Genomic DNA, 69,499 nt, shown 5'->3' with positions numbered 1-69,499 from the left:
CAGGCCGTTTTTGGCCAAAGAAACCTCACCTAGAACCTCTGCTCCTAATCTTTCCTTCTCCACGGACTCCCAAGTCTCTCCCTCCTGCCTAACCCCTGAGGGCACCCCTCTCTCGGGACCCCTCTCAACTCCCTCAACAAATCTCTTTTGCTGGAGTCTATTCCCTCCAGAAAGCCCATTCTCTTCACTAAATCTTATTTTCTCATTCACCAGTCTCTCTTTCTCCTCCCCTGCTGGCTGGGGGCCTCTCCCTTCTCCACTGTGTTCTTCATCCCCTCCCCCCTCCTTAGAAGCTATGGCTCTGGCTGCGGTGCCTGTCTCATCTCTGACCTCTCTTCCCTCCTTACAAACTGCAGTTCTGTCTGTCTCTTCTCCGACCCCTCCTCCTTCCTTACAAACTGTGACTGTGCCTCTTTCCTCCTCATCCCCTCTCCTCTCCTCAAAGCTCTAAATCATTTTTGACTCCTGACCATGTGGCGCCACACCAATACTTTAACTTCCTCCTCCTCCTCCTCCTCCTCCTCCTGCAGATTCTGACCCTCCTTCTTTCCATCCACCTGCTCACACTGTCCATCCGTCTGCTTTCTCTCTTCCTCCCCTCTATGCTGGCAACTCCCTGCCACCTCGAAAAACTTAGAAAGCAGAATTATATTAAGCTATGTGAGTAAGTAATCTGTCTTGTCTCTTTGTCAGAAAATATCTCTAGTATAATTTGAATTGAAACAAGTAAAGCGTGCTCATTTAAATTCCTTAATTCATAACTTTTATGTAAAGTCTTTGTTTAATGTGTAACTGTGTTTGTTTCTAAGGCCTTAAACCAATAATTACCCACCTCTTAAACCAGGTTTACTTATCCCCACAGATTCTCTCTGCAATACCCCCTTCCTTCCTGTTCGAAAACCTTCAGGAGTTTATCACCTCGTACAAGCCTTACAACTAATCAATGAGGCAGTAATTCCCCTCCATCCAGTAGTCCCTAATCTCTATAAGTTACTGTCACACATTTTCTCAAACACCACTCACTTTAGGGTCCTAGACCTCAAGAATGCCTTCTTTACCATTCCTCTACACCCTGACTCTTACTTTCTGTTTGCCTTTACCTGGACACTAATGCAGCCCAGCACTTACATGGACTGTCTTACCCCAGGGGATCAGAAACACCCCACACTTGTTTCGGCAAGCACTAGCTCAGGATTTAACAGCATGCAATCTCAAAAACTAGTTCTCTCTTACAATATGTAGATGATCTACTCCTCTGCAGCCCCTTCCTGCCTGCCTCAAGGAGACACACCTCCACCCTTCTTAACTTCCTCACTATGAAGTGATATCCTGTCTTCTCTGCTAAGGCTCAACTTCACTCTCAGTCCATAGTCTATCTAGGCATCATCTTAACACCCACCACCTGAGGTCTCACCCTAGATTGAACTCAGACCCTCTGCAGTCTCTAACCACCTACCACTACAGATTAAATCTTTTCTTTCCTTGGTCTAATAGGCTTCTTTAAACACTGAATTCCCAATTTTGCTCTTAGTCAAGCCCCTCAGTGAGATCTTCTGAGCATGGTTTTTAAGCTCTATAGTGACCAAGGAAGTAACAGAAAAGGCAAATAAGGCCCAAAAGAAGTCAGGAAATACCAGCTTTTGGCTCCCGTGCCCTAAAGGGCTTCATAGAATTCCATCAAGGCCCTACTTCAAGAGTGGAAAAAAGGTCATTGAACTGAAGCCTGCCGGGCTTCCTGGCCCCATCAAGGGACACACCTCTGCTGTGGAAAGAGGGACACGAAAAGGTAAGCTTTCCCCTTGCTCCATGGAGGGAGGATTCAGTCTCTTCTAGCCCTGCTCCAGCTACCTGTGACCTGACCTTGCCCAGCATGCTGGGAATTGCCACTGAAGGCCCAAGGACATCGTTCACGAACCTAAGGTATTTCTTCCAAGTAGCAGATAAACTGATCTCATTTCTTGTAAACACAAGGGCCATCTACTATGTCTCGCTTGAATATTTAAGTTTTATTTATCCCTCAAAGATCTCTACTGTGGGTATTGACAGTCTGAGTTTGTTACTTTATTTAATGTATAGTATCTCCTTTGTTCCTCTTATCTCAATGCCCCATGCCTATTATAGGCTGGGACCTGCTGGTAATTCCAGCTAGAAGCAGTGGTCACTAGGACTTAAATTCTAACTACAAAGTGTAGAAATGTAACCACCCTTTCCCTAAGTACTTGCAGGATTTACAGATTACTCAGCAAACTGTTCAAAGACTGTCCAAGAGGCATTTCCAGCATTACATCATCCAAGGACTAGGCATTTCCAGCATTACATCATCCAAGGACTGACTTTCACATGGACAGGTCCACACATCATGATCCTGACAACTCCCACTGCTGCTAAAGTAGAAAAACGGCATGCCTTACTCCAATCACAAACCTGAAGCTGGTTGATCTACGTATGGCATATATATGAAAAAACTAAGGACTCTCTTAGTCAGGCTTTTGGAAAAGGGAAACTAGGATAAAAAGAAAGTCAGCTTGACTGTCACTAGAGATTGAAAAATTTTAAATCAAGAGTTCTGACTAGCCTGACCTGTGGTGGCACAGTGGATCAAGCGTCGATCTGAAATGCTGAGGTTGCTGGTTCAAAACCCTGGGCTTGCCTGGTCAAGGCACATATGGGAGTTGATGCTTCCTGCTCCTCCCCCCTTCTCTCTCTCTCTCTCTCTCTCTCTATCTCTCCCCTCTAAAATGAATAAATAAAAATAAAAAATAATTTAAAAAAGTTCTGACTAGAAAGGAATTGTATGGTTTTGATAATAGAAGGTATAAGGTATGGAAATACTTTGGAAAGAAAAAGGAAAAGCAAGTTGTTATGAAGGCAAGTTGTCTCTAGATAAGTAAGTGAATGAAAGCTGAAGGTTTATGTAAGTTGTAGAAGGTTTGTGCAGGTTGCAGGAAGTTTGTACAGAGAAAAAAGAATTTGTACAGTCAGAAAACTGGTTTTCAAAGAATGTTTAATCAGTCACCCTAGCTAACAATCCTCTACTCTCCCCACTTATTGGGATGACTCTTTCCTCTACCCTGACCATCTGGAGCTCAGAAACAGAGAAACAAAACCGACCCCTTGTCCTTCTATTCTCTATTCATCTCTCAGCCTGCCTCACCCAATCAGGTGCTTTCTACTCGTGTGGGACCACGAGTATATGTATCTCCCTACTAATTGAACAGAAACCTGTACCCTAATCTATCTAACCCCAAATATCAATCTAATCATCCCACCCCATGAGCCTCTTTCAATTCCTAGTACACTACCCATCAATCTAAGAACCAAATGGCTGTACAGGTAATCCCTCTTCTTTTTTTTTTTTTTTTTCTCTCTGAAGCTGGAAATGGGGAGAGACAGTCAGACAGACTCCCGCATGCGCCCAACTGGGATCCACCCAGCACGCCCACCAGGGGGCGACGCTCTGCCCACCAGGGGGCGATGCTCTGCCCCTCCGGGGCGTCGCTCTGTCGCAACCAGAGCCACTCTAGCACCTGGGGCAGAGGCCAAGGAGCCATCCCCAGCACCCGGGCCATCTTTGCTCCAATGGAGCCTCTGCTGCGGGAGGGGAAGAGAGAGACAGAGAGGAAGGAGAGGGGGAGGGGTGGAGAAGCAGATGGGTGCTTCTCCTGTGTGCCCTGGCCAGGAATAGAACCCGGGACCCCTGCACGCCAGGCCGACGCTCTACCACTGAGCCAACCGGCCAGGGCCCCCTCTTCTTATTACTTTAAAAATCTCTACAAAAGTAGGTCTAGTGGCAGGGGGACTTGCTACTTCCCTGTCTTATTCCTATTTGCTCTCTCTCTCTCTGAAGCCCAGTGAATTCGTAAACATGGAGTCAATGGTTTTGCACAGCCTGGGTATCTTGACAATTGCCTTTCATTGGTTCACTCACTCTCCTATTTATTTTTCTAACTTTTGAACCCTGCCTCTTATGTTTGTTCACTAGTTTCTTACAGAACTGCATGCAGACCTTCGCAAATCAGAAAATTGGAAAAATCTACCGAACCCTACACACCAACCCTGAAACCTGCCCTCATGAAACAGAAAAATCTGAAACCCTATATCAGTAAATCTCCTAAATCTTATCTCTCAACCCCTACAAGTCCCCTAACCCTAAAGCTCTCCCATATTCCTGAAGAACTAGGAGAATAAATAGCATTCACCTCTTAATGCTTTTCAGTCTTTTTACCCTTCACATAGTAAGAGGACAAGATCGCTGGGTCTTCTTGGCTGAAGAGGAGCCTACAAACGAACATGAAACATTTCTTTTAGCTCAAGCTAACTGTTCTCTCCAGGGGTGCCAGGAAAAAATATCTCTAACTTTACCATGGAAGAACATTCACCCCTGCTATACAACCCTCCTTATCTCTGCATTCCTGATCTCCAAATACTTGCCCCCTTCTTTATCAAGTTCCTACAGGCCTAGATGAGAGAAATCTCCAGGATTACCTACAATCAAATGCTCTTACACTCCTATTCCCCAATACCCCAAGGAGAACTTCATGAGGGAAATATCAAATAGGTAGGGATGACAGCAGAAAGAAGTCGCCCCTCAGCCCAAGAAGTTCCCTCCTGAATGTTCTCCACACCCCCTTCCTTTTAATATTTAGTCCTTCTAAAAACTTACACCAACAGGTTCCCTGTCTCTACAAATCTCCACATGTCCTCCCATTCGAGAGGAACCAGACCAGCATGTCTCATGAGGCTCAACCAGGAGACCATGTATCACCACATTGCTCTGTCCACTTGGCACTTGCAGCAAGCAACTAACAATTATTACCTTGCAAAATTTTTTACTTCTTCACTCAGGTTTTCAGAGACATTGCCTGGTTCAGACCTTACAGCATGGAAATTGATGACCTCCTTAACTGGATGAGGGACTTGGCTTGGCAAGATTCCCTTCTTGAGTTGTCTTCAGAAGAAGCAATAATTTTCCATTTTTTTCTCCTCTTTCTCCTCATCACCCCTCACCATATATTATAAAATTAATAACTGCCTTTCTTTTATATGTAACCACAGAGTTGAGAAATTATAGATATGTAAATTCCAAACTGCCCCCTTGATGTTCCGCTTATCTGTCAGACCTCACCCTTACTGGACTATCACCCCTGAGACAAAGGAATTCCAAAAAACTGAGAAGCCGCCCCAAGGAGGGGCTCTGGACATACCAGGACTTTTTTTCTTTCTTTCTTTCTTTTTTTTTTTTTTGTATTTTTCTGAAGCTGGAAACGGGGAGAGACAGTCCAACAGACTCCCGCATGCGCCCGACCAGGATCCACCCGGCACACCCACCAGGGGGCGATGCGACACCCTGGAGGGGCGTCGCTCTGTTGCGACCAGAGCCACTCTAACGCCTGGGGCAGAGGCCAAGGAGGCATCCCCAGCGCCCGGGCCATCTTTGCTCCTGTGGAGCCTCGGCTGCGGGAGGGGAAGAGAGAGACAGAGAGGAAGGAGAGGGGGAGGGGTGGAGAAGCAAATGGGCGCTTCTCCTGTGTGCCCTGTCCGGGAATTGAACCTGGGACTTCTGCACGCCAGGCCGATGCTCTACCACTGAGCCAACCAGCCAGGGCCTACGTACCAGGACTTTTGCTTCAGTATCCCCTCAGGCTCTCCCAAACACTATATAACTTGCCCCTAGTCTGTAACCAGCGCTCTTCTCCCTGGAGAAGTGCCTAGCAGGGTTCCTTTCTTCCTTTCAATAAAGCCTGTTATTCTGGTCTTTCAGACTTCCATGGATTCCAACATTATCCACTGCACCACCACAGGTCAGGCTTCTGGTGTAATTTTAATTGGAATAGGTAAAGCACACTCATTTAAATTTCTTAATTTGTGTGACTGTATGTAAAGTCTTTGTTTAATGTCTAACTGTCTATTTTTAAGGCCCAAATTAAGTTCTTGCATACAAAAATTGGAAATTTCTGGCTTAAAACCAGAGGGCAAAAGTGAAGGGAAATTTGGGCCTGACCTGTGGTGGTGCAGTGGATAAAGCGTTGACCTGGAAATGCTGAGGTCGCCGGTTCGAAACACTGGGCTTGCCTGGTCAAGGCACATATCGGAGTTGATGCTTCCAGCTCCTCCCCCCTTCTGTCTCTCTGTCTTTCCTCTCTCTCTCTCTCTCTCTTTCTCTCTGTCTCTCCCTCTCCTCTCTAAAATGAATAAATAAATAAAAATTTTAAAAAGTGAAGGGAAATTTGTAAAATTCATATGAGCTAGCAACTGTCTGCTGGATCCTGCAAACTATAAAGTAGCAAAATTCATGGAAGTATTAAAAATTCTTAAATGGCAAATTGTCTGTACTGTAGATTCTCTCTCTCTCTTTTTTACAGAGACAGAATCAGAGAGAGGGATAGACAGGGACAGTCAGACAGAAATGGAGAGAGATGAGAAACATCAATCATCAGTTTTTCGTTGGGACACCTTAGTTGTTCATTGATTGTTTTCTCATATGTGCCTTGACCACGGGCCTTCAGCAAACCAAGTAACTTCTTGTTCAAGCCAGCAAGCTTGGGTCCAAGCTGGTGATCTTTGCTCAAACCAGATGAGCCCATGCTCAAGCTGGCAACCTCAGGGTCTCAAGCCTGGGTCCTTCTGCATCCCAGTCTGATGCTCTGTCCACTGCACCACCGCCTGGTCAGGCTGTACTGTAGATTCTCTTTGTTCATCTGAGAAATCTCTCGTGACATTTCATGGTATGAGCCTCTTTCCCTGAACCCACTAAATCTCTTTTCTTGGATCCAAGGCCTCTGGCTTCCTGGCACTCTGTCTGACTTCTCCCCTGCAGAAATTGTTCTCTTCTGTTGGTTCCTACCTCTTGTCTTGTGTGATGATTGATACCTCTATAGTCAAACAGCCCTTATTCTGGGTGCTAATTATCTGTCTTATCTTATTGGTGTTCTGATTCCTGCATTCTCCCGGACAGTTTCAATTTTGTAGATCAGTGCCCCAGATATTAAATATGGGAAGTGTTTCTGCAGCCTCTGGGGGAGAAGGCCTGTCAAGTAAGCTGTTTTGATGAGAGAAGAGTGAAAGGCAGGGCTGGGACATACTGAGTGTGGATCAGCAGGGAAGGGCGCTGGAGTAAGGTGGTAGGGACAACTAAGGACTGAAGGGAGTATAGAACAGAAACTAATTTCAGATATTTAGATATCTATCTACTGACCAAAAGCAGTTTTACCCATTTGGAAAATACAGGGTAGGAATAGTATTAAAAATTAGAACTTTGCGGCCCTGGCCGGTTGGCTCAGTGGTAGAGCATCAGCCTGGCGTGCAGAAGTCCTGGGTTTGATTCCCGGCCAGGGCACACAGGAGAAGCTCCCATCTGCTTCTCCACCCCTCCCCCTCTCCTTCCTCCCTGTCTCTCTCTTCCCCTCCCGCAGCAAGGCTCCATTGGAGCAAAGATGGCCCGGGCGCTGGGGATGGCTCCTTGGCCTCTGCCCCAGGTGCTAGAGTGGCTCTGGTCGCAACAGAGCGACGCCCCGGAGGGGCAGAGTATCGCACCCTGGTGGGCAGAGCGTCGCCCCCTGGTGGGCGTGCCGGGTGGATCCTGGTCAGACGCATGCAGGAGTCTGTCTGACTGTCTCTCCCCGTTTCCAGCTTTAGAAAAATACAAAAAAAAAAAAAATAGAACTTTGCTTTAGAAAAATCTTAGAGAAAGAAAAGGAAACAAGGCCAGGTAGAAATGTTTAGAAATTAACAAACCATGGGTGTGGACCTTGTTAATTATCAGTTTCTTGAAATGAATTGCAGCTCCAGGAAGGAAAATAGTAATGAGATCATAAGTGATAGAATTGTGGGGGATGGGATTGTCAGGGACAGGCCCTCCATCTGCCTCTCCCTTTTCCCTCCCTAGGACATGAGGGTTGTGTGGGCCCTCCATTGGTTGGGGTGGTGGCTTGTCACCCTTCACTGGTGTGTAGGAAGTTGTGAAAGGGAGAATGAGTTCAGAGTGAACGGGGCTGGCACTAGGAGAAGGACTCTGACTCTCTCCCGCAGGGCCAAGGTGGGTGTTGGGTCCCCTTCAAATTTCCCCTGCCCTTCTGTAAGGCCAGGAGCTGCCATCGTGGCCATTCACATGCAGGTTCCCATTGGATTCGGGCAGATGATAAAGAAATGGCGGAGTCAGAGGATGGGGGACCATCCTATTTATTGGTGTCTCACCAAGACAGGCAAACCACAAAAGAAAACAAGGGAAAAGCAGAAAACCAGCTCTTCCCATGAAGGGCAAGGGATCAGGGAAGCCCCTGCAATTGTGATAGCAGGAACTGTGTGTCCAAGCTCCTGGTCTGTCCCACTTTATAGTGTAGAAAACCAAAATCCCTTAATCCAATATACAAACAAGGAAGTCTCTGATACAAAGTCACTTATCCAAGGCATAATTGGATTCCTCATGAGAGTGCACCACCCAGATCATACAATCAGTCAAGGGTGTGGGGAAAAGCTTAGTCCCAAAACCAAACCTTAGGCTACAACGACCTGGCCTGCTTATAGCCTGTCCCCCACACCCAATATAAGTCACAAGCAAGCAAACATATATATCATGTTTACAAACTTATTTGACCAACACCTTCCCAATTCCTTTGTGTGGTATAATTGTTGTCTGACATGGGAGGCATGAGGTTCACAGGGGAAACTCACTGTTTTAGCCACAATGGTAAAAAAAATTGTAAGAAAGGGTTCTCAGGATTACGGGGTTATTATGTCCCCAGAGAGATTGAGGACCTCGTGTGAACTAGAATAGCCCACTGTTGGGAAAATGAGTTTGTAAAATTTGTGTTTTTTAATTTGCTTCTTTTCTTGTTAGAAATAACACTGGGCAGCTACTGAGAGCAAGGCAGTTAATTGCAAGTGGCGAATTGGACTATATTCCTGCTTGGGAGGGGCATTGTTTTGCTAATGTCTGCTGGAGAAAAGGCAGAGAAAGAAGCCATGTTTGCAAAAAAGAAAAAATCAGCAGCAGGGATAGTGCTGCCTCCATAGTGTTCAGGGCCCCTGCTGTGCTCACTTATGCTCCAAGGAGCAGTGCCACATGGCGACTTCTTGCGCAGCTCCCAGCACCTGCTCCTCCTTGGGCACCAGGAATCTCAGGCACCCCGACCCTTATATTGACTTGATGGTGTAAAGCACTGTGGGTTAAAAAGGGTTAGCATCTCCTTGCCAGCTGGATAGCTACGAAATAGTGAGTGCATTTTTACCATTTCTTATTTTTCTCAGTAAATCAATAGTTCATTGGGGGTAGTAGTTTACAATCCTCTTATTGTAAACTGTACTAAAAATTGTACTAATAATAAGGCATATAGAATTGTATAGTCTGCCAAATCCAAAGACTTCCTTTGTGTACCAAGGATCCCTTGTTGTGTAAAAAATATTTTCCACGTTAGAGATATATATCTTATTTCAAGAGCCTTTTGTTAATTCTCCTTTTTGTTTGCTATTTTATAGCCCTGTGATGTTGAAATCTTGGTTTAAATATTAGGGAATATGTAATGATTATTAATGATATCTTTTTATGTATAAATGTTTAAGTTCATTATCTTTTATTTATTTATTTATTTTTTACAGAGACAGAGAGTGAGTCAGAGAGAGGGATAGACAGGGACAGACAGACAGGAATGGAGAGAGATGAGAAGCATCAATCATTAGTTTTCCATTGCGTGTTGCAACACCTCAGTTGTTCATTGATTGCTTTCTCATACGTGCCTTGACCACGGGCCTTCAGCAGACCGAGCAACCCCTTGCTGGAGCCAGCGACCTTGGGTTCAAGCTGGTGGGCTTTTGCTCAAATCAAATGAGCCTGCGCTCAAGCTGGCAACCTTGGGGTCTCGAACCTGGGTCCTCTGCATCCCAATCTGATGCTCTATCCAATGCACCACCGCCTGGTCAGGCTAAGTTTATTATCATTTTTGAAGCAGTATTGTTCAATGTTAGGTCACCAAACCCAGAGTGACAAATATTACTATTGATTGGCTTAACAGTAGAATTCTCAACATAATAGGTGGAAAGGAGAAAATAGAAAATAGATGACTAATTGTGGTAGTAGGAAACATTTAAGTTTTGAGCCCAGATTAAAAGGGCTAAACAGAAATCTGTTTCTCTTTAGCTTTTTAGACATTATCTGTTAGGGTGTGTAAAATTACAGCACAAATAAAGTATGTTTTCTTGGAATGTAAAAGAAATTTGTGATTAAGTAGAATATAAAATTTATTCTATAAGATATTGGTCATTTCGGTTGGTGCTTTTAACTAGATCTTTAGAATTTGAGACATAGATGTAATAAGAAATAGTTTAAATTCTTTTTCCCAAGTGACCTATAGAATTAGAAAGCTTAGAATTCCCTTTATCAAGGAAGCCTCAAGCCCTAACAGGATTGTTAGAATCCTGTACTGTACATATGCTGCCCCACTTAAGATAACCAAGACCACCTCGAGAAAATGTTTCTGGTTGCCTGGCCTAAGCGGGACCCTAGCACCTAAGCAAGTGAGGAAGGTTTAGACATTTTCCACCCGTTTCTGTTAGCCAGGATCAGAGAAAATACTAAGGCACTCAACTTAGCCTTTACATAGCAATCAGCTCTAGAAATTGAAAGGAAAATGTATTATAAGTTTTTTTAAAAAAGATAGCATCATAAGATCCTAAAAATAAATAAGTAAAACTAAGCATTTTGGAAGGGACATTGCTCGTCCCTCAATCACATAACTCTGTTTGGCCCCTAAGATGGCTGGTTAGTCAAAGACGGGTAAAATTCCTGAAGGTAGGAACAACCTAAGACAGGCACAGTCGAAGCAGGGCCATCAAGAGAAGGCTTAAGAACTAACAAAGGTGAGGCACAAACACTCACCCCAACAATGCAGGAACCTGCTCCCCTGAAATAGTGGCCTCCATCCACTGTCCAGAGCACCAAAAGAGGAGGACTCCCTAGAAACTCAAGAAAAACCAAGCAGCTGGTGATACTACCAATAAGGTAGTCCTAAAACCAGTGGGGTTTTTAGGAAATTTTAGTGACTTTACTAAAACCCTTGTATTGAAGGTTTAGTCACAACCAATTAGAAAAAGATTTTGCCAACAAGAAAGGGTTAATTAAAAAGCCAGACTTAGAATCTATTGCAGAAGGCATAATGTCCAATTGTTTAGTTTGTGCCCAGAAATACTAAGCAAAGTAAAGAAATTATAAAAAGAAACAGGGAGAGAGGAAGTTTTTCCAGGTAAATATTTAGAAATAGATTTTACTAGAGTAATTGACAAGTAGGTAGAAGCTTTTCCTACTAGAAATGAGACCACAATAACAGTTGTTGAGAAATTGCTATGTGAAATTCTTTCCCGATTTAGCTTGCCCATTAGTATTGGGTCTAATGATGGGCCTGCATTTGTATCCAAGATCTCACAGCTAGTAGGAAAGGCACGCAATATCAACTGGAAATTACATTGTGCCCACTGGCCCCAAAAGTTCACGGCAGGTAGAACGCATAAATCGAATCATAAAGGAAACTCTAAATTTGTTTTTGAAACTGGAGAAAACTGGCTAACCTTACTCCCACTGGCCCTCCTCAGGGCAAGGTGTACCCCCTGTAGAGAAGGATTTACACCTTTTGAAATAATGTTTGAAAGACCCCCTCCCTTACTACCAAAACTCAGAGAAAAAAGAAAAGCTGCCTGACCAGGCGGTTGTGCAGTGGATAGAGCGTCAGACTGGGATGCGGAAGACCCAGGTTCGAGACCCCAAGGTCGCCAGCTTGAGCGTGGGCTCATCTGGTTTGAGCAAAAATTCACCAGCTTGGACCCAATGTTGCTGGCTCAAGCAAGGGGTTACTCAGTCTGCTGAAGGCCTATGGTCAACGCACATATGAGAAAGCAATCAATGAACAACTAAGGTGTCACAATGCGCAACAAAAAACTAATGATTGATGCTTCTCATCTCTCTCCATTCCTGTCTGTCTGTCCCTGTCTATCCCTCACTCTGACTCTCTGTCTCTGTGAAAAAATAAAATAAAATAAATAAAAATAATTTTTTTAAAAAAAGGAAAGAAAAGCTAAGTAACTACTCCTTCCTTAAGTACTTACAGGGTCTGCAGATTACTCAGCAGGCTGTTCAAAAGAGTATCCAAGAGGAGCTTCCAGCAATGCCAGGAGATCCGGTATATCCTTTTCAGCCTGGGGACTCAGTCTGAGTAAAGAAGTACATCACCCAAGGACTGACTCCCTCATGGACAGGTCCACACACCACGATCCTGACCACTCCCACTGCTACCAAGGTAGAAGGCATGCCCCTCTGGGTCCACCATAGCCTGTTGAAGCCTGCAGTCCCAGCAGAAACACCCTTGTGGACAGCGGAGATGGACCCCACCAACCCTTGTAAGTTAACCCTGAGAAGGACAGCATGCCCTGCTCCAATCACAAACCAGAAGCTGGTTGGTCTACATATGGCTAATGCATGGAGAAACTCACTGAGGACCTCCTTTTAATTAGACTTTGAGGAAGGAGGGAAACTGAAGTACTGAGGTAAAAAGAAAACATCAAGTATACCTGTAAATATCTGTTTCATGTTATAGGCTGATACTCCTACTCAACAGCCTCATGCACCTCATTAAAATGAGTCAAGGGCCTGACCAGGTGGTGGCGCAGTGGATGGAGCGTCGGACTGGGATGCGGAAGGACCCGGGTTCGAGACCCCGAGGTGGCCAGCTTGAGCGCGGGCTCATATGGCTTGAGCAGAGAGCTCACCAGCTTGGACCCAAGGTCGCTGGCTCCAGCGGGGGGTTGCTCGGTCTGCTGAAGGCCCGCGGTCAGGGCACATGTGAGAAAGCAATCAATGAACAACTAAGAAGTCGCAGCGCGCGGCGAGAAACTGATGATTGATGCTTCTCATCTCTCTCCGTTCCTGTCTGTCTGTCCCTGTCTATCTCTGCCTCTGTAAAAATAAATAAATAAATAAAATGAGTCAAGGGTTTGACTCAGGATATAAAACCAGTGGGGAATGTAGTAAGGTACCAAAGAATTGCAAAAAATAATATTAATATTTTAGGAGGAAAAGTCAGGCTTCTTGCCCCATCCTTTCTTTAGAGCAGGGGTCGGGAAACTTTTTGGCTGAGAGAGCCATGAACGCCACCTATTTTAAAATGTAATTTTGTGAGAGCCATACAACGACCCGTGTACATTATGCATTATCCAATAAAAATTTGGTGTTGTCCCGGAGGACAGCTGTGATTGGCTTCAGCCACCCACAACCATGAACATGAGCGGAAGGAAATGAATGGATTGTAAAACATGAGAATGTTTTATATATATATATATATATATATATCATAAAAATATATATATATTTTTTTTTTTCTGAAGCTGGAAACGGGGAGAGACAGTCAGACAGACTTCCGCATTCGCCCAACTGGGATCCACCCAGCACGCCCACCAGGGGCGACACTCTGCCCACCAGGGGGCGATGCTCTGTCCCTCCGGCGCGTTGCTCTGCCACGACCAGAGCCACTAGCACCTGGGGCAGAGGCCAAGGAGCCATCCCCAGCGCCTGGGCCATCTTTGCTCCAATGGAGCCTTGGCTGCGGGAGGGGAAGAGAGAGACAGAGAGGAAGGAGGGGGGGTGGAGAAGCAAATGGGTGCTTCTCCTATGTGCCCTGGCCGGGAATTGAACCCGGGTCCCCTGCACACCAGGCCGACGCTCTACCGCTAAGCCAACCGGCCAGGGCTGTTTTATATTTTTAACATTATTTTTTTTATTAAGGATTTGTCTGCGAGCCAGATGCAACCATCAAAAGAGCCACATCTGGCTTGCAAGCCATAGGTTTCCAACCCCTGCTTTAGAGAATGGAGGGAGAAGAATGCAGAAGCTTTCTGGCTTGCAAAAATGACTGGGTCATTTAGTTTAACTATAGTTCTCTGAAAAAGATAAAGGTTATCTGAAGAACTTCCTTTCCCTTTCAATAAGAGACAATGTTTGCATGCCCTACACTGATTTTAGCTCTTCCTCCCTGGAATCCTGAGAGTAATGTATACCTCTAGGCCAAGGGTCCCCAAACTATGGCCCACAGGCCGCATGCAGCCCCCTGAGGCCATTTATTCGGACCCCACCGCACTTCTGGAAGGGGCACCTCTTTCATTGGTGGTCAGTGAAAGGAGCATAGTAGTTCCCATTGAAATACTGGTCAGTTTGTTGATTTAAATTTACTTGTTCTTTATTTTAAATATTGTATTTGTTCCCGTTTTGTTTTTTTACTTTAAAATAAGATATGTGCAGTGTGCATAGGGATTTGTTCATAGATTTTTTTATAGTCCGGCCCTCCAATGGTCTGAGGGACAGTGAACTGGCCCCCTGTGTAAGAAGTTTGGGGACCCCTGCTCTAGGCAAAGGAGGGGAAATAGATACTATAAGATTTATGAATGTATTTGATATGTAAAATGACATCACTATTGTGTTACCTTGAAAGTTTTAATAAATCCTCTAGACAAATGTTATAAGCTTGTTAATGATTGTGTCATGCTCCCCGAACCTGTATGTGGTCAAGGGTATATAACCAGCCTCAGAGTTATATTCAGCATTGCACAATTTGGGTCAGCTATACCCCATGTTAGTCATATGCAGCTGGCTTCATCAATAAAACTCCTCAAAAATTCATTTGGGCCTGACCTGTGGTGGCGCAGTGGATAAAACATTGACCTGGAACACTGAGGTCGCCTGTTCGAAACCCTGCACTTGTCTGGTCAAGGTACATATGGAAGTTGATGCTTCCTGCTTCTCCCCCCTTCTCTCTCTCTGTCTCTCTCTCACACTCTCTCCCCTATCTAAAATGAATAAATTTAAAAAAATTCATTTGGGCTTGGTGTCTCTACGTAAATCCGCGGAAGTAAGGTACAGTACTTGACAACAAGACCTTCTAGTTTCTGGGTACCATAAATGCCATGGCAATGGAACTGGATAGGCTCAAGTTGCAATAGGAGTTAGAGGAAGAGATTTGGGGAAGACTCAGGCTGGCCTTGAGCAGGAAGCCTGGTTGACTTGGGAGCCAGCTGGCAAGAAGATGGCAGGAGTGTTTTCTAGACTATACAGGCTACCTGCAAGGAGAAAAGTCACCAAGCACCAAGAGCAAGGGGCAGGTACACTAGGGTAATCCAGGACAGTCAGAAGGAACTTCAGCCCTTCGGAGGGTGGGGTAGAGTTTCTCAGGAATCATGTGTAGTTGTGTGTGTTGGGGAGGCACTGGTCCTAGATTCAGCTTAGGGTGTTAAGGTCAAGCCTGCCCACCCGCTTGTCCAATCTGATCAGAAACCCAAGTCCATGAGTGGGACATGAGGTCATGGGGGTGGACCCTGACTCTAGCCTTTAGGAACTGGGCTCTCAGTGAAACCACTGGGAGTATGGGCGACATGTATGCATCTTCCTCTTCTTGCAGGAATCAGAGGACAAAAACGCCCAGACAACTTGATGAAGGAAGTAGGATATATTTAGCCAGTGGAGCAGAGTGATCCAAAAGAGGGAACCAAACACGTGCTCTCCAAAGTTAGATTTCTTACATCTTATATACCTTTACAGCAGTGGTCCCCAATCTTTTTTGGGCCACGAACCGTTTTAATGTCAGAAAATATTTTCACAGACCAGTCTTTAGGGTGGGACGGATAAATGCATCATGTGACTGAGACAAGCATCAAGAGTAAGTCTTAGATGAATGTAACAGAGGGAACCTGGTCTTTTTTTTTTTTAAGTGAGGAGAGAGAGAGTGAGAGAGAGCGAGAGCGAGAGCGAGAGAGAGAGAGAGAGAGAGAGAGAGAGAAGGTGGGGAGGAGCAGGAAGCATCAACTCCCATATGTGCCTTGACCAGGCAGGCCCAGGTTTTGAACCGGCGACCTCAGCATTCCAGGCCGACACTTTACCCAGTGAGCTACCACAGGTCAGGCGGAATCTGGTCATTTTTAAAAAATAAAACATCATTCAGACTTAAATATAAACAAAACGAAAATAATGTAAGTTATTTATTCTTTCTCTGCGGACTGGTACTAAATGGCCCACAGACCGGTACTGGTCCGCAGCCCAGGAGTTGGGGACCACTGCTCTACAGAATGCAGGTTTTCATGCAAGGGAATTGTGATCCCTTTGTTTAGAGTAAGGTGACCGACCAATCGTCCTCCCTTAGGGAGGACAGTCCTTCTTTTGTAAGTTCTGTCCTCCCTCGAAAAGCGTCCTCCTACATGTCCTCCTTTTTGATTTTGGAAGACTAATCTGTAAATGTCCGTATTCAATCGATGCAGAATCGATCCATTGTATGTGATGTGACGTATTTGTATCTAAATAAGTACTTTTTTCTTTTTTTTTCTTTTTTATTTTTTTTTTTAAATTTTTTACAGAGACAGAGAGAAAGAGTCAGAGAGAGGGATAGACAGGGACAGACAGACAGGAACGAAGAGATGAGAAGCATCAATCATTAGTTTTTCGTTGTGCATTGCAACACCTTAGTTGTTCATTGATTGCTTTCCCATATGTGCCCTGACCGCGGGCCTTCAGCAGACCAAGTAACTCCCTGCTGGAGCCAGCAACCTTGGGCTCAAGCTGGTGAGCTTTTTGCTCAAACCAGATGAGCCCGCGCTCAAGCTGGCGACCTCGGGGTCTCAAACTTGGGTCTTCCGCATCCCAGTCCGATGCTCTATCCACTGCGCCACCGCCTGGTCAGGCAATGAGTACTTTTTTCTTACAATTATTATTAAAGGCCTGACCAGTGGTGGCGCAGTGGATAAAGCATCGACCTGGAAATGCTGAGGTCGCCGGTTCAAAACCCTGGGCTTGCCTGGTCAAGGCACATATGGGAGTTGATGCTTCCAGCTCCTCCCCCCCTTCTCTCTCTCTGTCTCTCCTCTCTCTCTCTCTCTCTGTCTCTCCCTCTCCTCTCTAAAATGAATAAATAAAAAAATAAATATTATTATTAAAAATTATTAGGCATGTAAGCATAATTACAATATAAAATATTACAAATGTTTATTATGCATTTATCATATTATAGTGTATTATTGTTGCAATGAATAAAATGCTTCTTTTATTTACGATATTGTTTTCTTCAATTTATTTTTGTCCTCCTTTTCATTGTAAAAGAGTTGGTCACCTTAGTTTAGAGGTATATGTCACTCTCATGACTTCAGGATGGGAGGGTGAGTCAGAGGATAAGTGTTGGAATTTTTGTTGTTGTTTTGTTTTGTTTTTTTACAGAGACAGCGCAAGAGTCAGAGAGAGGGATAGGTAGGGACAGACAGACAGACAGGAACGGAGAGAGATGAGAAGCATCAATCATCAGTTTTTTGTTGCGACATCTTAGTTGTTTATTGATTGCTTTCTTATATGTGCCTTGACCGCGGGCCTTCAGCAAACTGAGTAACCCCTTGCTCAAGCCAGCAACCTTGAGTCCAAGCTGGTGAGCTTTTTTTTTTTTTTGCTCAAGCCAGATGAGCCCGCCCTCAAGCTGGCGACCTCAGAGTCTCGAACCTGGGTCTTCCGCATCCCAGTTCGACACTATCCACTGTGCCACCACCTGGTCAGGCTGGAATTTTTTAATTAAAGTATGTAAACATTGTCTCTTAAAAGCTTTTAAGAGCCTGGCCAGGTGGTGGCGCAGTGGATAGAGCATCGAACTGGGATGTGGAGGACCTGGGTTCAAGACCCCGAGGTCGCCAGCTTGAGCGTGGGCTCATCTGGTTTGAGCAAAGATCACCAGCTTGAGCCCAAAGTCACTAGCTTGAACAAGGGGTCACTCAATCTGCTGTAGCCCCCCCACAAGGCACATATGAGAAATCAATCAATGCACAACAAAAAGCTGCAATGAACAATTGATGTTTCTCATCTCTCCCCCTTCCCTATCTGTCCCTCTCTCTGACTCTCTGTCTCTGCCACACACACACACACACAAAAAAAAAAGCTTTTAAGAAAAGAAAAGGAGAAGGCATTTTCAGATAAGTTCTATCTTGTTTGCTCTGTGTGGCAAGTAGCCCTAGGCACCATTTCAGAGAACTATATGAAGTACAGTGTGTCCAAAAAGTCATGGTACACTTTTGACCGGTCACAGGAAAGCAACAAAAGATGACAGAAATGTGAAATCTGCACCAAATAAAAGGAAAACTTTCCCAGTTTCATACTATTCAGTGCAGTTCAATGTGGGCTCACGCACAGATTTTTTATGGCTCCTTAGGTAGCTATCCTGTATAGCCTCTACAGACTCGTCACTGACCGATGGCCTACCAGAATGGGGTTTCTCCACCAAACTGCCGGTTTCCTTCAACTGCTTATCTCACTGAGTAATGTTATTCCTATGTTGTGGCACTTCATTATAAACACACCAATATTCACGTTGCACTTTGGTCATGGATTCAAATTTAGCGAGCCACAGAACACACTGAAGTTTCCTCTGTACCGTCCACACCTCGACTGGCATGCCGTGGGCTGCTCCGCTGTATACACGGTGTTACCTCATCATCTGCGCGTGCGCACATGCTGCCACATCACCCTACAGAAACTGGGAGGGTTTTCCTTTTATTTGGTGCAGATTTCACATTTCTATCGTCTTTTGTTGCTTTCCTGTGACTGGTCAAATGTGCACCATGACTTAACGGACACATTGTAGTTAATCCATAACTGGTTGACTCAGCTACCCCTGCAGGCTCTCTTCCCTTGCATTTTTCTTGTTTCTTCCTCCTCAGGGAGGAGGGGTAGGGGGCCTGACTTCTCCTTCCTTACTCTCACAGATGTCCAGAAAGTCATGAACAAGAGGGATAAGCCTGGGGCGTAAGGAAGGAAGCAAGGGAACCGAGGACACGCAGGTTGTACTGGGAGACACAGAGGTGCTGCTGACTACAAAGTCCCCAGAGGTCCTCTGTTGGTCAAATAAGTTTGTAAATATGATATATAGGTTTGCTCGCTTACAGTTTGCATTGGGTGTGGGGGACAGGCTGTAAGCAGGCAGGGTTGTTATACCCTAAGGCAGGGGTCCCCAAACTACAGCCCACGGGCCACATGCAGCCCCCTGAGGCCATTTATCCGCCCCCGCCACACTTCCGGAAGGGGCACCTCTTTCATTGGTGGTTAGTGAGAGGAGCACAGGATGCATCCTGTGCTCCTGGAGTACTGTATGTGGCACCGCAAAGCGCGGCATCGCTCACTTACAGTACTACTTCCGGTGATGCAGGATGCACGCATCAAGGCTCCGGAAGCACGTCATATCACTTGTTACGGCTAGCAGTGACAAATATGGAACTGGACATTGACCATCTCATTAGCCAAAAGTAGGCCCATAGTTCCCATTGAAATACTGGTCAGTTTGTTGATTTAAATTTACTTGTTCTTTATTTTAAATACTGTATTTGTTCCCGTTTTGTTTTTTTATTTTAAAATAAGATATGTGCAGTGTGCATAGGGATTTGTTCATAGTTTTTTTTATAGTCCAGCCCTCCCAACGGTCTGAAGGACAGTGAACTGGCCCCCTGTGTAAAAAGTTTGAGGACCCCTGCCCTAAGGCTTAGTTTTAACACTAAGCCTTTTCCACCCTAAGCGACTTTGTATCAGAAACTTCCTTGTTTGTATATTAGATTAAAGGTTTTGATTTCTACACTATAAAATGGGGCAGACCAGGAGCTAGCTCTCTCTCAGTTCCTGAGACTAGCATTAGAGGGGAGAGCAGAGAAAGGCCATGTAGAGGAGAGGAGAAGCAGCCAAGATGGTGAATGCCAGTTTGTGCAGAGTTTGTGCAGAGAGAAGGACATGGGGAACAGAGGTGAATAAAGCTAGTGAGGTAGAAACCTTTGATTCTAGGGAAAACTCGGATAAATCAGCAGCTTTGGGAGCCCTGAATGGAAAGGGAAGTGTTTTCTCACTGTGTGTATTTCTTGCCCACCAGGTGCAAGCTAGGATTAAAGCTAATAGCCCACCAGTTCTTGGCTCCATTGTTTCAGTACCATCTGTCTGAATAAAATGCGAACCTGCATGGGCCAGGCAGCTGTAATGGTGGCCGTGGCTACTGGCTATACATTTGGTGTAGTCTGTGGCAGAATTTGATACAGATTGGTATGGAGCCACCACCACTTTTGAATGGTGGAGTAGAGGACTGGCTGCTCTTATGGTTCCCCATGGCTGTCCTTTTGGGGGCCATAGGCTGGCTGACTTTTACAGCCATGTGTGAGGAAACCAAGAGCTCTGTGGAAGAGGCTTCCCAGGACCTGCAAACCGAGCAGTGGAAGGAGCTGGAGCAAACGTGGGAGAAAGAGATGCCGACCCTGGAGCTGGAGCAAGCACGAGAGAAGGAGTCCAACCAGGTTTGTGAGTTTCGATTGGAAATGGAGCAGAGTTTGGAGAAGGAATCACAGGTTCGTGAATTGCAGATTGTCCTGGACGTTGTGGAGAGCCAGCTGCGGTGGGAGGCCGGAGCTGTGGCTGTAGGGCCTGCAGAGCAGAAGGTGGTGGTGGCCTGGGTCTCAAGCCCGGCAGCAGGAGCTAGTGTTTTCAGTTCCTCTTTGGAGGATGAGGAGAATCGGGCTGGAGTTGCAATCCACAGTTTCCAGAAGATGAGAGCCTTCTGGAGGTGAGGTTTGTGAGGTATAAACCTTTGATTCTAGGAAACTCAGATAAGTCAGTGGTTTTGGGAGCCCTGAATGGAAAGGGAAGTGTTTTCTCACTGCGTGTATTTCTTGCCTGCCGGGTGCAAACTAGATTAAAGGTAATGGCTCACCAGGTCTTGGCTCCGTTGTTTTATAACCGTCTGTCCAAATCAAATGCGAACCTGCATGGGCCAGGCGGCTGTGATGGTGGCTGTGGCTACTGGCTTTACATCCTCCCTTGCCCATTCCCTCCTCTGTGGTCTCATCTTCAGCAGGTAGACAGAAGAACCCCCACCCCTCATTGAAAGGAAAACTTTAATGGTCCTTGGTATGACCCTTTCCCAAGCTTCACTTTCTGACCAGCTTCACACACACCCCTCTTGAAAGAGAATGCCTTGTCCCAAACAACATGACAACACTTTGAAAATTCCAATATCTGTTTATATGGCAGCATCTGTGGGGATTCAGAGGGCAGCTGGGGATTACATAGAACACAGTGCTGCCAACTTGACCCATAGGGGCTGACGGTCCCAGGAGCCCCATCTCCACCCCACACTGAGTCTGATTGCTATAGCAAGCAAGGACCCAGCTGTAATTATAGGCTTACTTTGGCCTCCCTCATGGCAAGAAGCTCCTTCCAGAAGGTTCATTCTGGAAGAGTGGGTCAAATTAGAGGAGGGAAGAGAGGGAAGAGTCCTCAGGTGGAGGCTAGTTGGCATTGGGCTGGCCTGGAGCCCAGGTCCAGGCCCCTCTGGCCTCTAACATACTCCTGACTAGGAGGGTGGCCTCTGACGGGCCCTCCCTGACTGCCCTGGAGTCTAAAGGGCAAAGCACTGAGCTACTTCCTGCTCTAAACACCAGCCAGGGGGCCAAGCAGCAGGCCTGCAAAGCACTGAGCTACAATACTTCCTGCTCTAAACACCAGCCAGGGGGCCAAGCAGCAGGCCGGCAAAGCACTGAGCTACTTCCTGTTCTAGACACCAGCCAGGGGGCCAAGCAGCAGGCCTTTCCAGTCTAGCAATTTGTTGGGTAAACAAATGTTTTTTAAGTTTGCTTGCTTTTATTGGGGCAGTACCCTGTGAGTATAGTCTATGGAAGGCTGTGGGTGCTTGCCCTCAGGGCAGCAGATTTGAAATTGCTGATTGCCTTCCTTCTTGAGAGGGGCAACTGTTTGCTATTGTTTGCTGAAGAAGGGTTTTTTTCCTCTAGCCTGTTTGGCTGGAGAGTCCGAAGGGTGAGTCTGGAGAAGGTGTCCGGGTTGTAGAACCAGAGACTGAGTAGGGGCTTGGGAGCACTGCTGAGGCTGGTGGGAGGCCTAAGAGTCCGGGAGAGTCCAGAGAATGAGTTGGGGCTTTGGAGCCCTGAGTGAGAGGGAAGCAGTCTCCCCTGTCTGTTTGCTCGTCCACCGTTATGAGACTTTAATAACCGAACATCCCACCATTTTCTGGCTCCACAATTCCTTTACCGTCTGCACAAATCCAATGAGAACCTGTATGACAACGGCCACGGTCACTTGCCTTACAAAATTTGATTTTGCTCAGTAAATAATGATCACACACAAATACACACTCAGTCCACCTTTGTCCTTATTAAACCCCTGGGCGGAGAGGGCACAAATTGGCCCTTGGAGATGTTTTCACCTGTGAAAGGGAGAGAAAAGATAGTGAGTGGGTATGAAAAAGCTGAAGAGGGGAACCTGGTGGGCAGGTTTGGTGGATGCTCAGCCATGGACTCAAGGAGACAGAGAAAAGGCTGCCCATTGGTGACAAGGAGACCTGGGTCTTTCTCCTTATTTGTGAACAGGATATTAGTTGCTGGGTATATAGAAGCAAAGGTCCACTGATCTTGACAAGATCCCTACCCATCTCTCCTCTTGTGTCCAAATCGAGGAGGAAAAAACCAATGGACTTTGTTTTATTAGACATACATTTGCGCTGTGCCTCAATTCTTTCATCTCTACAATGGGGCTAGTGAAAGTGCCTGATTTAATTCTGACCCAGTCTTGCAGGAGAGTTAACTAAGGGATTACAAGCCACACGCAGTACCTAGCTGGCAGCCAGCATCAATACAAGTGTCTTTTTAAAACAGGGCATGTTCTGCCTGACCTGTGGTGGTGCACTGGCTAAAGCGTCGACCTGGAAATGCTGAGGTCACCGGTTCAAAACCCTGGGCTTGCCTGGTCAAGGCACATATGGGAGTTGATGCTTCCAGTTTCTCCCCCCTTTTCTCTCTCTGTCTCTCTCTCTCCTCTCTCTCCCTCTCTGTCTCTCTCTCCTCTCTAAAAATGAATTAAAAAAAAAAATTAAAACAGGGCATGTTCTGGCCTGACCTGTGGTGGCGCAGTGGATAAAGCATCGACCTGGAAATGCTGAGTTAGCTGGTTCGAAACCCTGGGCTTGCCTGGTCAAGGCACATATGGGAGTTGATGCTTCCAGCTCCTCCCCATTCTCTCTCTCTCTCTCTCTCTCTTTCTCTGTCTCTCCCTCTTCTCTCTAAAATGAATAAATAAAAAATTTTTAAAAAATAAATAAAACAGGGCATGTTCTGCCTAATCAGGCAATGGCGCAGTGGATAAAGTGTTGGACTGGGATGCAGAGGACACACATTCGAAACCCCGAGGTTGACAGCATGAGCACAGGCTCATCTGGTTTGAGCAAGGCTCACCAGCTTGAGTCCAAGGTTGCTGGATTGAGCAAGGGGTCACTCGGTCTGCTGTAGCCTCCCAGTCAAGGCACATATGAGAAAGCAATCAATTAACAACTAAGGAGCTGCAACAAAGAATTGATGCTTCTCATCTCTCTCCCTTCCTGTCTATCTGTCCCTCTCTCTGACTCTCTCTGTCTCTATCACAAAAAAATAAAATAACCTCTTTCTTTTTTTTTTTTGTATTTTTCCGAAGCTGGAAACGGGGAGTAGTCAGACAGACTCCCGCATGCGCCCGACCAGGTTCCACCCGGCATGCCCACCAGGGGGTGATGCTCTGCCCATCTTGTGGCGTTGCTCTGCCGCAATCAGAGCCATTCTAGCACCTGAGGCAGAGGTCACAGAGCCATCCTTAGCGCCCAGGAAAACTTTGCTCCAGTGGAGCCTTGGCTGCAGGAGGGGGAAGAGAGAGACAGAGAAGAAGGAGAGGGGGAGGGGTGGAGAAGCAGATGGGCGCTTCTCCTGTGTGCCCTGGCCGGGAATCAAACCTGGGACTCCTGCACACCAGGCCGACGCTCTACCACTGAGTCAACCGGCCAGGGCCTCTTTTTTTTTTTTTTTTTAAGATTTTATTTATTCATTTTTTAGAGAAGGAGGGAGAGAGAGGAGGGGGAGGAGCAGGAAGCATAAACTCCCATATGTGCCTTGACTGGGCAAGCCCAGGGTTTCGGCAACCTCAGCATTCCAGGTCGATGCTTTATCTACTGCGCCACTACAAGTCAAGCAAAAAAATAAAAATAAAATAAATGGAGAAAACAACATCTTAAAAAAAGAGAGAGGAAAATAAATAAATAAAGCAGGGCATGTTCTAATCTGGTCTGTTGCTAACTGGAAGCCCCCAGAGGCCAGATGCTGTGTCTCCAAGGGCCCCTGATGGCTCCCAGAGTCTTCTGAGGTTGCTTCTCAGGCTGGCTCTATCAACTGAAAAGGCTTTGCATGAAGCCTCAATTAATACAGCTAATTCCCCTACGTCTGCCCAGGGCTCCAAAGGGGAACAAAGCATTTCCAAGACTCCAACTTGGCTCCCTCCAGACATTTGGGACTTCCCTGTGCTCCTGTCAGGCCTCTGGGAGAACTTTCCAAACTGAGGGGAACTAAGATCCAGACCAGTGAGGGAACTCAGGGAGCATGACCCCCAGATAACTGGGCAGAGCAGCTAGAACAGTGTTAGAAAACAGGTTTGCCTTGCATTTACCTGGGACACTTGGGTTCCCCAGCCCAGCCCAAGAGACCCTGCAATTTCTCAGAGTACACTGCGGAGGATTCCTGGTGAGCCACACCAGGTCCCCTGGCTGTACAATCCTCAGCCAGAGGAGGAAAGAACCTGGCCCTGGGAGGCCAATGAGGAGGGCAAGGTCTGCATCCACCTCACCATTTCCCAATCACTTTTGTAAACAAGACTTGGGACAGAAAAGATGCTGTGTATTGGCTTGCTTTGTCGTGTGTGTGTGTGTGTGTGTGTGTGTGTGTGCGCGCGCGCGTGTGTCCCAGCCAAACAGGCCAGGCCTCGGAGGTGCTCTCCACAGCTGCCCCTCCAGGAAAGGGTTAACAGGAAGCGCCTGGTGACCTGTAGCTACAGAAGCCCATTGTTCTCCAGCAGTCCCCGCCCCCTTGTCCAGGAAGACCCTCCAAGGGAGCCCCTTCAGAAGGTCTGGGATGGTGTCTCCCGGCTGCAGGCCAGCCTTTGGGGAGGGCCAGGAGTGTGAACACAGGAAAAGGAAACTCCATGAGAGAGGGCTGAAGTACAGCTGTCACCACTGACTCTCAGGGGGTTTCTGAGGAAGGGGAATTTGAGCCCTGCCCACCCTGGAGGGGCAGCCCTCTCCCTCATTGCTCATCTGGAAGCCAGAGGGCTTTGATCTTGAGCCTTTATTTACAACTTAAGCTCTTGCCTCCCTCCACCCCGTTCCTCCCGCATCTCTAATTCAGAAAATTTCATACCCCACCCCTCCTCCATTTGATTTCAGATCTCTCCTCCACATCGTAACTCCCAGCTTCTGATTAGCAGATTCAGGTGGAAGGTGCGTGTGCTTAGTAGGGTTGGCTATATTTGGGGGACACAGGAAAAAGGAGAGCCGTTGGCAGTTCCCTGGGAGACCCTGGGGGGCAGGCAGGGTGAAGGCGAGCAGCTGGCAACCAGATGTGGTGGACAGGCTGAGAAGGAAATTAATTGGTGCCAGTAGGGTGGCAGGCAAGGAAGGCAGAGCCTAGGGGACCCAAGAGCTACCTAGGGGAGGAGTGAGGGTGAGGAGAAACAGAGAATGCTTGGATGAGTTGACAAAGGTTTAACCTGGGGGGATGGGCCTGGAGGCTGGAAGGCAGCGAGAGGGGGGCCCCTTCCAAACCCGTCAGGTCAGGCTGAACCGGCCTTGGGAGGCTTCAGTTCTGAATATGCAGGTAGGGACTTTAGCCTCTGAGCTCAGCATTTTTTAACACAATTTGGGGGAGACCTATACTCCTGTTAATACAGAGAGGGTGGGCACACTCCTCCTGAGAGCATGCCTGTGCCCTTCCCCGCCCCACTCCCCTTAGGCGGGTTTCCCTTTCTCCTAAACTCCCCTTCTTTTATCTCCCGAACTTGTTTCCTAAAGCTCATTTCTTCTCCCTCTGTGACTTTCTAAATAAACTTTCTCCTATATAAAAAGTAAAACAAAAACAGTGGGTGGAATAAGCCTCTAGGCTGAGCCTCAGGAAACACATATAAAGTGCCTTAAGAGCAACCCTGGACACAGGTGGGGGTGGTCTGGGCTTCCCCAACACAGGTGTGGGGGCTGTGGGTAACCCATGTTGAGGGGGCCTGGAGTTTTCAGTTCATTACATACTGCGTTACTGAGACAGGCCTTCTGGGGAGTAACTGATTAGACAATAGGTATGAAAACTACAAGTGTCATGTCATGTATCCTGTAATCAGCCGGTTCTCCATGGAACCAGCAGGAGGTTCCAGAAGGATGTTCATACAGTGTTGTCTGAAATTGGTACAGATATGAAACAACCTATATGCCCATCCAACTGGACTGGTCTGGTTAATGTGGTCTATCCATTCCCATACCCCCTCCCCCGCCCCCAGGTAAAAGGCCTGAACTTGACAGCTACCTGCTCAGGTAACAGAGATAACCCAGAACCAGGATGCAGGGTGATGACAGCCAGCTGCAGAAGTTGTGGGGTAAGGAGCACAGATTTCTGAGCTCAGACAGCCAGTTGTATTTGCTTCCTGTGAAACTTTGAGTAAGTTACTTCACCACTCTGGGCCTCAGTTTTTCTGGCTGTAAATTTTAGAAATAATAGTTGCTACTTCTTAGATTCATTGTGAAGATTAAGCAAGATAGCACATGTAAAGTACTTAGTAAAGTGCCTGGCACAGAGTGTTATTTTTTCATTATTGGCAGCCAGGATGACAATACTGAGGGCCATTTAAAAATGCATATAGCACTATAAATACATAGGTATGGAAAAGTGTGTGCAGATGCTGTGTTAAGCCCAGAGTTTGAAAAACAGCTTCCTCTTCTTCAGTAACTCAATGTGAACAAGGGTCTGCACCCCCTCCCAGCTTCAGAGGTCGGTCATAACCCAGTGATTTGGCAGGGGTATTATTTTTCTTCTCCAGGGCCCACACTCATAGTTTAGTTTCCTCCTACCTTACCAGTGATCCCTGCATCAGGCCCTGAACCTCTGTCTCCACTTCCCTCTCGCAGCTTCATTCAGTTTCGGGGCTCTAGATGACACCTCTATGCTGACTCCCAAATTTAGCTCTCCATCCCAGTCTCCTTGTTGGGGGTCTAAGGTGTTCTAAACAGAACAGGAGCCAAAGAGAATTCTTGTTTTCTGCCAACCTTCCAATTGAGGTATCTTCCTCTAATCACTTTTCCCCTTCTCTCACACTGCATCCAGTCACAGGGGCTGTCAACTAGATTTATTTATTTAAATATTTTATTTGCTGATTTTTAGAGAGAGGAGAGAGACACAGAGGAAGAGGGGTGGGGAGGAATAGGAAGCATCAACATAGTAGTTTAGTTGCATCCCATATGTGCCTTAACCAGGCAAGCCTAGGGTTTTGAACTGGTGATCTCATTCCAAGTCGAATTCTTTACCCACTGCACCACTACAGGTCAGACTTAGGTTTATCATCCCATTCCAAGTCTTCCCCATACTCATGGCTATATCACTTCTCACCTGGATTAGGGCAGTAGCTTCCTCCTTGCCCTTGACCCCCATAATGTATTCTACACAATGGCTGTACCAATCTTATAGACCTTATAAAACAGAAACTGGATTATCTCACTCTCCTGGCTCTCTTCTGCTTCTTCTATACTGGCCTCCTTTCCGCTTGCAGAACAGGCCAAATGTGTTCTAGCCATAGGGCCTTTGCACTTGTTCCTTCTGTCTGTAATACCTTTCTCTAAGATACCCACATGCCTGACCTGTGGTGGCGCAGTGGATAAAGTGTCAACCTGGAAACGCTGAGGTTGCTGGTTCAAAACCCTGGGCTTGCCTGGTCAAGGCACATATGGGAGGTGATGCTTCTTGTTCTTCCCCCTTCTCTCTCTCTCTCCCCTCTCTATAATGAATAAATAAAATCTTAAAAAAAAAAAAATAAGATAGCCACATGTCCATCCATCCTCACTTTCTTCAGGTTTCTGCTGAAATGTCACCTCCTTAGGAGGACTTCTCTGGCTACCTGATCTAAATAGCATACCACCTGACCTCTGGTGGTGCTGTGGATAAACTGTTGACCTGGAATGCTGAGGTCTCCAGTTTGAAACCCTACGCTTGCCTGGTCAAGGCACAAATGGGAAGCAACTACTACAAAGTTGATGCTTCCTGCTCCTCCCTCCTTTATCTCTCTCTTCTCTCTAAAATCAATAAATAAAAATGTTTAAAATAAAAGTAAAACAGCATCTGTAAGGGCAGTGGCCGCCGCCATGGCCATGCAGGTTCTTATTGAATTCAGGCAGACAGTAAAGGAACTGTGGAGCCAGAAAATGGTGGGCCATTACGTTTATTAAAATCTCGTAACGGTGGACGAGCAAACAGGCAGGGCTCCCAAGCCCCTCAGCAGTCTGGACTCACCTGGACTAACAGGCCCCCACAAGCCTCAGCATCCTAGCCAAACAGGTGAGGCCAAAATCTCAGGACTCCCCAAAGCCTTCAGCACTCCCTCTCTCTCAATTCTCTCTCTGGATTTTCTCTGCACTCCTCTGCCCAGCAAAACAATCTGAGGGAGAAAAAAAAAAAAACCTTCTCCAGCAAACAATAGCAAACAATTGTTCCTCCCAAGTAGGAAGGCAATTTGCAATCTGCCACCCTGAGGCCAAGCACCAGAGCCTTCCTTAGACTATACACACAGGGGGCGCTGCCCCAATACAAGCAAGCAAACTTAAAAAACATGTGTTTATTCAACAGCATCCCACTCTACCACTCTGCCCAGTCTTCCTAAGAACACTGTTCACCCTTTGAAAGGATATGTTTATGTTTTGTTTAGCATCTGCACCCCCATTTAAATGTCAATTTCATGAGTGAATATCCAACCCATGCCAAAATGAGTGAATGAGGTTGTCTGGGGTAAGCAGGTGCTAAGTGCTTAAGGTTTATTACCTCATTTAATTAATGGCTTTCCATAGCTCTTAGAATAGAATTTTTCAAACTTCAGAAAGTTGAGGGTCAGGATTTTTTTTTTTTTAAGTTTCTAAACCCTGCCCTGTTATGTGCAGTGGATAAAGGCTTGACCTAGAATGCTGAGGTCACAGGTTTGAAACCCTGGGCTTGCTGGTCAAGGCACATATGGGAGTTGATGCTTCCTGCCCCCGCTTAAATGAATAAAGTCTTAAAAAATAAGTTTCTTAAAAGATTTTATTTATTTTAGAGAGAGGAGAGAGAGAGAGAAAGAAAGGGAAAAAAAAGGAGGAGAGGAGCAGGAAACATCAACTCATAGTTGCTTCCTGTATGTGCTTTGACCTGGCAAACTCAGAATTTCTCAGCATTCCAGGTCGATGCTTTATCCACTGCACCACCACAGGTCAGGCAAGGGGAGGTCAAGGTTTTCATCAGATCTAACTGTACTCTTATATATCTAATTTTTAAAACTTAATGGTAAGTTAATCACCATACTTAAGATGGTAATAGTTCATAACAGCTACAATGAAATGAAACATTGTCATAAGATCCTGCTGAAACAGTAGCCAGTGTGAGGTTCCAGACAGTTTTCTTAGTTACAAAGGAAGATAAGCAAGGTTAAAAGGTGGGCTGTTGCCAAAGGAGGAAGACTAAGTCAGAGAACTAGTTGGGACGGAAAGATGAAAAAGAGGCTGAGAGATGCATTCTACGTTATTTAAAAAACACCAAATCTGCCTGACCCGTGGTGGCGCAGTGGATAAAGCGTCGACCTGGAAATGCTGAGGTCGCCGGTTCGAAACCCTGGGCTTGCCTGGTCAAGGCACATATGGGAGTTGATGCTTCCAGCTCCTCCCCCTTTCTCTCTCTCTGTCTCTCCTGTCTCTCCCTCTCCTCTCTAAAAATGAATAATAAAAAATAAAAAAATAAAAAACAAAACAAAAAAAAACACCAAATCTGGCCCTGGCCGGTTGGCTCAGTGGTAGAGCGTCAGCCTGGCGTGCAGGAGTCCCGGGTTCGATTCCCGGCCAGGGCACACAGGAGAAGTGCCCATCTGCTTCTCCACCCGTCCCCCTCTCCTTCCTCTCTGTCTCTCTCTTCCCCTCCGCAGCCAAGGCTCCATTGGAGCAAAGTTGGCCGAGGATGGCTCTGTGGCCTCTGCCTCAGGCACTAGAATGGCTTTGGTTGCAACAGAGCGATGCCCCAGATGGGCAGAGCATCACCCTCTGGTGGGTGTGCCGAGTGGATTCCGGTCGGGCGCATGCAGGAGTCTGTCTGACTGCCTCCCCGTTTCCAACTTCAGAAAAAATACAAAATCACTTTGCCCACTGCCCCAGAGTTAGGAAAATCCTGTTTCTGGAAGAGGGAGAAGAACCCTACGACTGTCCTGCTGTATCTGTCCCATCCACCTCTGGCTTAATCTTGCCTCACTCTCTAGCCATACTGACCTATTTTTTTGTTCCTCCTATTTTGTCTTCCCAGCCACAGGGCCTTTATATATGCTCTCTCCTATAGAGTCTTTTCCCTTCCATATTCACCTAGCTATATAAGTCACCCCAGCTTAAGGGCAAATCATCAGGAAAGTGTTCCTTGTCTGCCCCTCATTTTGATCCAAAATTCCTGTATTTATTGACACTCAGATCACAAACTACTTTTATTTTATTTATTTATTTTGTATTTTTCTTTTTTTTTTTTTTTTTTTTTTTTTTCCATTTTTCTGAAGCTGGAAACAGGGAGAGACAGTTAGACTCCCGCATGCGCCCGACCGGGATCCACCCGGCACGCCCACCATGGGGCGACGCTCTGCCCACAAGGGGGCGATGCTCTGCCCATCCTGGGCGTCGCCATGTTGCGACCAGAGCCACTCTAGCGCTTGAGGCAGAGGCCACAGAGCCATCCCCAGCGCCCGGGCCATCTTTGCTCCAATGGAGCCTCGGCTGCGGGAGGGTAAGAGAGAGACAGAGAGGAAAGCGCGGCGGAGGGGTGGAGAAGCAAATGGGCGCTTCTCCTGTGTGCCCTGGCCGGGAATCGAACCCGGGTCCTCCGCACGCTAGGCCGACGCTCTACCGCTGAGCCAACCGGCCAGGGCTTTATTTTGTATTTTTCTAAAGCTGGAAACGGGAGACAGTCAGACAGACTCCCAATTGCACCCAACCGGGATCCACCCGGCACACCCACCGGGGGGCGATGCTCTGCTCATCCCGGGCGTTGCTCTGTTGTGACCAGAGCCACTCTAGCGCCTGAGGCAGAGGCCATGGAGCCATCCCCAGCGCCCAGGCCATCCTTGCTCCAATGGAGCCTTGGCTGCGGAAGGGGAAGAGAGACAGAGAGGAAGGAGAGGGAGAGGGATGGAGAAGCAGATGGGCGCTTCTCCTGTGTGCCCTGGCCAGTAATCGAACCTGGGACTCCTGTACGCCAGGCCGACGCTCTACCACTTAGCCAACTGACCAGGGCCTATTTTTTAATTGATTGATTTTAGAGAGAGTGGAGAGGGAGAGAAAGAGTGAAACATCGATTTGTTGTTCCACTTTTTTATTCATTGGTTGACTCTTGTATGTGCCCTGACCCAGGTGACACTTTAACCAACTGAGCTATCTGGCCACAGCTCCCTTTTATTTTTATTTTTTGGTAGTATTTATCACAACTACAATTTTACATTTGTTTCTAGGTTTGTCTCATCTTCTAGCTTTGGTCTTCAAGAGGGCAGAGACAGCCTGACCTGTGGTGGCGCAGTGGATAAAGCGTCGACCTGGAAATGCTGAGGTCGCTGGTTCAAAACCCTGGGCTTGCCCTGTCAAGGCACATATGGGAGTTGATGCTTCCTGCTCCTCCCCCACTTCTCTCTCTCTCTCTCCCACTCCCTCTCTCTTTCCTCTAAAATGAATAAATAAATAATTAATTTAAAAAAAAGAGGGCAGAGACAAGTCTAGCAGATGATTACAACTTAGTTTTGTGAATATATGATGCCTTTGCAACTTTCCTTTGAGGTAGATCCTTCTAACGTCCATTTTTTTACAAATCTGTAAACAGGCTCAGAGACTATTGTCCTGCAGGAGAGTCAATAAGGAGACAGTTCTAGTCGTGTTCCTATCCTGAGATCCTCTCCCGCCTTTGCTGTATGCAGGGGTGGGAGGGACGGGCGTCCTGTTCTGCCTTGGTTGAACTGTGAAAGGGCCTGGCCACAGGTCGGACCACCCCAGAAACAGCATCTAAACCGGTTTGCCCGGTTCCAGGAACTTGGGCGAGGTGCCCGCCAGAGGGGGTAAGATGCCAGACTCAGCCTAGCAGCCAGCCCGGTGGGGCAGGAACTTGATCTCCGCAAGGAAATTAAAGTCTCAGGCTGAGTCACTGGCCAGGGTGGGGGTGGGGATGGGGTGTTGGCAATCTGGGTGTCCATCGCAAGTGGGCGGAGCATACAAATTAACCCGCCTCCAGTTCTTCTCCCCTTGCCGGCCCCGCCTCCCGCTCTACGCCTGGAAAAATTTGCAAAATCCCGCAGTGTAATGGGCGGCCTAGGCCACGCCCCTCGCCCCCAACCCGGTCCCTTCTGATTTTGCCTAAATCTTCAGAGCTTGGAAGCGCCCCCAACTTCACAAATGTGGGGCAGGATTTAGGAGCCACGTGGGGAGGCTGAGACCACGCTGGGGGCGTCCGGGGCTGGGGGTAGGTTGAGAATCTGGGAAAAAGTGGAAGGGAAATGGGGATTGCCGAAGTTTGACGCCCCTACCTAGCAGAGGAGGATGTTGAAGCCGCCCACGTCTCCAGGGGAAATTGTGACAAGTTTTCAATTTTGCCTATTCTGATGGGTGAAATCAGATCTCGGGGAGGAGTATATCTTAAGGGGATGTGCGTGTGTGAGGTGCTGGTCAGTCTCCCACTGCACTGTCTCCAGCCCCACTCCCCAGCACCTCTCGCCTGTGGCCAGCACCGGAAACGCCCAAGCGGCTCCGGCGGGAGTAGGCCAAGCCGCTTCCCATGGAAGGAAGGGCTGGCGGTTCCTGTGACAGGATGCACAGTGAGGCCTCCTCCCCAGAGGCCGGCGACTTCCTGGGGCTGGGCCAGGTTCTCGGGAGTTGCTTCTATGCGGACACATTGAGCTACCGTTGTGGTGTGGGGCTTCAGTCCCTCTACGTTCCACTAAGGAATTCTGGGTCAGGCCTCCGAGTAGGTGGTGCTAAATCTCCCACTTCTGGGAAGGAATCAAGAGGCCACGGAGGCTAGCTAGGCTAGATTCCCCCCGGAGTAGGGTGGAGGGTGGAAAAGGTTGGAGGCAACGTGGGGTGGGGGAACTAGGGTGAGTCTGCTCCTCCACTGCATACTCCTCCTTCCACGTCCCCGCCTCTGTGTCAGATCCCCCTGGGTCATGGGAAGTCCGCGGTGGAAATCAAGCCGTCCGGGGGTGGGGCGGGTGCTTTTCCGTGCTCCCTGCCACCCTCTCCCCATACCTGCGACTTCTTTGTTCTCCCAACAGCCCCTCTCCTGGGCCAGTACTGAGTGAATTATGAGGACTTTCTCCCCTGGGGTGGCTAACCTGGAGCTGGCATGGGGCCAAAGCAAGTAACAAGATCTCCCACTAGCATTTCTAAACTTACAACCTCGTCATGGGGAAGCTGTTTAAAGGCCGACTCCACAGATGAGGAAACGAGCTATCAGCTTACCTGTCTGAGCGGCACAATTTCACAGCTAGAGATTGGAACACCGCATAAAGAGCACTCCAAAGCTTACCTGCTCAGCTTCCTGGACCCCCCCCCCCCCCGCCAGAGCTGATTTAATTGGTCAAGTGCGGCGGGGAGGGGGGCTTCTGCCCTCGTTCAAAGTTTAGAAAGGAGGCGTGGTTCCCCAAATACGCATGGGGCACTGTCCCCAGCAGTATCCCCCTTCAAACGTCTTAACTCCGAAAGTCCCCCCCCCCCAGGCTTGTAGATTAATTTTTCAGGAACCCACACACGTCGGAGGCTTAAGGACTCCGAAAACCAAGTCACCCAGCACTGAAGAGTTCCGGTGGAGAACAGGAGGCCCAGCCCCCTTTCGCCCACGTGGAAGCAGACCAGACAGGTTTTGGCGGCCACAACAAGCTGCCTACCCCAGCAACTGACCCCTTAACCCTGGCCCTCCCTCACCTGGGAAGAAAACTAAACAGCCGACTTTTTATTCAAATAGTCTTTATTTTCGTATCTGGCGACTCTCGCAAAATGCCAGATAAGAGTTAAACAGGGCCCACCAGAGTAAATAGACCCACAGAGCGTCCTCGCTGGAATCTCCATCTCCCCAATTTGGCCCAGTCTCACCAGCAACTGGTCCCACCTCATCCTTACAGCGATCTGAACACCCCCTGTCCCCATTTTTGTGACTCAGACCAAGATCTTCTGGGTTGTTTGTGTCTGAGGGAGGGTCACGACCCCACCTTGAATACACCAAATAAGAAAAAATTTAACTTAAATTAGACCCAGCATCCCCCTCCCCGGAAGGCATAGGGGCCCAAGGGGGGAAACACACGGGGTCTAAGTGACTCAGGCAACCCTTCTCCTAGGCCCCACACCCACGCAAGGCAACAGGAAGCTCCTCACGTCTGCCCCATGACGCAACCTGACCGCTTGCATCAGTATGTCATTGGAGGATGAAGAAGAGTGCCTAGAATGCTCTGACTTGGGAACGAAAACACCAACTATAGAAAAATCTTGAAAGGACAGCACAGCCCTCAGTAAAAAAATTAAGTCCGACCCTGAGGAATTTCAGGAACCAAGCCTCCCTCTCCCAGTCTCAAAAGGAGATGGAACTGTTTTGTCCCCGTCGGTTAAGACAGCACCTGTGGGCGCGGCAGGTCTCGGAGGAAGGTGCCTGCACCCCCGCTCAGGCTTCTTGGCGCCGCCGCTGCAAACGGGTGGCGAGGACTCCCCAGGGGCATAGTCCCTCTCCAGTCCTCTCATCAGCCCGGGCCGCGGCTCCTCTCCACCGTTTCGTGGGCGATCCGCAGGGGGTGGCCTGGCCTCTTGTCTGTGCACTCGGGCCGACGGTTCGGCCCGCGTTCTTGGCTCCGGCAGCGCCGTCAGAAAGCCACCACGGCCCGCACGAGCACGTTCAGCATGCTGTCCGCTGGCCGGCAGATCGGCTTAGCCTCGCATGCCGGCGGTGGTGGCACCGTCGGGGGGGCGGCGGGGCTGCAGTTCAGGAGGCCGGTGAAGCGCCTCTGTAGGACACGCGCCAGATTGGGGAAGGCGCCCTCCGCCTGCGAGGGAGGAGGCTGTAGCCTATCGGAGGCCTCCGAAGACTCCCCTTCCCCCGCGTCCTCTTTATCTAGACGGGCTTTTTTATTCGGGACCAGTCCAGCGTCCCCGCCATCGCTCAGGCTGCTGTTCCGCCGCTTGCGGCTGACTTTGGCAGGACGCGGGACACAGCGGGCAGGGGTCTCCTCGGCTCTCGGCGCCTCCTGCGTGTCCATAGACTCCAGGCAGGGTTGTTTACCGTCGGGGGGCGCTACCTCCGCTTCCTGCGGTGGGTGCAGGCGAGGGTCAGGGGAGCGGGCGGGCGGCGAGGGCATCTCGGGCTGCTCGTGGGCTTCCACCTTGGCAGAGAGATAGAGCTCCCGGGCGCTACGCATGACCAGCGACAACTGCAGACTCCGATGCAGCCGCAGCCCTCCGCGCTGCATGCGTGAATGGTATATCTTCCACACCGACAAGGTCATGATGCGTTGCGCCTCCTTCTGCACCTCCATAGCGACTTGACGGTGGGAACTCCCCTGCTGAGCAGGTGCACTCTAAGCAACGCACTCAATCACGCTTTTCTCCGCAAAACAACTAACCCGTAATGCAACTAGAACGCTCTGCCCCAGCGCCCGCCACGGGGGCTCATTTGTACCCGGGGTAACGTCACGGAGACACCCCGCCCAATCAGAGCGCTGCATCGGGCTTTCCACCCCCGTCCCGGCCGAAGACGCCTTAAAGTGACAGGATGGAATTTACCGGACGGACAAAAGGGACACGAACCGGGACGATGAGAAGCGTTCGCCAGCCCACTATTAGTTCTTGGGGTGGTTTCCTTTCTCAGTCCTCCCTGCCACGCACCCGCCCGCCAGCCCAGGGGAGCAGGCTCAGGGGCTCAGAGCCTACCCACGTGCTCGTTTGCATGCCTCAGCAGGCGGCTAGTTTCCCTTTGCACCGGGGAATACCCGGGTTCGAGCCCGTACATCTCCCGTGGGTACAAATTCCAGGCGTCTCATTAGTGTTTTTGAACCAATAACGATGGTAAAACTTAAGTGTTTACTACGTGCCAAGAGATGTTAAAGACTATACTTTAATAAATGTCTTACTGATACCTCACCTCCACTCTGCGGAGGGTACTGTTTCTATACCTGATTTCTTCACGTGGAGAAACGCAGGCGGACTGACTAGTCTAATATTTGCTAAACGAACAAATGGGCCAACTGCACTGAAAGGAGGCCAATGGAACTTCCAGCAATACAGTATCTAGCGTAGGCCAGCCTTTCTCGCTCTCCTTGTCCGTAAGCGGTAAGGAGGAAGGCAAGCTGAGTGGTTCCAGGGCAAAGCTGCCCGCTCCACGGGCGGCGGAAGTCTGCAGACATCAGCACAGCCCGTCCTGCCATCTCAGCTCTCCTCACTGAGAATCTTCCCAGTTTCCTTACGCACAAGGGCCACGGATGGGTTTGGCGCTCTCAAGGTGGAGGATCTGGCCGTACCACACCCGGGTGAACACCGGGGTGCCGCCACTTAACGCGGCAGTGCTCCGCCTCTGCACCCCGGGAGGCGCGGTTGCGGTAAGAGCCGAAAACTGGGCAACGTAGAGAAAAAAGACATCGGCCCCGCCCTCCCTCACGCACTAGCTCTGCAAGAAAACCTATTTCTGTTCCTCAAAAAAAAAGCTGCAAAATTGTTTCAATGGCTCTACTCATTCGTGGCGCGGGCCCTTTAAGAGGAGGCTCTGCCCACCGGACGGGAGAGCACAACCTTCCCGCTTCATTTTCCCGACAACATCCTGCACTAAATTTGGAAGTAATGACGTAGGGCAGGCGCCAGAGACGCTTCCGGCTGCCCATATAAGGACAAGGGTCGGGATCTCCATACGAAGCTGTGGCTGGCCTTTTCCGGGTGGGCGGATGTAGGTGGGGCCTTGGCTTCCCTATAGGCCTCTTTCGTTTCCAACCTCTCACTGCAACTAACGCCAGTAGGAGCCCCCCGGCTTCCGGGACCAGCCGTGTACAGCAGGGCTGGCGACAGTTTCGCTTCCCGGGAGGCCAGGAAGGGGTGACGCCCCTCCGGGATGCTCTCCGTGGGCGGGTGACGTTAGGGTTCCCACTGATGTTACCTCCTAGAGACCCTACACAAAGACCTTGCCAACACTAGGGGCGACTCGTTGAGGACCCCTTCACCCGTTTCCCCAGTTACTTCTCTCAACAAGGTCTCCGCAGATATTACCGCTCCTTCCCTCAAAAATTCTCTCATGCACACTTGGAAGACGCTTAGGTCCCGCCCATAGGGATTCTTCCCTAAAATACCCTATTCAGCTGTCCCCATTCTGCAACCTTTCCTGCCACATACTGTGGTGACCGGCTGAGAATGTTCCATCGCACCCTACCCCACACCACGGACACTCCACAATATCCCAGCCCAGGTATTATCTCTCTCTCTCTTTAAATTTTTATTGATTTTTACAGAGAGGAAAGGGAGAGATAAATATCGATGTACTGTCCCACTTATTTGTGCATTCATTAGTTGATTCTTTTGTTTTTAATTGATTGATTTAAGAGAGCGAGCGGGCGAGCATTCATTTGTTGGTCCACCTAGTTGTGCGTCCATTGGTCTCTAACCGTCTGTGCCCTGGCCGGAAATCGAACCCGCAACCTTGATATATCTGGACGACGCTGTAACCAACTGAGCTACGGGGCCAGGTACTATACTAATACTCCACACAGCAACTCTTGACACACACAGGGGAGACTTCGGATGACTTTTTCAGAGATCTCGACTACCCTTCAGAGGGAGATCACGATCTCATTCAGGCTATCGTTTCCCCCGCACCGCTCAAAAAAGTGCTTTTCCGAAGATCCCGCAAAGAACCTCCCTGTGTGACAGACCCCTTTGAGCCCTCCCCAGACGAAGACCGCACACGCAGAGGACTCTTCAAGAGACAATCCTCACAGCCACCACCACACCTCCCTCCCGCGACACCCCCAGGCTTGCATCCAGTGAGATTCCATCTTCCTGGAGCATCTCCGGGGCGCCCACCAATGTCCATCCCGCACCAGAGTGACCTTGGTTTGTCCCTCCTCCACAGGAAAAAAGAGGAGGGGTGTTCAGCAGAACTACTCACAGAATGCCCGCATTTCACCCCGCCCGTCGGGAGGTGGAGACGACCACCTCTCCCCCCGAGCCTTCCCAAACCTTCCCAAACCTTCCCTTCCCGTCCCGACCCTGGGCTGGGACGATCTCCCGGGACAGGTTATAGATGCAGGCTCAGGGTGTCCGTTAAGAGAATCTATGAATCGAACGAGTCCCTCAGCCACAATCTCGTTTGCTTCCAGGGAGGCTATTATTTACATTGCGCTGAAGGGAAAACTGAGGTTGCGTTGCAAGAATTCGAGGGGCCTAGGTCTCGACCCCAGAGACTCCGAGTTCAACTCTAGTCGGGCCACATAGAACTATGGCAAGAGTTGCGGCGGCAGGATACACTGACACGAAGGGAAAGGGTATGCGCACAGAAAGCCGTCTCTGCTCACAACCAAGATGGCCGCGGAAGGGGCGGTAGTTCCGCACTTACGGCCTCCGAAGTATCTCTTTCTCTCCTGGAAGTCCCGCTCTCGATGGTGGCATGGGTCACGTGACGGGGCGGGGCTGGCGCGTTCTTCACGACTGGGAGGAAATCAGCTACCAAGGCTCAGAGAGGAGGGGACTCGCCTCCAAGAGGGGGGGTGGTGACATGTCTTTCGAAGACCCGTTTTTTGTAGTCCGAGGGTGAGTGACAATGATGGGGGAGGGCAGAAGGTGCTCGGGCCCCTGCCACCCAGTGCCCGGATGCGACCCGCAGCATGCCAGGCGGACCGAGGGTCCGCGGGTCGGGATCGCCCTGTGGCCGAGTGGGAGAGGTACGCAGGGGGATGTGGGGGTCCTTTGAACACCCCCCCCATTTGGAGACGCAGCGGCTGGCTGAAGGCCCCCCTGCCCCAAGCCGCATCCGCTGTGCCCTTGCCTGCAGTGAGGTGCAGAAGGCGGTGAACACAGCTCTTGGGCTGTACCAGCGTTGGTGCGAGCTCCTGCAGGAAGGTGCCGCGGTCGGACGCGAGGAGCTGGATTGGACAACCAATGAGCTGCGGAATGGTTTGCGCAGCATCGAGTGGGACCTCGAGGACCTGGAAGAGACCATCGATATCCTGGGGGGTTGGAGGGCGGCCTGGGAAAGCCCATTGCAGTGGCAGGGGGAGCTGGGAGGCTGGACACCAGGGAGGGGTTGAAGGCTTTGAGTCAGAGGAGGGACTTGTGTCTGGCTGTGGCCTTGACTCCTGACTTGTGGCCTACGCATAGTGGAAGCCAACCCAGGCAAGTTCAAGCTCCCAGCTGGAGACCTGCAGGAGAGGAAGGTGTTTGTGGGGCGGATGCGTGAGGCAGTCCAGGTGAGTTAAGGTTCCGATGGGATGAGGGTGGGGATGTGGGGGTGTCTTTACACTCTGATACTGTTCTCACCCCCAGGAAATGAAAGACTATATGGCCAGCCCAGCAGCTGTAGCCTTCATGGAGAGAAATAATAGAGAGGTAAGGCATCCTGACCCAACATCCTCACCTGAAAGATCATTTGGCTGACCCTCTCCTCTGGGTGTGTTCACTTGTTTCCTGGGAAAGTGTATTTATGTCTGTACCATATGTGTCAGTGCTCATCCTTTCTGTGTGCAGTTCTCTTGGCTGTCTACATGCCTGCTTTCTGTGTGTGCACACCTGAGCCCTCACTGATTGTGTACACCTTTCTGCCTTCTGGAGTTCTATACTGGTTTTCCAGGATGGGTGGGTTGGTGTCTGTAACTACCCCTTTTCTTTGTTCTCTGTGCTACTGTTTCCAGCATATATGCCTACCTTTTTTTTTTCTTCTTTGTTCACACTTGACCTATCTGAGCATGTGAACTTGGCCTCTGAGTGTATTCTGTCTGCCTTGTGCATGCACAGCCTTTCCTTCTGTGGGTGTGCTTGCTTTGTGTGTGCCTGCTCATTCCTTTTGTGTGCATGCTCCCAGCTGCCTGTCTGTACACCTTTCCCCCTCTGTATTGTATGCCCATTCTTTGCATGTTGTGAAACCACCAGCCTCGTCCTGTCCCATCATAAGTCCATATGGGGTCTAGGAGGTTGGGAGAGCTGAGGCCCACACTGGCTTGGAGTCCTGTAGCAGTGTCCATGTGCCTTTCTGGTGTGCTGCTTTGGGAATTAAAATCCAGATTCTTACATACACCTGTTTAAATGGGAATACATGTTCTTCATGGATTAATTTATTTCCTCATTCCAGTGGTTTTTCTTATTTTATAGGTGAGAAAACATGCACAGGGAGGTCAGTTGGTTTGGCCTTGGGGTCAGTCACCTTGCTAGTAAGAGGGTCTGGGAAACACAGGCCATCCCATTTCAGAGACTGCCTTACTGACTAACCACAGTCTAGATTTGCCTGTGTATGGCTGTATGGTGAGTGGGTGTCTCTCCCTGAGCCTGTGGTCTGTGCCCCCCACCCCAGATGCTGACGGGCAAGCCAGTTGTTGAGAAGTCATCTAGTGACCTGCTGGATGCCAGCATGGTCTCAGCCACCTCTCGCTACATTGAGGAGCAGCAGGTCACACAGCAGGTTTGTGTCGGTGGTCGGAGCCATGGGCTGGAAGACCCTGGGGACAGCTCAGGGCTCTCTGGTGACAGCAGTTCTCACATCTCCAACCTGCAGTTGATCATGGACCAACAGGACCAACAGCTGGAAATGGTGTCTGGGAGCATCAGGGTTCTGAAACACATGTCTGGCCGTGTTGGGGAAGAGCTGGATGAACAGGGCATGTGAGGCCAGGACCCCCAGGGTGGGCTGGGAGCCTGAGGCTGGCTGCTCAGGGGGACCCTTTGAGGGCTGACACCATCTTGGTCTTGGCAGCATGCTGGATGCCTTTGTTCATGAAATGGAGCACACCCAGTCCCGGATGGATGGGGTTCTCAGGAAGATGGCCAAAGTATCCCACATGACAAGTGGTGAGTTCCCTGGGGGAAGCAATTTGGGGGGTGGAGGACATGGGATGGTGCCACTTCCCCTATGACTTCTGATCCTCTCACCCCCAGATCGCCGACAGTGGTGTGCAATTGTGGTGCTATTGGGGGTGCTTCTTCTGGTTCTCATCCTGCTCTTCTCTCTCTGACCCTGGCCCTCCCCAGGGTGCTGATCCCTCAAACTGGGGGAGCTGGCCTGGGGAGATGGAGGTCATGCCTGGGGAGCTGTCCCAGGGCTCTCATGCAGAGCCAGTGGGACCCTCAGGGCCCTGAGTTGAAGCCCCTACTACTGGTCCTCTCTCAGTTGTGCTTAGGGAGTGGTGGAGGTAGGGGGACCTCAGACACACCCTGCCTAGTTTGTTTCCCACAGCCAATTGTTTATCCCTGTGCCTTCTACATGTGCCAACTTAGAAATAAAATTCCAGCCTTTTTTATACATATTTATATCATATGGTATGTGGACTCAAAACTTGTGGCTGCTTTCTGAGTGGGAATGCTAATTCTAAGCCCTGTTTGCATGCACTGTGGCCCAGATGTGATGTGTGTGTGCACATGTACATGTTGGAGATTTCAGTGGTCACTGTTGGATACAGAAAAAACTCTTCTGGTTTATTTCTTGTTTTTTGTGATGGATGATTTTATTATCATTGAAAATTTCAAGCCATGAACTTTTCTTGAACTTTTGAAGTTCAATCTAAACATCTTTTGCCAAGGTAGGTAAGTTCCTTAGCCATGGAGCTGAGTGATCACTTTTTTTTTTTTTTAGAAAGGAGGGTGGAGAGAGAGGGAGGAGAGAGAGAAGGGGGAGGAGGAGCAGGAAGCATCAACTCCCATATATGCCTTGACCAGGCAAGCCCAGGGTTTCGAACCGGCAACCTCAGCATTTCCAGGTCGACGCTTTATCCACTGCGCCACCACAGGTCAGGCCTGAGTGATCACTTTTGAGGGGCCACTGAGTAACGCTGGGCTCCACTGCAGACTTGGTTTCTTATTCTGTCTGTGATGCATCAGTCTAACAATGCAGCGTTTGTCAATATAAGGGCTTTGCCAGAGCCTTCCTGAATACAAAACTATTCCTGTAAACTGGATAAACTTTATTTTAAAAAAATTATTGATGTGGTACAGTGGATAGAGCATCGGACTGGGATGCGGAGGACCGAGGTTCGAGACCCCAAGGTCGCTGGCTTGAGCACGGGGTTACTCCGTCTGCTGAAGGCCCACAATCAAAGCACATATGAGAATGCAATCACTGAACAACTAAGGTGTCACAACGAAAAACTAATGATTGATGCTTCTCATCTCTCTCCGTTCCTGTCTGTTCCTATCTCTGACTCTCTCTGTAAAAAAAAAAAAAAAAAAAAAAAAAATTGATTTTAGTGAGAGAGGGAGGAAAGAGGTAAGAAACATCAATTTATAGTTGCTTCACTTTATTTATTTATTTATTTTGTATTTTTCTGAAGCTGGAAACGGGGAGGCAGTCAGACACTCCCGCATGCGCGCAACCGGGATCCACCTGGCACGCCCACCAGGGGACGATGCTCTGCCCATCCGGGGCATCGCTCTGTGCGACCAGAGCCACTCTAGCGCCTGGGGCAGAGGCTATGGAGCCATCCCCAGCGCCCAGGCCATCCTTGCTCCAGTGGAGCCTCGGCTGTGGGAGAGGAAGAGGCAGAGAGGAAGGAGAGGGGGAGGGGTGGAGCAGATGGGTGCCCTTATGTGTGCCCTGGCCGTGAATCGAACCCGGGACTTCCACACGCCAGGCCGACGCTCTACCACTGAGCCAACCGACCAGGGCTACTATAGTTGCTTCACTTTAGTTGTTTATTGCTTCTCATATGTGCCTTGATGAGGGGCGGGCTCAAGCCAAACCAATGATGCCTTGCTCAATCCAACGATGCTGGGCTCAAGCCAGCAACCTTGGGATCATGTTGATGATGCCTCCCTAAAGCTAGCAACCCTGTGCTCAAACTGATGACCTCGGGGTTTTTTTGTTTTGTTTTGTTTCGTTTTTACCTTGGGGTTTTAAACTGGGGACTTAAGTGTTCTGGGTCAATGCTCTATCCACTGCACCAGCACTGATCAGGTATGCTGGGTGAACTTTTTTAGTGCTGTAAACCTTAGGTTATCATTAGATGTTTCCATCCCCAACATTAGGTAATCAGGCATGGGAACCACACAGTTCACTCACTCATATATGTGTTATAAAGTGCTGTATGTTACAAGGATGTTATTCCATCAAGCCAATTTGTCAAAATCTTAAAAAGAACCAGATATATACAGATTCTTCTTTTATGCTATGGTTTGGGTTCTTTTGATCCAGTCTATATTTCATTCTAAATCTTTTTGGGGTTAAAATATGTGCTTCTGGCCATCAGATGGAGCAGAGTCACCTCTGGATTTTTGTTGGCAATGCTGTTGGCCCTCAAAACCCTTTCTGGCAGCTGAAGCTGGACTTCAGGACTCCAGAGGGGCTGGTCTTACTGAAACATACCCAGGTCATCCTGTGAGTTGTAGGATAGGTGACCTTTGAACAACTCAGGTTTGAACTGTGCAGGTCTATTTTTATGCAAAATTTTGGTGTGTGACAGAAAGAGACAGAGAGGGACAGATAGGGACAGACAGAAAAGAAGGGAGAGAGATGAGAAGCATTAATTCTTTGTTGTGGCATCTTAGTTCATTGATTGCTTTCTCATATGTGCCTTGACCGGGAGGCTACAGCAGACCGAATGGCCCCTTGCTCAAGCCAGTGACCTTGGGCTCAAGCTGGTAAACCCATGCTCAGGGTTTCGAACCTGGGACCTCCGTGTCCCAGTCCAATGCTCTATGCACTGTGCCACCGCCTGGTCAGGCATATGCCAATTTATTTTTATTTAATTTTCCAAGTGAGAGGAGGGGAGATAGAGACAAACTCCTGCATGCTCCAAGACTAGAATCCACCCAGCAACCCCCATCTGGGGTCATGCTTGGAACCGAGCTACTTTTAGTGCCTGAGGCGGAGGCTTCATGGAGCCATCCTTAGCACCTGGGGCCCAATGTGGTCAAACCAATTGAGCCATGGCTGTGGCGGGAGGAGAGAGAGAAGGGGAAGACGGAGGATGAAGCAGATGGTCACCTTTCCTGTGTGACCTGACTAGGAATTGAACCCAGGACATCCAGACGCTGAGCTGATGCTCTACCACTGAGCCAACTGGCTAGGGCCTTTATGCTAATTTTTAATTTTTTTTTTTAATTTTAAACAGTATATTTTATTTAACCCCGAAGTTCCCAAATACTGCCATCTCAACATGTAATCAACATAAAAATTATTATTTTTTGTATTTTTCTGAAGTTGGAAATGGTGAGGCAGTCAGACAGACTCCTGCATGCGCCCCACCGGGATCCACCCAGCATACTCACCAGGGGGCGATGCTCCGCCCATCTGGGGGCGTTGCTCTGTTGCAACCAGAGCCATTCTAGAGGCAGAGGCCACAGAGCCATCCTTAGTGCTCAGGCCAACTTTGCTCCCGCTTGACTGCGGGAGGGGAAGAGAGGGAGAGGGGTGGAGAAGCAGATGGGCGCTTCTCCTATGTGTCCTGGCTGGGAATCGAACCCAGGACTCCTGCACGCCAGGCCGACGCTCTACCACTGAGCCAACCGGCCAGGGCCATATGCCAGTTTTTTTTAGTGAGTGAGAGACAGACAGAAAGGGAGAGAGATGAGAAGCATCAACTTGTTGTGACACTTTAGTTGTTCACTGATTGCTTTCTCCTATGTACCTTGACTGGGGCTCCAGCTGAGCCAGTGACCCTTTACTGAAACCAGTGATCTTGGGCTTTAAGCCAGCAATCTTTGGGCTCAAGCCAGCGACCCCACGCTTAAGCCCAATGAGCCTGTGCTCAAGCCAGTGACCTTGGGGTTTTGAACCTGGGTCCTTAGCGTCCCAGGTGAATGCTCTATCTACCGCACCACCGCCTGGTCAGGCTATATGCTGAATTTTTTTTTTTTAAGATTTTATTCATTTTAGAGGGGGAAGAGAGAGGAAGGAGGGAGGAGCAGGAAGTATTAACTCCCATATGTGCCTTGACCAGGCAAGCCCAGGGTTTTGAACCAGCGACCTGATTTCCAGGTCGACGCTTTATCCACTGTGCCACCACAGGTCTAGCTATGATTTTCTTAATAACCTTTATAAGACTACAGTATATGATATATATACAAAATGTGTTCATTGACTGTACCAGTAAGGACATATTGTCTGGTCAACAGTCAAGTATTGGGGGAGTCAAAAAGTTTTACATGGATTTTCAACTACATGGGTAACTTGTGCTGTTCAGGGGTCAATCTCAACCTTATTACTCAGTCATCATTCACATGGACATCTGGAGATCTACTCTATCATGGGATGGAAGGACCTGGCATGGGCGGAGATGTAGCCTCCTTGTCCACCTCCCAGCAAAGATAATTTGGACTTAATGGGATTCAGGTAAATAACCTTTCCAGGCTGCTTGAAAGGGCCTCTAAAGCACTTCCATGTCTGAATCTCAGCTCCATAGAACCTTTTGTTCTTTCATGTCCTCAGGACCCTACCATTAGACTTGCAATCTCAGCTTTTGCTTGTGTTGGATCAGGATGGGGGAAGGGATGTGTTCAGGATGCGTTTCTGGGTGTCAGACCACAGGGCAGCAAGTGAGTTGGTCATGTAGCCCATTCAATGAAGCTGCTACTCTTCTAGCTTTGCAGGGGCTCCCATGGGAAGCCCCTGCAGGATTTAGGGGTCACGTGCAACAGCCTGGGAACAGTCTAAATATTGGGGTAGCCTGAAGGGTGTTATAAATGGAACCTGTTGGTAGCTTGGGTCTGTACTTCAGTGTTCTTATCTGAAAAGAACACCCTGCCCCTTTCCTAACATCAGTGTTCTGACATGACTGCCCAAGTGCACCGAGCCATGACCTTGCTGCATTTATCAGTATGAAGCCCTGAGCAGTGGGGGTGTTGCCCTACAGAACAGTGGGAGAACCTAGTGTGAGGCAAGCATCCTTCGCAGCACCCCCCACCCCAGTGAGCAGTATGCGGCAGGGCTGTTACAAAGGCGTTTAGTTTATTCTCATCAGTGTCACTGATGTTCTCATGTTCACATTTCCCAGTGCGCTCCTCTCCTTACAGTAGTTAATGTGCAATCTCACTTACAGGCCAGGGTGGGGGACTCGGCCTGGAGTGGGGCAGGTGTTGGCACTCCACGCAGACATGGCAATTGGCCTGTCCTACAGGAACAGGGGACGGCCAGAGGAGGCCTCCAGTCTTTTTTTGCGTTGGTCAGTGATTCTTCATTCGTGCTCCATCCTGGCTGCCCAGGGCGGGGGGGTGTGTGGGGGAGACCATGCAGCTCAGGGCAGGGCAGGACAGGGGAGAAGGAAAAGCAGCAGGCTGCCATGGGTGAGTGGGGGGAGGGTGGATGGGCACAGGGATGGTTCCTGGGGTAAGGCACGACCCTGTCTTTGGCTCTCCTGGTGAGGAATTTCCTCCCTTGTACCCCTGCCCCCCCCCCAGACCAACACACACAGTCCCTGGAGCCAGGGCACCTCCTGGGGTCCCTGAAACAAGGGGGCTCTGCCACCCAAACCAGCACTGCAGGGGTATACAAGGGCAAGGGCAAGCCCTGCCTAAGGACAAGGCAGGAAGGGGCTGGGCAGGAGCCTGCTCAGGAAAAGGGTGAGGAGGGAGAAGATACCAGTCCCAGGAGCTGGCCCCCAGCTAAGGCCTGAAGGGGGAGCACCTGGGGACTCCTGCTTTCTTTTATGGGCAGGCTGAAGCCCCAGCCCAACCCTCTGTGGTCCCCGGGGGGGCCCACCAAGTGACCAGGATATTGTGCTTTGGGATGATGCTGGGGTAGGGTGTCAAGGCCAGGATGAGGGGCAGGGGAGGTGTGACTAAGGTGCTTGTGCTTTAGCTGGGGGTGTCAACTACCCCCCCATATGCTTGCCCCCACCCCATATACACACACAGGTCAGAAAGAGGAGTGCCAGTATCCCAGCTAGACCAGCCACCCCTCTACTCCCACAACAAGCAGATGCTGGAGGGACCTTCTTCCCATAGGCTGGTGGGGAGGCGGGGCTCTAAGTCAGATTACAAGGGTCCACTGGAGTGGCCCTCACCCACCTCTTGCAGACTCTGCCCCTGGAAGCAGTGGGTTGTCAGACTTGGGGAGGAGACAAGAGGTGAGGCAGTAAGAAAAAGGCTAGTGACAAAAAATATCAAATGATATGAGGATCGGGAGTAAAAAAAAAAAAGGAACCCTCTAGTTCACATGTAAAACTCAAAAAGATTAAAACCACTCACACTGGGTGAGGCTAGAAAGAGAGGAATGGTTAGAGAGAAAATTCAGCAAACAGCCGCTAACAATGGAGTGGGTCCTGCCTTGTCCCCAGGAGCTAGGACCAGGGATACCCTTCAAATGTAGCTCTGTGGGGAAGCTGGCCAGACCCAAAGCAGTCCCGGTGGTGGCTGGGCCTGGGGTCCTACCTCGGAAACTGCACCCACACTCCACATACACACATACACATTCAGCCTGCCCCCCACAATCTGCCTTCCACAGCCCCTGGGGACATCGGACACAGCCCCATTGGTTTGAAAAATAAAAAGAATCTTATACTTCAGTATTTCATTAGCTAAAAAAATGTTTTAAAAAGTATGTACAGGGGCTGGGGGTCTGGGAGCCCTGCCATGGGACGGGTGGGGGAGGGAGGGAAGGGCAGCCGCCTGTCGGCCTACTCCCCTGGTTCCAACCCTGGTCCCACTGCCTCTGACATCTTCACTTATTTAAAAGCAAAACTTCTACACACACACACACACACACACACACACACACACACGCCCCCAAAACCTCTGTCCTATCCTCAGAGACCCTTGGTTTGTACTCACTCAGAACCTGCCCCTCTCAGGCCACAGGGGGCAAGAGAGGCTGAGCACAGGGTGGAGGTGAGAGAAGGGCACTGAGCCCGCCACAGCCTGCCACCTTAGGTCAGTCTAGGGATTTATCTGATCCTGTTTTCCTCAGTTGTCACAAGAGCAGTCCCCACAGCCTCGCCTACCCCAGCCCCAGGGACAGACGAGGGAGAAAGGAAGGCGCTTTTGGAAAATGGAAGCACTGGGACGTGGTGGCAGGAGGGGTCCCAAGCACCCCAGGGCCCCGCAGTTCCCAAGGGGCTGCAGTGAGGGGTGGAGCAGAGGACTGCCCCCAGACCAGTCCTTCCCCTGCCCAGCCTGGTTAACTGGAATGGGGAAACAACTGCTAGGGGTTAGGAGATGGGGAGTGAGTGCTCCCCGACTATGCACAAGTGTGTGCGAGAGAGAGAGAGAGAAGGCCACGCAGAACTCGCACCACTGCCACCCTCTCCCAGCCCACTCGGATTAGGGTCAGGGGTGGGAAGGGAGGCCGAGGGGCTGGGAGCATGCAGCACACCCCGCGGGTCCTAGGGAGGGACAGACAGTAGCTCGTGACCAAGATGGCAGGTGGGGGGTGACAGGAGGGGGAGTGTGACGGCCTCACGGAAGGCCTGGTGGGGGTTACTGGAGGGCTTCAGCTGAGGGGCCAGCCTCGCCATCATGGCTGGCCGTTTCGAAGCTGTGCTCCACACCCATCATGTCCGGCTCCAGCTTGCCTGTGTCACTGATGAAGGTGGTATAGGTGTCACCCTCAGGTGGCTTCCCCTTGGGAATCCAGCTCTTCCGCACGACGCGGCGGGCATTGGTACACATGTCGGCCGCGATGGCGTTCATCTCACTCTCCTTGAAGTTTGGGGCAAAGTTCTGGCAGTAGTCTATATGGGGAGAGTAGACAGCTCAGGCCTACCGTGGCTCTGCCTCCTGTCCCAGCAACAGGCACCTGACTCCCCTGACCCCACTCACAGGGCACCCTGGAATCCCTCTTGGAGGTGAAAGAACAGAAGTCTCCCAGAGAGCACGCTAAACCACATTAGCTGGTCTTGTACTTGACTGACCTCTGCCACTTGTGAGGGAGATGCAGGCTTAACAGGTGGCCCAGTGCTCTTGAAAAATGTGGCTCATTTGCCAGAATTTAGGAATTAAGAGTTTGCAGGCACAAACTTAAGAGTTCCCTCCTGACAGCTGCTGGGTCCTGGCTGCTCATAACCTTCAAGACTACCTTGAGTTTGAAGATTCTCCTCCCCTCCACATCTGTCTGACACACACTTTCCTTCAGTGCCCTGCTCCACCCTCCCACCAAGAAATTAATCTTGAGCCAATCATAGTCCTCTTCCCAACAAGCCTAGATTGAACATCAGAATCCTTAACACCAAACTCAACCAATACGGACACTCACACTTGACAGCATGGAGGACGCGACTGTCCAGCGGTTTGCGTCTGGGGTCGTTGGTGGAAGAGCGGATGCCGGTGCCACAGCTGTTGGCCAGTGTGTTCCTGTGGAGAGGTTATGGGGGAGAGGAGTCAGGCCTCCTGTGGTTGTGCAGGGCACAGGGTAGCTCCCCTACTCCCTGGGCTCTGGCAAGGGCCTCACCGGTCAAAGAAGGAGGCCAGGAGGCGTCGCAGCAGGACCTTGTGCCGCGTGCCCGCACTGACATGGCAGTTCATAAGCTGCGCCCTTGTGATGTATACGTTGGTGCCTAGAGGGAGGAGAAGGAGGGTGGCCAGGGCCCTAAACTGCCACATTTCCCACATGGCCAGGCCCTCTTTATAGGGCCTAAGACCCTCCCCAGGAACTTGCCCCAGGGCAGCCTCATCAGCACTCAGAAAAGAACAGAGATGGTGGTGCTGCTGTCCATGGGGGACCTACAACATGTTGGGCCCACCTAGTACATGCACAGCTTTTGCCGGTACAGCCAGCTGGAAGTTAGAAAGAAATGGTCTTGCACCTAGGCACCGTGACTTCAAGAGCCAAATTCTTTTTTTTTTTTTTTAATATTTTATTTATTGATTTTTTTAGAGAGAGAGGAGTGAAAGAGAGAGAGAGAGAGAGAGAGAAGGGGGAGGAGCAGGGAGCATCAACTCCCATATGTGCCTTGACCAGGCAAGCCCAAGGTTTCGAACCGGCGACCTCACTGTTCCAGGTCGCCGCTTTATCCCACTGCGCCACCACAGGTCAGGTCAAGAGCCAAATTCTTTTTTTTTTTGTATTTTTCTGAAGCTGGAAACGCGGAGAGACAGTCAGACAGACTCCCGCATGCGCCGGATCGGGATCCACCCGGCACGCCCACCAGGAGGCGATGCTCTGCCCCGACCAGAGCCACTCTAGCGCCTGGGGCAGAGGCCAAGGAGCCATCCCCAGCGCCCAGGCCATCTTTGCTCCAATGGAGCCTTGGCTGCGGGAGGGGAAGAGAGAGACACAGAGAGGAAGGAGGGGGGGTGGAGAAGCAAATGGGCGCTTCTCCTATATGCCCTGGCTGGGAATTGAACCCGGGTCCCCCGCACACCAGGCCGACGCTCTACCGCTAAGCCAACCAGCCAGGGCCCAAGAGCCAAATTCTTAACCACTGTGTAGTTAACCCTCATACCACCCTAAGAAGCCATTCATTTACTCTCTTGTAGCTGTGATGTCCACCAATGCTTATACCTGCCTCCAGGGCAAAAAGAGGCCAGTCTTTGATGTGTGTTAACGAAAGGATTACCAGCTGCCTCAGGACAAAGCCAGGGGCTGTGCTATAGGCCAGTAGCCTAGAGGGCACTTGGGCCTAGGGTAGGAGGAGGGAGTATTTGGAATATAAGGCCAGCCTACCTGTCACCAGCTCCAGCTTCTCAGAGGGGTCACCCTCATCATAGAGCTTGGGGTGGCAGCGGTTACCAATCTGGTTGATAAGCTCAGCTGGGAGAGACGCTAGGTCTTGTCGCACCCGGATGCGATTCCGGGACTCAGGGGTCACCTGCTCAGGGAGGGCCTCCACCTTCTCGGCTGCAGAGGGAGAGAGCAGTATGTGTTGAGGATGTGGGTGGCAGGAGTAAGGGTCATGATGGAGGGGTTGGGGTGGGTGCCTCACCACTCTGGCCGACATTCATCATGCTATACATGGTGTACATATTGCAGATCTGCCGGTACTGCTCGTCTGTGCCCTCCTCACCCGCGTCTTCCTCTTCATCCTCCTCGTTGTGATAGGAGCCAGGGCTGTCACTGGTATAGGCGCTTGAGGTGCCTGGGCTGGTCCGCTCAGACATGCTGGGCCCACTCACCACACCCCCTGCTGCTGCTGCCGCCACCGCTGCCGCCGCCAGGGCCTGCTGGGGCGGCCGGTTGGCAGCCAGGTCCAATGTGGAGAACCTGGCCATCTTGCGGCTACCATTGCCACCACTGCTGCCACCAACCCCAGCCTCCTTCTGGCTGCTGTCCCACAGCCGCTTGGCCACGGGTGTGCACTGCACAGAGTCTGACTCTTGCTGTTCTGTCTTGACACGTGACACGAGGGGCAATGGGGTGCTGCAGGCCGTCCAGCTCGATGTCTGAGCCACTGGGCTCTGGGGCTCTGAAGATGGCGCCTCCTCAGCGTGCAGGCCCTGGGAGTCACAGCTGGGGGAGCTCACCTTGAGGAAGAACTCGGTGCCCTTCTCCATGATCTCCTGGATCTGTAGGAAGCCAGCCGTGTACATAAGCAGGAACTGGTCCCCCATATTCATGCTCAGCCGGCCTGTGTAGCAGAAGCTGAGGATCTGCTGGAAGGACTGGGGCTGCACGGCTGCTGGCAGCTCTACCACGGCACTCCGGCTGCTGTTGAACAGGTCCCGGAAGTAGGAGCTGCTGGCAGCCAGTACTGCCCTGTGGGCCTTAAAGGCGTGGCCCTTGACCACCACTGACACATCACAGTACAGGCCCTGAAGTCGCTGTTCATTCAGGCACTCAAGAATGCTGTTGCCAAAGTTTGGGATCTCCATCTGCAGGGTTTGGGCCATGGTGGCACCTGTGTAGGGGAAGACAAACAGAGGGATGGAGTCAGGTGGCATGTTCAGCCCTGCTCTCTGGGACATCCACATGGCGGACTTGTGGGGCATTAAAAATTGCAGGAGCCACCCAACTCTTTCTATCCCTTTATTTTATTATTTTTTTTAATTTATTCATTTTTAGAGAGAGAGGAGAGAGAGAAGGGGGAAGAAGCAGGAAGCATCAACTCCTATATCTGCCTTGACCAGGCAAGCCCGGGGTTTTGAACCGGCGACCTCAGCGTTCCAGGTTGACACTTTATCCACTGCGCCACCACAGGTCAGGCTCTTTCTATCCTTTTAGACAGACAAGTCAGCCACACCAACTACAGGCCAGCATGGCCACATGCTGTCCCTTGCAGACAAGGGGTGAAAGGTAAAGTTACATGTAAGTGCTTAAATATGAAATTAGTTAACACAGTGAATGCCCTATGAGCATAAAGCATCACTTGTACTCCATGCATAGGGTAACTCTAAATGGCACTGGCATGGAAACTCCCAAAGGGCAGGATCATCCCATTTTCTTCCAGAGCATCCTAAACTAAGCACATAACCCTCAACCACTGTTTGTTGAATGACTAAATAAATGACCACTCAAGAAACCCTGAAATTGCACGAGAACACCACTAGTCATCAGGGAAATGCGAATCCAAACCACAACAAGACACTGTTTCATACCTACTAGTCTGGCTAGAAGAAAAAAGACAGATAACAAGTGCTGGTAAGGATGAGAAATTAGAACCCTCCTACACTGCTGGTGGGAATGCAAAATGTAGCTGGTGTGGAAAACCATCTGGCGGGGCCTCAAATGGGTTAAAGTATGCAGTTGCCATATGGCCCAGCAATTCCATTCCTCACAATTATACTCAAGAGAAATGAAAACATACATCCACAGAAAAACCTACATGTGAATATTCACAGCAGCACTATCCACAATCGCCAAAAGATGGAAACAACCCAAATGTCCATCAAATGATGAATGGATAAACAAAATGTGGTTCATTCATACAGTGGAATATTATTTAGCCATAAAAGGAACAAACCAGTACATGCCACAACTTACATTATATGCTAAATGCAAGAAGCCACACAAAAGGACCACATACTATGTGATCCTATTTACATATATAACACAACAGGCAAATCCATAGACAGAAAGCAGATTAGTGATTGCCAGGGGATAGGGGAATGGGAATTTTGGGGAATGTTGAGCAGAGATGCAGTGTCATATTGTGATGAATAGGAAACATATATTTAGTTATTCAGATGACCAAAATACGTATTTCTTATCTTGGGTTTTGTCCATAATTTCTGGCTCATAGCTCCTGTAAGAATCCTTGGGATTTCCTAAGTGCTGAGAGTGAAAAAGTCTTTTGTTATGTTAAGGCAATGACTTTTGGAAGAAACCAAAGATAGGAGCAGGTTGCTTAAGGATCAAACCATGTGATTAGAGGGGTGGAACTTTCATCCCCCCACCTCTGGGGAGGGGAGAGGGGCTTGAGATGGAATCAATGGCCGTTGGCTTAATCAGTCAGTCTATATAAGGAAGGCTTTGAAACAACACAAGAAGATGGCAGAGAACTTCTGGGATAAATATGGAGATGTGGGAAAGCAGCTTCCCAGGAGAAGGCATGGAAGCTTAGGGCCTCTTTCCACTCACCTGTCCCTATGAAGCTCTTTCATCTGGCTGTTCCAGAGCTATATCCTTTTACAACAAACCAGTGATATAGTTAAGTGACATGTTTCTCTGAGTTCTGTGAGCAGCTCTAACAAAGTAATTGAACCTAAAGAGAAGTTTGTGGGAATCTCTGATTTATAGCCAGTCAGAAGTGCAGGTGTCAACCTGGACTGCAACAGGCATTCTGAGTTGAAGGAGGTCTCTGGAACCTCCAATCTGGCTCATAGCCAGCCAGCAGGAGCACAGGTAATCTGGGCTTGTGATTGGTGTCTGAAGCATGTTGGAGGGGAAGTCTTGTAGGACTGAGCCCTTAACCCAGGTGTGGCTACAGTTTTTGCCCCCAGGCCAGATTCAAAAGAAAACTTTTTTCATGGGCCAGACGAAATATTAAAATTAAAAAATGGCCTGACCTGTGGTGACGCAGTGGATAAAGCGTCGACCTGGAAATGCTGAGGTCGCCGGTTTGAAACCCTGGGTTTGCCTGGTCAAGGCACATATGGGAGTTGATGCTTCCAGCTCCTCCGTCCTGTCTCTCTCTGTCTCTCTCTCTCCTCTCTAAAATGAATAAATAAAATAAATTTAAAAAAAAACACAAACTGAGCCCTGGCCAGTTGGCTCAGTGGTAGAGCGTCGGCCTGGCGTGCGGAAGTTCCGGGTTCGATTCCCGGCCAGGGCACACAGGAGAGGCGTCCATCTGCTTCTCCACCCCTCCCCCTCTCCTTCCTCTCTGTCTCTCTCTTCCCCTCCCGCAGCCGAGGCTCCATTGGAGCAAAAGATGGCCCGGGCGCTGGGGATGGCTCCTTGGCCTCTGCCCCAGGCGCTAGAGTGGCTCTGGTCACGACAGAGCATCGCCCCTTGCTGGGCGTGCCGGGTGGATCCCGGTCGGGTGCATGCAGGAGTCTGTCTGACTGCCTCCCCGTTTCCAGCTTCAGAAAAATACATAAATAAATAAATAAATAAATGAAATTTTAAAATGTAAAAAAAAAAACCCACAAACTAAGCCTTTCCCACCCTTTAAAAAATTAAATTAAAAATGTTAAATACAGACCCTGGCCGGTTGGCTCAGTGGTAGAGCATCGGCCTGGCGTTCAGAAGTCCCGGGTTCGATTCCCGGCCAGGGCACACAGGAGAAGCGCCCATCTGCTTCTCCACCCCTCCCCCTCTCCTTCCTCTCTGTCTCTCTCTTCCCCTCCCGCAGCCAAGGCTCCATTGGAGCAAAGATGGCCAGGGCGCTGGGGATGGCTCCTTGGCCTCTGCCCCAGGCGCTAGAGTGGCTCTGGTTGTGACAGAGTGATGCCCGGAGGGGCAGAGCATCACCCCCTGGTGGGCAGAGCGTCGCCCTGTGGTGGGTGTGCCGGGTGGATCCCGGTCGGGCACATGAGGGAGTCTGTCTGACTGTCTCTCCCTGTTTCCAGCTTCAGAAAAATACAAAAAAAAAAAAAGTTAAATACAAAAATGATTCATTTAAGTAAACAAAATTTTATTATGTAAATTGTTTATGAATAAATGTAAATAATTTAGTACAAATTAACAAAAAAAACTAATGTGATGTGTTGAGGCGCTTTGCATCGCCTATTATTATTATTTTTTTTTTCCAGAGACAAAGAGAGAGTTAGAGAAAGGGATAGACAGGGACAGACAGACAGAAACGGAGGGAGATGAGAAGCATCAATCATTAGTTTTTCGTTGCGCATTGTGATACCTTAGTTGTTCATTGATTGCTTTCTCATATGTGCCTTGACCGTGGGCCTTCAGCAGACCAAGTAACCCCTTGCTTGAGCCAGCGACCTTGGGTCCAAGCTGGTGAGTTTTGCTCAAACAAGATGAGCCTGCACTCAAGCTGGCGAGCTCGGGGTCTCGAACCTGGATCCTTGGCATCCCAGTCTGACACTCTATCCACTGGGCCACCATCTGGTCAGGCATCCTATTATTTTTTTAATATCTGGCTCTATACTTGTAGTAGCTATTCTTAACACAGCCTCCAAATGTAAATCATTCAATCTTGATCTTGTTGTACTTTTATTTAGATTCATTAAAGAAAAAGTTTGTTCACAAATATAAGTTGAGCCAAAGATTACTGAAGATATTGTAGTTTATGTATAACGGTTTAAAAGTACTACTTATTTCATTCCCACAGTGCGTTGTGTGGAGAATATTAAAAATTTAATCACGGGCTGCATAAACTCATTACAGCCTGCAGGCCGTATGTTGGCCATGCCTGCCTTAACCTGTGGATTCTGAAGCAATCTCCAGGTAGTGTTAGAATTGAGTTGAATTCTTGAATACTTTTTGGGTGTCTGAGAATTGTTTGGTCGTGTGTCAAGGGCATGTCCCATATTCTGGGGACAATCATAAAAGGCCTTTGAAGGATGATGTGGATTTATAAGTGTCCGCAGGGGTAAAAAAACTATCCCCTCCAATTCAATAGGATGGAAAAGGAAGTGGGCCTGAATAACCAGTGTAGGGGTGAGAAGAGAGGCCAGAGGAGAGAGTTAGACTGATAAGAACAATGAGAAATGAGGAGAAAAGACTGCATGCAAAGGCCCTAGGGCAGGAACTAACTAGAGCCCCCAGCTTGCGTTCCCTCATTCCCCAGTTAGCTCCATTCTTAACGTTGATTAGCGAGTCCATCTGACCTGCCTCCATGGGCTAAACATTGTTGGGACGCAGTGGAGACTTGGGCTCTACCTGTTGATACTGTGTTCATTCCAAAATGGCTGCCCCGTGGAACAGAAGCAGCCTCGTGCCCATGATCTCAGAGGTGCACTTTGGGGCCAGGGTGAGTACTGGCTCCAGAACTACTCACTCCTGGGTTCAGGAGCTTTAGACTTCTACTTCTTCTCCTTTTTTTTTCTTTTTTTTGTGTGTGTGTGGCAGAGACAGTCAGAGAGAGGGACAGATAGGGATAGACAGGAAGGGAGAGAGATGAGAAACATCAATTCTTCATTGTGGTTCCTTAGTTGTTCATTGATTGATTTCTCATATGTGCCTTGACGGGGTAGGGGTGGGGGCTACAGCCAACCGAGTGACCCCTTGCTTGAGCCAGCGACCTTGTGCTCAAGCTGGTGACCTCGGGGTCTCGAACCTGGGTCCTCCGTGTCCCAGTCTGACGCTCTATCCACTGCGGCACTGTCTGGTCAGGCTAGACTTCTACTTCTTTATTTGGAAATATATAGATGCTGATAAGACCAGCCTGGTTTGATAAACTCAATCCGGACTCATTGAGCTGCTCCATCTGGCAGAGCTGGAGGGAGATGCAGGTTCCCTGCCCCCCCTCCCAGCACAGGCCTGGAGAAGGAGCTGACAGGTGACCTGCATAAGCTTCCTGAATGCTCTTAGTAAAACTCTGTGACAGATTTCATGCTCCCATTACTCAGCTGGGGAAATTGAGGCCATGTGGAAGTTAAGGACTGTCTCAAAATCATTGGTGAGTTAAGTGGTGGGGACAAGATTCAAACCATGGTCTGCCTGGGCAATTAAACCCATGATTTCTCTCAGCTGTGCCTCCTCCCCCTTGTCATCATCAAAATCACTTAGGGCCTGACCAGGTGGTGGCGCAGTGGATACAGCGTCGGACTGGGATGTGGAGGACCCAGGTTCCAGACCCCGAGGTCGCCAGCTTGAGCGCGGGCTCATCTGGTTTGAGCAAAAGCTCACCAGCTTGAACTCAAGGTCACTCGCTCGAGCAAGGGGTTACTTGTTCTGCTGAAGGCCCACGGTCAAGGCACATATGAGAAAGCAATCAATGAACAACTAAGGTGTCACAACGAAAAACTGATGATTGATGCTTCTCATCTCCCTCCGTTCCTGTCTGTCTGTCCCTATCTATCCATCTCTGATTCTCTGTCTCTGTAAAAAAAAAAAAAAAAAAAAAAATTCCAATAGAAGGAAGTACACACCTTCCAAGAGCTCAAACTCAGTGCTGCATAGGCCAGTAGCTGGCCCTCTGTGTGAGGAGTTAGGGAAAACAGAAGCACCAAGTGGAGGCAAAGGACAGGGCCCAAAGAACCCCACTCAGGGGCCTGACAGCCCTAACCCACTCCTCAGACTGCCAGACATAAATGGCACTGGGTAGTGGGGCCCAAGAGACCAGGGCCATTGTGGTCAACGGAGAAGGTGGCCCCCAGCCCCTGGAAGGGTGCTACAGACCCCTGGCTTAGAAGGCTCACGCCCCAAGAAGGAGGACCAAGGCATACTGTAGAGCCAGAGGCCCCAGACCTGGGTTCTGATGCCAAAACCATGCTACTCTCTAGCTGTGTGACTTCAGGCCAGCTCCTTGCCTCTCTATGCCTCAGTTTGTTCATCTATAAAATGGGGACCCATTCATCTAACACACCCTTACAGACTGCAAGGTACTGGCAACACTGCCCTGAGGAGGTTTCTCGCAGAGCTCACTGTCTAATGGGGAGACACATGGAGATATTTAATTATAGTTGGGGTAAATGTCACTTAGTGACCAACCTTGGGGCAAGGCAAAGGGATGGGGAAATGACACACAGAGAACCACCAACAGTCCTGGGTAGGAAGGAGGTAATTATGGTTGGAGGACAGCACAGGAGGACAGGGCTGCTGGGAAAGGTGTGGGACAGGAAACTTGAAGCAAGGGAGACTCGGATCCAGACAAGCTCTGAAGAGTTCCCAGCAGCAGTGTGGAGTCCAGAATACAGGACAAAATACTGAAGTGGCAGCGACAGGGAAGGAGAGAGGATGGTTAAGACTCAGGAGTGAGCATCTGCGGGGAGGGAAGAAAAAGTTGCTATGTTCCCTTTAAGAACATGAAATCCCCCTTGACTATGAACCCCCAAGAGCAGGACACTGTACAGTATTTGAATCATCTCTCCTCACAAGTTGGCATGTTAAATAGCGGAAAGGGAGGTGGACACACAGCACCAAAGCTATTCCTCTCCCCAAACACACACATGGAAGGAAAGGCCACATGAGCACACCAGAACCCAACCAGAACCTGACTGTGCTGGCACCACAGACTCCCAGCCCCCAGAACTGTGAGAAAGTAATAAGTGTCTGTTGTTCAAGTCTCCCCATCTATAGTATTTTGTTATGGCGGCCTGAGCTGATAAGAGTCAGGCTTGAAACACCATCTACTCACCCACAACTCTGCCACAGAGCCTCCAGCCCAGACCTCCCAGTGGTTGCCAGATTGGCACACAGCTTAGATGCCAATTCAAATTCAAAGTGCCTACAACCGAGCTCCCATCCTCCCAAGCCTGCTCTTGCTATAGCTCTCACCAGAAAGTTCTCCACTCAAGTCAAGACCCCAGACCTGCCCCCCCCCAGGGGAGGGGCAGCTCCCAGCCCACACAGGACAGAACCTTCCCAACATTGCTAGTCCTGGTCCTGGACTTGAGCACATCTCCCAGTGAGATGTGAGGCCACAACATGCAGTTTCCACAACCTCCCAACAGTCACTTAACAAATATTTGCCAAGCACTTGTCTGGAAGTGTCTGGGGCAACCAGGGACACGGTCATTCATCCAGAATCACACAAGTCAATGTGTTGCTCGCAGAGACTTTCATTTTGCCCAGAAGAGCCAATATCTGGGGGCCAGGAAATGGCAACTTAATGAGGCAGTGGTGCGCTTGAGTTTTATCCTCAAGGCACAGGGAAGGCATACAGAGAGCCTTGAGGGAGAAGCAGGAAGAAAGGTGAAAGTTGGCACTGGGGCCTGACCAAGCGGTGGCACAGTGAATAGAGGGTCGGACTGGGATGCGGAGGACCCAGGTTCAAGACCCCAAGGTCACCAGTTTGAGCACGGGCTCATCTGGTTTGAGCAAAGCTCACCAGCTTGGACCCAGGGTCGCTGGCTCGAGCAAGGGGTCACTTGGTCTGCTGTAGCCCCACGGTCAAGGCACATATGAGAAAGCAATCAACGAACAACTAAGGTGTCGCAACGAAAAACTAATGATTGATGCTTCTCATCTCTCTCTGTTCCTGTCTGTCTGTCCCTATCTATCCCCTTCTCTGACTCTCGCTCTGTCTCTGTAAAAAAATTAATTAATTAATTTAAAAAAAAAAAGAAAGAAAAAGAAAGCTGGCACTGGGCTGTTATCTACTATGGATGGAACTGGCATCCCCCAACCCTAAACCCCAACATGCCTCTACTTGGAGACAGGGTCTGTAGAAAATTAAGGGTACATAAGGTCACAGAAGTGTGGCCCTAATCCAATAAGATTGATGTCCATATAAGAGAGATATTTCTCTCCCCAAGAACACACACAGAGGAAGGTCAGGTGAGCATACCAGAACCCAACCAGAACCTGACTGTGTGGGCATCTCAGACTTCCAGGTCCAAAACTGTGAGAAAATAAATGTCTGTTGTTTAATAAGCCTCCCTATTTATGGTATTTTGTTTTGGCAGCCCAAATGCACTTGAGAGAGACTAAAACACCATCTACTCACCATGGAGCCTCTGGCCTGGACCTTCCCATGGGTGCCAGATTTGCATAGGCCTCAGAGGCCAACTCAGTGTGCCTAAAACCAAGCTCCAGTCCCCGCAAGCCTGCTCTGGCTATAGCTCTCCCCAGACAGTTCCCCACTCAGGATCAGAGATGTGACTCCATGGTTGCTGGCTTGATTGAGCAAGGGGTCACTTGCTCTGCTGTAGCCCCCCTGTCAAGGCACATATGAGAAAGCAATCAATGAAAAACTAAGGTGCCACAGTGAAGAATTGATGCTTCTCATCTCTCTCCCTTCCTGTCTGTCCCTCTCTCTGGCTCTCTGGCTTTGTCCAAAAAAAAAAAAAAAGTTCCCCACTCAGGCCAAGACCCTTAGATTCACCCTGGACTCCTTCAAAACCAGTTTTGATCATCTAGGCCCTGAGTACCACCACTAGGGTCCCTACAATGCAGACTGGGGCCCTGACCACTCTTGAGCCTTCTAGAAGGCTGTTCCAAAATGGCTACAGTTCTTCATACCCTCCCAGTCACCAACTTCAAATTTGCAAAGACAGAGCCTCTCCCAACCCCGTTTCCTTCGGTTGCTTCTCCTGCTTCACTTTTCCTCCTTGGCACTTCCCACCATTTAGCAAATGAGGTATGTTCTTGGTTTTGTGTCAGTTCCACTAGGGCAGGACACTGTCCTGTTTCATGCTGCTGTGTCCCCTACCTCTAGGACCAGCCAGGCACATAGTGGGTGCTCAACAGTTGTTTTCATAACAAAGGGAATAAAGAATTATTTCCATTGCTTCCAACCCAACTCTTTCTCTTTCTTGTTCCACATTAATGAGACTAAAACAGGAGTGGGACTCGGAAAAGGTCTCTGAGCCTGGGCAGGGGTGCCTGGTGCACCTCAGTGGGAGCTGCTCGGGGCCAGTGTGGAGGGTGCTGTGCAGACATGCACCCTCTTGGAGGGCTGCACCAGGTGGGTGGCCAGCAGTTAGGGTCCCACTTGGGGCTCAGTGTAACTGAATGTGAACAACTGCTAACATGGCTGCCATATGCGGCTGTGGTACAAGTCAGGCTGGGTGTGACAGGCTTGAAACAGAACCACTTGTATGGCCGGTGATTCCTGGGAGTGAAAATTGCCAACTCTTTGGGAGCGGGGCTCCAAATTCTCCAGCCAGTAGAGGCTGAGGGGACTGATCTGTGCCTTACCAGGAACTGTCAAAGGCCCAGATAGTCTGGTGACTTTCCAGGGAAGCTGAGAGTTGCCCACTGACATGTGAACCAGGTTAAGGAAACCAATTCCAAGTATAAGAAAGACCTAAGGCACCCAGAAAGCCCCACAATCCTGTATCCAGCTCAGCAGCAGGTGGCCAGATCCTGACACAGCCAGGGGGCATCCCTGAGCCACTGGGACCCTCTGTAGGGGGCTAAATTAAACTGATAAGAACAGATACTACACTTGATCTTAGCCAAAAGGCCGAGAAGCAATGTAGGGGGCTAAATTAGACAAGTTAGGCCAGTGGTCAGCAAACTCATTAGTCAACAGAGCCAAATATCAACAATACAACAATTGAAATTTCTTTTGAGAGCCAAAATTTTTAAACAAACTATATAGGTAGGTACATTCCTTATTGAGGTAGCGCCCACACGTGGTATTTTTGTGGAAGAGCCACACTCAAGGGGCCAAAAAGCCGATGTGGCTCGCGAGCCGCAGTTTGCCAACCAGGGGGTTAGGCAAACATTTGCTAGTAAAGCACAAAGTGCTATCTGATTGTACAGAAGCTATTATTGGCATCTGTATTTTTTTTAAAGTATTTGCACATTTAACTCATTTTCTTTTTCCCTGAAAAGCAGCCATGAAAACCATGGTAGGGGATAGGATTCTCAAGAGTAGCTGGCATTCACACTATCTCTACCGTGCACCAGTGCCCAGCAAGGGCTCTGAGGAGGTGCTTCAATTATTCCTGTCACCAGTTTTTGGGGAGGAAACGAGTCTTTCCGCCATTTAAAGATGAGGAGATCGAGGACCAAATCACACCCAGTCCACTGGACTCCTGTCCGAGAACCAGGAGGTTTCCTATGGCTAGCCAGGTGGCCCATGCCCAGCTCGCCCTCTACACAGTCCTGTTGTTCCCCATAGCAGGCAGCCTCTGTGACTAGACCAATTTCAGGGATGGGAAAATTGGAGCTCAGAGAAGCCAGAATGGAAGAAAAGCCAGGAGAGGCCAAAGCAAGAGCTGGGGCTCTTTATCCTTGCTGGGCATGTTGTCTGCAGAAATGGGATCTGCTGCCAGCTGGCGGCCCACACCCTGGATCTCAGGTACCCTCTGAGGGCCAGGCAAGGTGCTTTTCTTTCTGCTCTTCCACCTTTTTTTGCCCAGCCTCCTCCAGCTCCTACCCTCTTCCTTCCTTCACTGTAGCCTCCAGGAATGAGCAGTCTAGCCTGCTAGCTCTCCAACCTCCCACTCTCTTCTGGCAGCCCTGGGCAATGTAGCCTCTGCCTGCAGTAGCTCCAGGAAAAGCCAGCAGAAGCCCAGCCCCTCTTCCACTCTGACCATAAGCCCTCCTTTCTGAGTTACACCCTACTCCCTGTGTGTAGTCACACCCAAAGGACACATGGGAAGCAGCCATGCAAAAGCCCTGAAGTGTCATTGCTACAACACAAAGGTGGATGGTGGGGCTGAGGGCGGGTGGTTATTGGGGTGGGACTTGTAGAAATGCACTTTGACACCACACAGGGCTTGGCAAGGCCTAAAAATCTGGAGTAGCGCTGCTTACAAAAATTAGGGGATCAGGGAACATGCAGACATTCCAGTACTTTCAGCCTTTTATATAGTGCATTTTCACCAATAAAATAAAAGTTGGTTTTATATCTTATTTGCATAATCAAACAACTTTGACTTGCTGATTGCTTTTCTGATGTTCTTATTTGATTTAAAAAAAATTGCCTGACCAGCTTGTGGCGCAGTGGATAGAGGTCGGACTGGGACGCAGAGGGCCCAAGTTCAAAACCCCGAGGTTGCCAGCTTGAGCGCGGGCTCACCTGGTTTGAGCACAGCTCACCAGCTTGAACACATGGTCGCTGGCTTGAGCAACCGGTCACTGCCTCAGCTGGAGCCCCCTGGTCAAGGCACATATGACAAAGCAATCAATGAACAACTAAGGTGCCGCAACAAAGAATTGATACTTCTCATCTTTCTCCCTTCCTGTCTGTCACAAAAAAAAAAAAAAAAATCAAATGCTTTTTTATCACTTCATATTAATTTTGAAACATCCCCTAATTTTTTTTAAAATTTTTTTTACAGAGACAGAAACAGAGTCAGAGAGAGGGATAGATAGGGACAGACAGATAGGAATGGAGAGAGATGAGAAGCATCAATCATCAGTTTTTCTTTGCGACTCCTTAGTTGTTCATTGATTGCTTTCTCATATGTGCCTTGACCGCGGGCCTTCAGCAGACTGAGTAATCCCTTGCTCAAGCCAGTGACCTTGGGTCCATGCTAGTGAGCTTTTTGCTCAAGTCAGATGAGCCCGCGCTCAAGCTGGCAACCTTGGGGTCTCAAACCTGGGTCCTTCCGCATCCCAGTCCAACGCTCTATCCACTGCGCCACCGCCTGGTCAGGCAGAAACATCCCCTAACTTTTGTGAGCAGTATATTTTACTAGGCTCAAATATCCCTTACAAAGCTTCCAGCTTAGAAGTATACTTCCTTTCCTCTTCGCTCCCAGAAACATTTATCTGTTGTAGTGCTTGCCCCAGCATAAGTCTTTCCAACTATAAAAGGGGCAAACAGCAGAAGCAACCTCAAAAGACTGTTTCAAAGATTAAACCACCAAGTAACCTACCATGCAGTCAGTACCCACTAATGTCAGCTATTATTATTCTGTCCGTCCATCTAGTCATCGTTGGACTGTAAACTTCCTGACAAACAATAAAGACATCTTATGCTTCTCACCATCTCCCAAACCTTATATGATTTCATCATAACAGACAGTACTTACAGGGGGCTCCCCGGCACCTTCCTAGCACCATCTCATCACACCCAAACGCTAACTTCTCATGTAATCCTCACCAGATGGCCCGGCACTGCTGCTCTTTGGGAGAATCGTTCTCTGTGGTAGGAGCTGCCCTGTACATTATGATATTGAGCAGTACCCTCTGCACCCACTAGAAGCCAGTAGCACTGCAAGACCAGCCATTACAACCAAAAATGTCATCAGACATTTCTCAAGATCCCCTGAGGGGGCAGAATTACCCCTGGTGGAGAACTACTGAGGTATAGGAATGCCTGCTTGTCCCCACTTAGTAGATGAGGAAACAGAGGTACAAAGGTCAAGACCTTTGCCCAAGGGTCTCATGGACGAGCAAGGTGGTGCTAACTGGGGAATTTGACTCTCTCCACTACAGTGTGTTAGCTCATCCTAATCCACCTTGTGCTTATGTCACCAGTCATGGTCCTCACAGATAACCTGCAGGTCTCTAAAGACATTGAGAACTTCACTGAGGAGACAGTAGGGGAGAAATATGACAATGATCACAACCAAGCACTGGGCATAAGACAGCCACCTATCTGCCCAGTCCCATCTTATTATTGTACTTTGGTGGTTTAAAGGGCTCTCCAAGGGGAGATGGAGGGATGACATTCTCAGGCGAGGGGACCCAGAATCAGGGGCAGGGAGGTGGCCTGCTTGCACAGAGTAGACATGGGCTTAAATGAGTTCAGAACATTCAAAAGTGCTCACAGCAACCAGGCACCCAGAAAAGGGATCAGGGGTAATGAGGGTGAGGGAGGACCCAAAAGAGGGAACAGTGGTAAGAGTGACTACCATCTCCATCTGTTCAAGCCAGGGTGGCTCATCATTGCCTCAAACATAGTAATCCCCACCGGAGTTGGCTGGCCTTCCCCATCCTGAGCATTGGCAATGACACCAATAAACTTCCAGTCAGACCTCACCAGACCAACTCTCAGTCCTCTCCAAACCCCAATAATAGGTCCTACAAGACCAACCAAAGCTTTTATCTTCTCACAACCCTGCTCAAGAACCTACGGGGACTCTCTCTCCAGTGCCTGAACAAGGCATCAGATTGTAATAGGCCTTGGATGCAGGCCAAGGGGTCTGGATTTGTATATGAGGTGATGGGGAGACCCAGGAGACCCTGAGACTGGGTGCTTCCTCTCTGTGAACAGCACTAAGGTTCTACCTGCATATTAGGGTCACTCTGTGCTCCTTTGCTCATTAAGACAAGATATTTAGAGCACTTGGCAGGAACCTGGCACATGCTCAATAAAGGCTCTCAATGGGCCTTCCCATCTGCCCAGAACATTTGCCCCTCCTTGCCCCAGCCCCATCCCCATGCTGATGATTTATTATTCAAGGCTCAGATCTCCAGAAAGCCTTCCCCCTGACCATCTCTTCTAAAGCTATCTTCCCCAGCTCTTAATATCATTTCCCCTTCTCTCACTAAGTTCGTGAATGAACATAGGAATAGCAAAAATAACCTTGATCATTTGTTTGTCTGAGGTTAGCCACCTTCACTAGAATAAAAGTTGTCGCCTGACCAGGCAATGGTGCAGTGGATAGAGCATCGGACTGGGATGCAGCGGACCCAGGTTCGAGACCCGAGGTCGCCAGCTTGAGCGCGGGCTCATCTGATTTGAGCAAGGCTCACCTCAAGCAAGGGGTTACTTGGTCTGCTGAAGGCCCACGGTCAAGGCACATATGAGAGAGCAATCAATGAACAACTAAAGTGTTGCAACGAAAAACTGATGATTGATGCTTATCATCTCTCTCCGTTCCTGTCTGTCTGTCCCTGTCTGTCTGTCACTGTAAAAAAAAATTAATTAATTTAAAAAAATGAAATTAAAAAAAAAAGTTGTTGAGAGCAGCTCTAGGATCTGTTATTCAGGGTTGTTCCCCCAGCCCCTTGCAGGGGGTTGGCATTCTAGTGAAATAAAACTGTCCCAAGGGTCATTTTCCTTGCTGCATGCCACCCTCTCACCCCAATTATAGCCTCCGGTGGCACCCTAGATCTGTGTACCCCTAAGTCCTCACAGAAAAGCAGTTAGTTATTAAATGTGCCTTCTACAGCTCCAGGTGTAGGCTCAAACCCACCACCCTCTTCTCTGCCATTCATACACCATAGCCAACTGCCACCAGTCTCTGTTCCCATTCCAGCTGTATGAGTACAGGTAGCCAGCCCTCTCCTCAATATCCAGCCCAGAGCCTTGCTGAAGCCCAGCAGGCCCCAGCCTCAGCCCAACAAGGCTGAGAAAGGCCTCTTTACATGGGGCTGCTGGCCCAATTCCCACCCCTCCTAGAATCAGGAGGTCAGCCAGGGAGGGGAGGAGGCTAGGGCTCAAGTAGAGGGTAGTTCTAGGTATTATGGGGAGATTGGAGGTAGGGAAAGAATGAGGGTAACAACCCATCATTAAACCCAGATCTGGCTGTTACCACTCAACCCAGCAGTCTGTGGCCCTTCCCTCAGGTGCTAGGCTCCCAAGTCAATGTTCCTAGGACACACTGGTAACAGACTTGCAATTAGCTTTAAAAAAAGAAAGAAATATAGAAAGCAAGCTGGGGTGGTCTGACAAATTGGGAAAAAAGACAAACCAGGAAAACAAAGCAAAATCAGCTCCAGAGCCCAGCCCTATCTCATAACTGCCTCCCCCAGTAGTCTACAGCTCCGTCACCTCTGACCACCTGGCTCCCAAAAAGGGAATGGCTGATGAAGTAAGACCAGCTGTCTGAGAAGGTACTGACCTGACCCATCCCTTAGGACGGCAAGAGGAAAGAATTCCTGCCAAGGAATCTGGAAGATCGGGGAACTCCTCCAGTCATGACCCTCAAAGTCCAGCTCAGGGGACTGTGGGTTTGGGCTGAGGGTCAGTCCCTTCATCCCAGTTTACCAGTATCTGGTCATGTGACCTGGAGAAATCCACCCCAAGCCTCAGCTTCTGTATTATGGAGAAGGCCTAGCTGACCTCAGGTGGTGGTGAGCAATCAATGAACTCATCCAACCAGCAAACTTAGCACTAGCCTAGCCCAGGACAGCACTCTAGAAGCACAGTCCCAGGGCCAACAGCTCCAAGGGCCTGGGCCAGGGTGTAGGTGCCTGATTTGATCCCCTTCTTGGTGCCCTGTCAGTTACTCCATCATAAACTTCCAAGATACAATGAACAAAACTTGACATACTCACCTCCCAGTTCACCTCCAGGGAGCTGGTGCCTGGGAAGCCATGGTGTAAGATGGTGGCTGTGAGGGCCCATTCCGTAGACTTGAGCCTCACGGCTCTGGTCACAATAAGTGGAGAAAGATTCTAAGACCCTCAGATACTCAGGTAAGGGCAGCTGGGCTGCCTTTCTGCAGATATATGGGGTGAAAGTGTGCAAGGGCCACCCTCATGGTAAACAAGATGCCCAAGCTAGGTGTTCCCAAGCTGCCCACACAAACACCCACCTGGCAGGCGAGCGCCCTATAACAGCCGGCAGAGGCTTGCCCAAAGGATAGGTCGGGGACCTAGACCCTTACGGGAATAAGGTGAGGAAAGCAAAAAAACAAAAAACCAAACCAAGTTTGGCCCAGAGCTAACTAACATCGGGCCCGGAAAGGGGGATACATATTGGCATATGCCTTTTCCTCAACACTAGTTTCTAAGTACCTGTCTCCACATCCCCATTAGTCTAGCCCTTAAGCTCCGCCTTCCCGCCTTCCCAAAGCTCCTACAGTAGTTCCTCAACTTACCAGATCTCCCGGTATCTGGCCTTTCCCCCTCAACATCTTTCCAAACCTAGGCTCAGGTGACCCCTGCAAACATCTCCCGGATCTCCTATCCGCCTGTTCCTCCCCCCCTATTCGAATTAAGTCCGCCTACATCCACCCTGCCCCACTTCCTGGGCTTCCCCTCTGCCGCCCCCATTCCTGTAACTGTAACCTGACCCACCCACCTCCTCCAACAGCCGTACCTGCAAGCCTGGCCCCACCCCGACCCCCTCCGGGCTATTTCCCTCCGGCCGGGCCGCCCTCCCCTCCTCCCGGCACTCGGCCGGCCTAAAGCCCGACTCCTCCTCCCCCTCCCCCTCCCCCTTCGGGTTCCCCGGGAGCCTCCTCACTTTATCCTTCGGGCCCTCCAACTTCTCTGGCTCCTGGGCACCTGCCCCAGCCCGGCTTCGCCTCCACACCCCACGCCGGGAATGAGGGAGGAGGTCGGGGTCCGAACCCGCCATCCCCCAAGCCCCGCGGCCCCGCCCGGGGCTGGACACTTAATAAGGCCGCTGGCTGGGGCCAGACCTCCCTGCACTCGCCAACATAGCCACAGTGAATGCTGTGGACCTGGCTGCTCCTCCCTCAGAGGAGGCCCCCCCAAGCCCTCCTCCCTCAACCCTTAGCCGGACCTCGGATGCCCTCGGGCCGCTCTGACGAGAGGAGGCCTGAACGGGGCCTGGGGTGGGCCGCCTCACCTGCGCCGTGGCCGCGCTTCGGGGGCTCCTGGCGGGCTCCGCAGCGGCGGCTGGGGCCGGGCCTGGGCCCGGGGCGCACCCCCCTGCGCCGGGGCCTCGGCCTCCGCCTCCGCGGCCTCCGCAGCCTCCGCCTCAGCAGCAGCGGCAGCCGCGGCGGCCATTCATTGTGGGCCAGGCCGCCCCAGCCGAGCGCCGAGCCAGCGCAAACCGCGCCGCCGCCGCAGCCGGGCTGGGAGAAGCGGCCATGGCCCCGCCCCCGTTCCTTAGGCGCGGCCAGCCGAGCACCGAACGCGTCCCTTCGCGTCTCCGCCTCCTGCCTCAGCCCCCTCGGAGTCTCCTCCACTACCACACTCTGTTTTAGAGTTCGATTCCCGACCCCACCCACCACCCTTAATCCCCTGGCCCGAGGCAAGTCGCTCTGCCTTTTGTAACTTTAGTTTCCTGTAAAACGAAAACAATAATGTGTGCTGTTTATTGTGTCAGGCACTGTTGGGCCTCTTATGTGAGTGATCTCGTTAAACGTCACACATTTTTACATGGGAATTACTTTACACACACACACTTTCTAGAAAATGAGGGAGGCACAGGAAGAGAAAGAACCCTGCTAAAGATTACAGAGCAAGGAAATGGCGGCAAGTGCCAGAGTTCTAACCCAGGGTCAAGAAGCCACAATAAAAGTTAACATGTTAAGCCAGGTTCCGTTATAAGCACTTAACCTGCACTAATTCATTTAATATTCATCACAACCCAGTAACGAGCCTTAAAAAATTCTGCCCATTTTTCAAATGGGGAAACAAGCACAGAGAAGGTTAAGAACAAATAGTAAGGCAAGCTGAGACTGGAACCCAGACACTCCAGACTACTACACTGTGCTCCTGTCCTATACAGGTTAGAACCTACTGAGGG

At 49.7% G+C, this 69,499-nt stretch overlaps 3 protein-coding genes and 1 pseudogene across 8 annotated transcripts; 1 reads left to right on the top strand and 3 right to left on the bottom strand.

Annotated features, from left to right (window-relative positions):
• Positions 1 to 34,056: 34,056 nt before the first annotated feature.
• IER2 (immediate early response 2) lies at positions 34,057 to 35,731 on the bottom strand. Its single transcript, XM_066272006.1, has one exon. It carries the CDS (start codon positions 35,624 to 35,626, stop codon positions 34,958 to 34,960), a length of 669 nt encoding a protein of 222 aa, XP_066128103.1. The 5' UTR covers positions 35,627 to 35,731; the 3' UTR covers positions 34,057 to 34,957.
• Positions 35,732 to 36,194: 463 nt separating this feature from the next.
• Positions 36,195 to 51,310, top strand: STX10 (syntaxin 10). 3 transcript variants are annotated; one of them, XM_066272005.1, is made up of 8 exons: positions 36,195 to 38,879; positions 39,121 to 39,290; positions 39,441 to 39,535; positions 39,612 to 39,674; positions 40,633 to 40,740; positions 40,834 to 40,936; positions 41,032 to 41,126; positions 51,172 to 51,310. In XM_066272005.1, exons 1-7 carry the CDS (start codon positions 38,737 to 38,739, stop codon positions 41,118 to 41,120), a joined length of 771 nt encoding a protein of 256 aa, XP_066128102.1. In that variant the 5' UTR covers positions 36,195 to 38,736; the 3' UTR covers positions 41,121 to 41,126; positions 51,172 to 51,310. The 3 variants fall into 3 exon arrangements, with proteins under 3 accessions (XP_066128102.1, XP_066128101.1, XP_066128100.1); XM_066272004.1 differs by lacking the exon at positions 51,172 to 51,310 and adding an exon at positions 41,214 to 41,579; XM_066272003.1 differs by lacking the exon at positions 51,172 to 51,310 and adding an exon at positions 41,214 to 41,579 and having other exon boundaries at positions 40,834 to 40,940.
• Positions 46,195 to 68,811, bottom strand: NACC1 (nucleus accumbens associated 1). 4 transcript variants are annotated; one of them, XM_066271999.1, is made up of 8 exons: positions 68,594 to 68,811; positions 67,593 to 67,659; positions 67,333 to 67,426; positions 51,125 to 52,036; positions 50,866 to 51,039; positions 49,651 to 49,756; positions 49,456 to 49,553; positions 46,195 to 48,934 (listed from the first exon to the last, which is right to left on the bottom strand). In XM_066271999.1, the coding sequence occupies exons 3-8, from the start codon at positions 67,400 to 67,402 to the stop codon at positions 48,681 to 48,683; spliced, it is 1,614 nt and encodes a 537-aa protein (XP_066128096.1). In that variant the 5' UTR covers positions 67,403 to 67,426; positions 67,593 to 67,659; positions 68,594 to 68,811; the 3' UTR covers positions 46,195 to 48,680. The 4 variants fall into 4 exon arrangements, with proteins under 4 accessions (XP_066128096.1, XP_066128095.1, XP_066128098.1 ...); XM_066271998.1 differs by lacking the exon at positions 67,593 to 67,659; XM_066272001.1 differs by lacking the exons at positions 67,333 to 67,426; positions 67,593 to 67,659 and adding an exon at positions 54,144 to 54,288.
• On the bottom strand, positions 61,524 to 61,624 carry LOC136321454 (U2 spliceosomal RNA; annotated as a pseudogene).
• Positions 68,812 to 69,499: the final 688 nt, after the last annotated feature.

This window comes from Saccopteryx bilineata, chromosome 1, assembly GCF_036850765.1.
Source record: "Saccopteryx bilineata isolate mSacBil1 chromosome 1, mSacBil1_pri_phased_curated, whole genome shotgun sequence".
NCBI lineage: Eukaryota > Metazoa > Chordata > Mammalia > Chiroptera > Emballonuridae > Saccopteryx > Saccopteryx bilineata.
This window is presented reverse-complemented; position numbering and strand designations above follow the sequence as displayed.

What these genes read in the sequence shown, in the direction of transcription:
- IER2 (XM_066272006.1), bottom strand. Translation starts at nt 35,626, where the DNA reads ATGGAGGTGCAGAAGGAGGCGCAACGCATCATGACCTTGTCGGTGTGG.
- STX10 (XM_066272003.1), top strand. Translation starts at nt 38,737, where the DNA reads ATGGGTCACGTGACGGGGCGGGGCTGGCGCGTTCTTCACGACTGGGAG. An exon ending in GGATGCGTGAGGCAGTCCAG is followed by an intron (nt 39,536 to 39,611) that starts GTGAGTTAAGGT and finishes TCTCACCCCCAG; the next exon opens with GAAATGAAAGACTATATGGC. An exon ending in AGCAGCAGGTCACACAGCAG is followed by an intron (nt 40,741 to 40,833) that starts GTTTGTGTCGGT and finishes TCCAACCTGCAG; the next exon opens with TTGATCATGGACCAACAGGA.
- NACC1 (XM_066271999.1), bottom strand. Translation starts at nt 67,402, where the DNA reads ATGGGCCCTCACAGCCACCATCTTACACCATGGCTTCCCAGGCACCAG. An exon ending in GATGAATGTCGGCCAGAGTG is followed by an intron (nt 51,040 to 51,124) that starts GTGAGGCACCCA and finishes CTCCCTCTGCAG; the next exon opens with CCGAGAAGGTGGAGGCCCTC. An exon ending in CTGGCCTCCTTCTTTGACCG is followed by an intron (nt 49,554 to 49,650) that starts GTGAGGCCCTTG and finishes ACCTCTCCACAG; the next exon opens with GAACACACTGGCCAACAGCT.